Source organism: Peromyscus eremicus, chromosome 1 (assembly GCF_949786415.1).
Source record: "Peromyscus eremicus chromosome 1, PerEre_H2_v1, whole genome shotgun sequence".
In the NCBI taxonomy this organism is placed as follows: Eukaryota; Metazoa; Chordata; class Mammalia; order Rodentia; family Cricetidae; genus Peromyscus; species Peromyscus eremicus.
Genome location: NC_081416.1, coordinates 157144854 through 157205801, shown reverse-complemented (window position 1 = coordinate 157205801; position 60948 = coordinate 157144854). Strand labels below are relative to the sequence as shown.

General features: G+C 50.8%; 3 protein-coding genes across 3 annotated transcripts; all 3 read left to right on the top strand.

Annotated features, from left to right (window-relative positions):
- The first annotated feature begins 419 nt into the window (after positions 1–419).
- Sbsn (suprabasin) lies at positions 420–4894 on the top strand. Its single transcript, XM_059276058.1, has 4 exons — positions 420–833; positions 3567–3632; positions 3753–3797; positions 4723–4894. The coding sequence occupies exons 1-4, from the start codon at positions 480–482 to the stop codon at positions 4744–4746; spliced, it is 489 nt and encodes a 162-aa protein (XP_059132041.1). The 5' UTR covers positions 420–479; the 3' UTR covers positions 4747–4894.
- Positions 4895–14368: 9474 nt separating this feature from the next.
- On the top strand, positions 14369–33349 carry Dmkn (dermokine). The gene is made up of 20 exons (XM_059275748.1): positions 14369–14734; positions 14953–15129; positions 15222–15278; positions 15496–15555; positions 15653–15832; positions 16872–16886; positions 17423–17479; positions 18366–18416; positions 20801–20848; positions 22567–22626; positions 22777–22824; positions 23199–23246; positions 27269–27325; positions 28117–28161; positions 30196–30243; positions 30355–30405; positions 30733–30801; positions 32217–32243; positions 32352–32399; positions 33052–33349. Exons 1-19 carry the CDS (start codon positions 14369–14371, stop codon positions 32397–32399), a joined length of 1512 nt encoding a protein of 503 aa, XP_059131731.1. The 3' UTR covers positions 33052–33349.
- A 6369-nt stretch (positions 33350–39718) lies between these two features.
- Krtdap (keratinocyte differentiation associated protein) lies at positions 39719–43744 on the top strand. Its single transcript, XM_059276142.1, has 6 exons — positions 39719–40675; positions 42263–42301; positions 42388–42429; positions 42573–42617; positions 43285–43332; positions 43594–43744. Exons 1-6 carry the CDS (start codon positions 40589–40591, stop codon positions 43630–43632), a joined length of 300 nt encoding a protein of 99 aa, XP_059132125.1. The 5' UTR covers positions 39719–40588; the 3' UTR covers positions 43633–43744.
- Positions 43745–60948: the final 17204 nt, after the last annotated feature.

Genomic DNA, 60948 nt, shown 5'->3' with positions numbered 1-60948 from the left:
AAATCGGGTAACTCCCTCACCTCCTGGGGTTCTGTCCTCCTCTCTGACTGCTTTCCACTTTTCCAGAATTATCCAGCTGGGCAAGCTGTATGTTTAGATCTCTAAGAGGGCTGACAAGGTGGTTAGGTATGGAGGATGCCTGAAGGTGGGTTCAAGAGCAAGGAGGATGGCCAGTGGGGAAGAAGGGCAAACAGGAGGGGCTGGGCAGGGCAGAACCCTGTACTGGGGTGGAGGGCCTGAGCGGGTCAAAGAGCAAAGATGCTAGGATCTTCTCTATGATTCATCCTGTCTTCCTCCTCTTCCTTTTCATTGCTCAACTCCAAATGTCTTTGGGAAACACCTCCCTGACTGGGAACTAAGTCAGAGCCTCACAGGGGCAATTGAGTCATGGTGGGTGGAGAAGAGGGAGGGAAGCAAAGGATAAATAGCGGCCTCGCTCCCCCGGCTCCTCTCTGCATCCTCCCCGCCTTCCCAACAACATGGATCTCGCCAATTTGCTCAGGTCCTGCTGCCTCCTACTGCTCCTGGGGGCTCTGCCTGCATGGGCAGCCCATGATGACCCCATTGAGAAGGTCATAGAAGGGTTCAGCCGAGGGCTGAGCAATGCGGAGAGAGAGGTGGGCAAGGCCCTTGAAGGCATCAATAATGGGATCACTCAAGCTGGAAGGGAAGTGGAGAAAGTTTTTGATGGACTTAGCCACATGGGGAGCCAGGCCGGCAAGGAGTTGGACCATGGCTTGGACAAGGTAGCCCATGGCATCAACAATGGCGTCGGACACGCAGGAAGGGAAGCAGAGAAGTTAACCCATGGGGTCAACCACGCCGCTGGACAGGTTGGGAAGGAGACAGACAACATCATCCATCATGGGGTCCACCACGGGGTCAACCAGGCGGGCAATGAAGCAGGGAGGTTTGCTCAGGGAGGCCACCATGCTCTTGGTCAGGGTGGGAAGGAGAAACTAGGTCAAGGAGCCCACCACGCTCTTGGTCAGGCTGAGAAAGAGGCAGAGAAGTTTGGTCAGGGGGCCCACCATGCTCTTGGTCAGGGTGGGAAGGAGAAACTAGGTCAGGGAGCCCACCACGCTCTTGGTCAGGCTGAGAAAGAGACAGGGAGGTTTGGTCAGGGGGCCCACCATGCCTTTGGTCAGCCTGGGAGAGAGGCAGAGAAATTTGGTCAGGATGGTCACCATGCCTTTGGTCAGCCTGGGAGAGAGGCAGAGAAATTTGGTCAGGATGGTCACCATGCATTTGGTCAACCTTCAAAGGAAGTAGAGAAGTTTGGTCAGGATGGTCACCATGCATTTGGTCAGGCTGGGAGAGAGGCAGAGAAATTTGGTCACGGTGTTCACAATGCCTTTGGTCAGGCTGGGAGAGAGGCAGAGAAAGTTGGTCAGGGTGTTCACAATGCCTTTGGTCAACCTGGGAGAGAGGCAGAGAAATTTGGTCAGGGTGTTCACAATGCCTTTGGTCAGGCTGGGAGAGAGGCAGAGAAAGTTGGTCATGGTGTTCACAATGCCTTTGGTCAACCTGGGAGAGAGGCAGAGAAATTTGGTCATGGTGTTCACAATGCCTTTGGTCAACCTGGGAGAGAGGCAGAGAAAGTTGGTCAGGGTGTTCACAATGCCTTTGGTCAACCTGGGAGAGAGGCAGAGAAAGTTGGTCAGGGTGTTCACAATGCCTTTGGTCAACCTGGGAGAGAGGCAGAGAAAGTTGGTCAGGGTGTTCACAATGCCTTTGGTCAGGCTGGGAGAGAGGCAGAGAAAGTTGGTCAGGGTGTTCACAATGCCTTTGGTCAGGCTGGGAAGGAGGGAGGGAGGGTGGTACAGGGGGCCAATCAGGGACTTAGCCATGCTGCAATGGAGGCACAGCAGTTTGGCCATCATGGCCATGGTTACTATGCGGCAGGGCAAGCTTGGCAAGAGGGAGACAAAGTAATGCAGCCTGGAGTCAACCAGGCTGGGAAGGAGATAGAGAAGTTTGGCCAGGGTGCCCACCATACCACTGATCAGGCTAGAAAGGAGGCCGAGAAAGTGGTTCAAGGGGTCCACACCGGGGTCAACCAGGCTGAGAAGGAGGCAGAGAAAGTTGGCCAAGGGGTCAGCTATGCTGCTGGCCAGGCTGGAAAGGAAACGGAGAAGCTTGGCCAAGGTGTCCACCATGCTGCTGGCCAGGCCTGGAAGGAAATGGACAGGTGGCAGCAAGATGTTCATAATGGGGTCAACCAAACCAGCAAGGAGGCCAACCAGCTGCTGAATGTAGGTGAACAGAGGTGGGGAACCTGGGGAGAAGGGGGTTGTGGGAGGGAAGAGGCCAAACCCTTGGGAAACCATAACACTGGGTTCCCTTCCTTCCACCTCCATTACTACAGAGCTGGTGGCCAGCTGGTCAGATGGACTAAACCATCTTGTCTGCAAAGCTTCACCTGAGACAAGGTGGAAGGGACTCAGTCCCATTATCGGGGAGCTGTCTTCCTGGATGAGGGGCCCTAACCTGTCCCCTCTCCTGGAACCAGGAAATAGTTCTGAGCTGAGACACTGTACAAACAGGTAGAGACTGAGGAACCCCAGAGCCTGAGGAGACGCTTTGGCGACAAGCTCTGTGGTGTTGCATCCTTGTAACAAGCCTCTGAGCTGGTTGGGATGAGGGTGCTGACTCTGACATCCAGAGAAGGAGACTAAGACTCAGAGAGGCCAAGGGGACTCACCAAGGTCTCATGACAAGTGCCCAGTCGATAAGGTGGTTGTCTTCCTTTGCCTTCCAGATTGGGTGGCGGGGAGTGTTTGGGGAACTCTCTTACCCATTTGTAGAGGGAACAGATGCTGGAGGTCATGCAAGCAGCAACAGAGTGGGCCGAGGAGGACTGGGGACCAGTACCAGGCCGACCTTTGCACGGCCCAGTTCCCAGTTCTCCACACTCCAGGAGCAGTCATTGAGATCAGCAAGCTGGGACACCGTCCTGAGGATGGGTCCAGGTCTCAGAGCCCAGAGTCACTGCTGCTTGGAGGGAGCCATGGAGGGCTGGGCTGGGGAAGAGGGGACTAGAGAGAGTCCTGGGTGAAGAACAAGACCCTGAGTGGGACACCCAAGTGGAGGCTGGGAGAGGGGCAAGAATAGTTGAGGATGGGGTGCAACTGGGGAGGCTATGCTGAGTGGCAGGCCCACTGCCATCAAGAGTGGGGATGAACTGAATTAGGCTGGAGGCTAGACTGTAGAAAAGTGATTACAAATCAGGCTGAGGGTGAATGGTGGTGTTTGTGTGGGTCTTTTGAGGGATCCTTCTCCAAGATGGAAACATTTCCCTAACACTGAATTTAAGGAGAGCTTGGGTGAGGCATGTCAACAAGAGGCAGACATCCTTCCTGGAGTCCTGTCCACCTCTCCCAATCGGCTTAGCAGCTGGGGCTCTGGGTTGTTTTCAGGACAGTGAGTAAGGAACCCAGAAGATCAGCCTGGACTCCCGCCCCAGACCCAGACATCTTACAAGGGGCCCAGTTTCTGGGGAAAAGGAATGAGGGAGACCATCACGGGTCAAGGGGTGGTAGTGACGATCTGGGTTTTGTCTTTAGGGCACTCATCAAGGCGGGTACACAGGCCAACACGGAGGGGCCGCAACCACTACAGTAGCATCTGGGGTGAGTCTCTGGGTGTGACATGGGTTTGGAGCCGGGAGAGGGGAGTGGAGGCTACTTGGGGCTCTCCCAAGGACAGTGGTTGATTGAAGGTCAGTGACTGGCTTTGTCCTTGAATTCCAGGCCTCAGTCAACAAGCCATTTATCAGCTTCCCAGCTCTATGGAGGGTGAGTGCCCACATGATCCCCACCCCCCACCCTTCAACCTGGAATTCCCTTTCTATAGTTTTCTTGCAGTCAGCATCCTTTGGGACAGACTCAGCCTCTGTAGAGACCATCCAACCTGTTCTCCTGGCTCTGCTCTGGCCTTTCGTCACCTACTTGCAGCTTTTGGGTACTTTCCAGTCCCAACAAACAAACATAAGCTGGCAGAAATCACCTCCAGGGCACTGGAGCATCTGGGAGCCAGGGAGGGTGGGGATGCTGAAACCATTCCTCACGTGCCCGTCTGGGCTCCCCATCATCTCTCCTCCCATTCCCAGTGACTAGCTGCCTCTCCTTCGTACTAGCCCTCCTGTGAATGCCTTTGCTACCCTTTCCTGTTGCTTTGCATGGGTGAGCTGAGGAGTGGTAATTTGGCTTGGCAGGTAGCTTCCTTCTAGGTTGAGAGTATAGAGGTCCCTGTGGGATTCGGGTCCTTAGTCTAGGTCCACAGACTTGCTTTGTCTTTTTTTAAAAACATTTGAAATTTTGTGTGTGTGTGTGTATGTGTGTGTGTACACTGTGTGTTGGATCCCTTAGAGCTGGAGTTACAGGTGATTGTGAGCTGCCTGATGTGGGTGCTGGGATCCAAACTCTGGTCTTCATGATTGAGCAGAAACTGCTATTAATTGCTTCCTGAGCTTAGGGCCCAGGGCCCAGGGTGAGTGACAACCCTAACTCCGAGTGGCAGAAGAGCCTCAGAGGTGGAACACACAGGACTTCTTCTGTAGAGTACCTTCCCCTGCGACCTATCTCCCTGGGAGAGCTGGTTCCCCATTATTCCAAGATAAACAGCTGGTCTCCCTATCACGTCTCCAGAGTGGAACAGGGGCCAGATCTCAGTCCCCTAGTGGCCACGCAACTTTATTTACCCTCCTCTCCTCTCTTCCAGAGCATCGCCGCCATCATGCCCTAAACTGATGCCCAGGCAACAGAATGCTGTTCCTGCTGTCACATCAGCCGAAATAGCCTGGAGGAGCTGGGGGTGGGGGAGAGCTTCCGGGTGTCCTTAAGGGGGCTGCTTTGAGCTTTGTGAATAAACACGAACACACTGTCCCTTCTCATCATGGTTGACTGTGCTCCCTAGAGAGAGAGGAGCAGGGTTGGGGTGGGGGGCTCGCACTGTCTCTCGTCACTTGGTGTAAGGAGCTGGAAGTTTACCATACAGGATGGACATTGCCGGGGACTTCAGGCTGACCGGCTTGAAGAGAGCAGTTCCCAGAGTCGAGGCACACTTGGCAGTGTTTGTGCTCAGCACTGGGAAAGGCAGCTGGGAAGGAATCAGCCGCCGGTGGGGTGTGTGGTACGCAGGAAGAGACAATGGTGGCTTGTGTCCTTTGCACAATAAAGACACGCTGGGTGCTTTCCAGGCATGATCTCACCGAACCCTCCGACCGCCCAATTAGGTAAAAGTTCTGTTATCCCCAGGTAGGAAGGAGTCTCGTGGAGGCTTGCACTGTTGGAAAACACATGGGCAGTTAGTGGAGGGGAAGGAGGAGCCTTGGCGCTGCAAACCCTCTTGTTTGGCTGGAGAGCGGGAGGCGGCGGACTGCGGGACGACTGGACAGGGGGAAGATGGAAGCTCAGGTGGGAGGTTCTCGGACAGATGGACAAGCCTCTTCAGTGACGTGGGTAGAGACCCAGAAGTCCCAGGGTTCAGGAGCTGCTCAGGCACAGAGGGGTAACAAGTGCCAACCACAAGGGCTGTGCAAAGCCTCCTCGTGCCCATTTGTCTCACAAGCTAGCACAGACGTCTGTATTACCCTTGTTGGTGCACGGAGATTCCTTAGGGCAAGGGCACACTAGGGGTCATTCACCAGAAGCTATAGGTCTGCATCTGGGCACTACTGGACTCCACATGGGATGCTACCTCACATTTTCATGGTCTCCCTGTGGCTTCCCAAATCCCAGCCAGGGCACTAGGAGAGCTGTAGTGTCTGGGAAGCTTCCTGCAGGATTTCCTCCTCCAGTGTCAAGCAGGTGGGGGTGTCTACAGGCAAAGACTGCAGTCTGTTTCCAGTTCCCCAGTTCCAGCCTTTGAACTAAGACAGGGCACTTGCCCTGGGGAATTTGGCTTTGCTGGGGAGACCATGAAAAGCCTAGGCTAGACTGTAGCTTAGTCACAGAGTGCTTGCCAACAGGGGACACCCCCTTAAAACACACACATACACACACAAAACAAAACAAACCATCAAACAAACCCCCCAAAAAACAAAACAACAAAAAAATGACACCCTAGGGCACAGAGGAGCCTGTATTTGCACAATAAAAGCAACATTCCAGATATTTCTAATTTACTGCTCTCTACCCCTCTTATTTTGTAGAGGTGGCACACTCCTTTAATCGCAGCACTCAGGAGGCAGAGGCAGGTGGATCTCTGAGTTTGAGGCCAGCCTGGGCTACAGAGTGAGTTCCAGGCCAGCCAGGGAGACCCCATCTTAATTTTTTTAAAAGAGTACTATAACTTCATAACATCCGAAACACTCTGAAAATGTTTTAGACAAAAAAACAATTAAAAAGGTTTTACAACAGACAGTTGTGATTTCTCCGCTCAGATCCCCCTTGTCATCCTGAGCTTGCTTGAGTACTCATCTGTCCGTCTAGCCTCAGAAGAACCTTTTAAAACACATGTGTTTATTTATTTACTTTGCCCGTGTATGTGTGTGGGCCTGCACATGCCACATGTGTGGAGGTCAGAGGACAACGCGTACCAGTGTGCTTTCTCATTCCACTATGTAGGCCTCGGACTCGAACTCAGCTCCTCAGGCTTGGCTGCAGTCTCCTTCAGATGCTGAGACATCCTGCTTATTATTATTATTTCATTAGTATTAGTATTATTGTTTTGTTTTCAAGACAAAGTTTCTCTGTGTAGCTTTTGGAGCCTGTCCTGGAACTTGCTCTGTAGACCAGGCTGGCCTCAAACTCAGAGATCCACCTGCCTCTGCCTCCCAAGTGCTGAGATTAAAGGATTACTATTGTTGCTATCATTATTACTATTACTATTATTGTTTTAATAGGCTCTCCCATTTATACCAGATTGGCCTCAAACTCTCAATCCTTGCCAGGAGTAGTGGTGCACACTTATCATCCCAGTGCTCAGGGGACAGGGGCAGGAGGATCTGGGCGAGCCCAAGGCCAATTGGGACTCTATGGCTCATGCTTGTCTCAAATCAACAAGGATCATGGTAACAACAGCAAAACAGCAAAAACTCTCGATCACTCTGCTTCTACGTCCTGATTGCCAGAATCACAGGCATGTGCCGTCATCAGCATGTTCTTTTTATAGTGCATGTCAGAGTATATTGTGGACACCTGTGGGCTGCACTTTGGTAACTAGAACCATGTCAGACACTTGGTGACACTGTGTTGGACTCACAGTGATGGACCAGTCCCTTCTGGGAGGTGTCCTACAACGCTTGCTTTCCAAGGGCAATATTCTTTTACCAAGTAAAAGCTTGCATTGGCTGTTTTTTAAATCGCACTTAGTTATTGATGTATTTGTGCATTTATGTATTTGTGTGTGTGTGTGTGTGTGTGTGCGTGCGCGCGCGCGCGCTGCGCGCGCGCGCGCGCGCGCATGCCCTGGAGGCATGACCAGTGTGTAGAAGAAATCAGAGGATGACTTTGTAAGGATGATTCCCTGGGATTTTATTCAGGTTTGGCTTTCCTTATCCACTGAGCCATCTTGCCAGTCCGTGCATGGACTATTTCCTTTTTTTAAAAAAAAAGTTTACTTAGTTTATGTGCATCAGTGTTTTATCTGTATGTATTTCTGTGTGAGGTATCAAGTGCTCTGGAACTGGAGTTACGGACAGTTGTGAGGCACCAGGTGCTGGGAATTGAACCTGAGTCCTCTGGAAGAGCAGCCAGTGCTCTTGACCACTGAGGCGTCTCTCCAGCCCTTGCACCAGCTACTTCTTATGCACATTTTCTCACGTGGTTTGCTGACAGAGTAGCCCTGAGGTTACCAAAGGGACTGGAAGATGATCCCTGGTGACTCACAGGCCCCTCTCTTTCCTGGGAGGGGGAGGAGTTTGCTGCCCTCTGCTGGAATGTTTCCTCCTCATCCTTCAGGTTACATCCTACATGACCATCCTACCTGATGACTAGTCTCCAGTTGCCATCCTCTCTCATGACACCCTGATCTTGTCCTTCATGGTGCCTGTGGCAATTCGTAATTATACCACAAGCGTTCCTAGTTTAACACGCATCTCCCCTTTGAGGTCCAGTGGTGAGGTCAAGATCAGACCCAAATGTCTGCCCCATGAGCTAACTGGGGCCAGGCCATGGGATGAGAGTAAGGCAGAGACACTCTGCTGGGAAGGGTGGGTCTAGGGAGACAGAGGATGGGCCAGTTTCTTCATATGCCTAAGAACAGGGTGAGGAATTTGGGTGGGACCTCACTACTCACCGCCACCTTTATGGGTCCTTATTGGGTCTCTGCTAAGCACTTTACAGACATGATTCATTGTGTCTTCACAAGTACCCGGAGGCAGATACCCTCATTATCCCCCTCACAGATGATGGAGAAGAGGCTCGGAGGGAGAGATCTGCCTAAGGCCACCCAGGGAGCCCTTCCTAAGGCCACCCGGGGAACCCTTCCTAAGGCCACCCAGGGAGCCCTTCCGTGTGTGCTGTCAGACCATTTGAGAGATGGCTTGCCTTCCTGTGACCCGAAGCAAGGAAAGACAGTGCTTAAGAACAAGCCCTCTTTATAAACAAAGTTCTGACTTGGCCCTTTTAAGGACAGGTGTGTGTGTGTGTGTGTGTGTGTGTGTGTGTGTGTGTGTGTGTATGTGTGTGGTGGGTGCCACACAACTATAAGCCAGGGTGTGGTGGCACCTGTCTGGCATCATAGCAGAAGGGATTATAGAGCTAAGGCAAGAAGAAAGATCATGAATTTGAGGCTAGCCTGTACTACATACTGAGTTCCAGGCCATCCTGGGCTATGTTATAATACCATGTCTCAAAATACAAAATTAGGGCTGGTGATGTGGCTCAGCAGGTAAAGGCTCTTGTTGCCAAATCTGACGACTTAAGTTCAATCCCCAGGACCCACGTGGTGGAAGGAGAGAAAAAACAACCTCCACAAAGTGCCCTCTGACCTCCTCATGTACACACACACACACACACACACACACACACACACACACACACTAAATCCTGTGACAAAACAAGACAAAACAAAAGCAAATCAAAACAAAAATTTAAAAAATCATCAAGAACACAGCCAGGGCTACACACAGAGAAACCCTGTTCTCGGAAAAACAAACAAACAAACAAACAAACACACAAAAAAAATCACCAAGAATGATAACAACAACCAAGAAAGCATCCCAATGCGTCACAGAGCCCCGCTGCTCTAGGAGGCCTTCTCTGGGGCCCCTGGTGCACTGTTTCAAGTCCTTCCGGTGTCCGCTGCAGCCAAGCCTCCAATCTACCTGTCTTTACAGAAGAGGAAGCCGCTTCTAAAGAAGGGCTATAACCCCATGAGTACTGAGGGGCCCAGGAGAGGAACAGGATGTGGCAGTCTCAGGCTGAGACCTGGAACCCATAGCACGAAGTAAGGACCTGTGCGGACCCAAGGCTATCTTCCAGCCAGCCTCTGTCAGCTGACCTTCTTTTCCAGAGGACTCCCCACCCCCAGAGGGCTCCCAAAAGCAGCAGCTGTCCCCAAACCAAAGTCCTCACAACAATCCTCAAGGCCCCAAGTCTTCCTCCCTCTCTGACTCTAGCTTCCCCCACTTCCTGCTGCTCCGGCCGCAGTGATCTTTAAGCAGTCACCAGGCTCCTGCCCCAGGGCCTCTGCATGCTGTCCTGCTTGAAGGTTCTATACCCTCTGATGGTTTGTTTTCCTCCTGTAGATGTCAGTCTACTGGTTGATCTGAAAGACCTCTCCTTGATTACCCTGAATGCTGAAAATACCAGCTAGGTTTTCTCAGTTGGCCCCCTCAATGGCAGCTTTCTTTACAGCTCTGACCACCACCTGATAAGTTTCGGTGCATGAGGTAGTAAAGAGAAGAGAGAGTCTAAAACAGGCTCAGACAGGATGCTACTAGGTGCAAGAACAAGGCTGCACGCTGATGCTGAAGGACCAAGTCGGAGTCAGGTCTGGGCCACACTTTGACCTGAGGCTCCTGCTCCCACCCCCATGATTAAAAAAAAAAAAAAAGATCGGTTAGGCTGGAGAGATGGCTCAGGGTTTAAGAGCACTTGCTTGCCTGGCGAGTGCTGGATCCACCAAGCTACCCTCCTGGTCCAGTTAGAGCATTTATTCAGGTTTTCTTTATTTTTAGTGGGTGTGTGGGGGCGTTTGCCTGCACCCATGTCTGTGCACCACCTGCATGCAATGTCCATGGAGGCCAGAGTGGGGCGTCAGATCCCCTGGAACTGGAATTACAGACGGCTGTGAGCTGGCTGCCATCACTCCAGCCACCCTCAATTGTTTGAGATAGGGAGTTGCACAGGCTGGTCTTGAACTCAGGATCTTTCTGCCTCAGCAGCTGGAATGATGGGGTCAGAGATGTGCACCACCACACACAGCTCATGAAAATTAACAAAAAAAAAAACACTTTGAAAATTTCATACACATATGTACTGTATAAACTGACAACATGACGGCTCCCTGGTATGGTCGAGGGGAAGGGTTTTATTGTTGATATCAGGGAGAGAACAGCCAGAGGCATCTGGAAGAGTCCAGGGCAGACAGAGAGCAGAGTAGACTGAACATGGCCAGCAGACTGGACCTGGTGGGGTTGGGGTGAGAGATGGAGACCAAGAGAAAAAGAGTGTGTGCAAGAAAAAGAGGGTGAAAGAGAGGACACGGAGAGGCCGTAGCCGAAATAGCAGGGTTATAGGGAGAAATGAGTGCTGGGGGAGGGAAGCCTGTGAGCTACGGAGGGTGTGAGAGAAGAACTAGGTACTTGAGATACTGAGGGAGCCTGGAGGCCAGCATGCAATTTGGTATGTTAATAGGCACCTCAGCTCACCCTTCAAAGAGGAACGGCTCCTTGGGTAGAGGTTTCCCTTCACAAGTTCATGAGGAATGCTGCCTTTTGTCTAATGGCCAGAATGTGAGGAAACAGAGTTTCCTTTGGACCTGACATACACAATATATTTTGATTGTTTCCACGCCATTACCTCCCTTCAACTCCCCCCAGGACCCACCAGCCATCTCCCTCTTTTTTGTTATTGTTACTATTCATAGCCCCTGAGTCCAGCAGTGCTGACCATGGGCAAGTGGTTACGATGGAACCATCTGCTGGGGAATGGGCAGCCTACCAGTGGCCACATTCCAAAGAAAAGTGACTAGCTCTCCTTCAGAAGCAGTCAACTGCCAATAGCGCCTCAGCTAGGGGTGGGTCCTCAGGAGTCCTCTCCCACCGGTGCGGGAATGTTGACTCCCTTGGTTGGTAGAGGTGACCCATCTATGGCTGAACACCCACAGTCACTTCTTCTCAGCATATTGACCAGTTAGGAGTCTCTATGTTAACCACTGCCCACTGAAAAAAGGAGCTTCTCCAATCAAGGTTGAGAGCATCAAAAATCTATGAGTATATACATAAAGACTGAGAAAGTAGTTTGACCACATGACCACTTAGTGAGTCAACACCAGTACGTCTCCCTCCAGGGTCTATGGTCTCTCGAGCCATGGGCTTTTGCCTGGTTTACAGGACCAAACAGAAAAGCCCTTCTGTGGAGCCGGTCTCAGATCCGATCAGAAAGCGATTGGTTCCCCTCATAGCCATGGTGCCACTAATGCCCAGAGGGTGTAACTTTCATGGCAGTGTGGTACTGCGGAGTGCAGGGCCCAACCCTGGAGAAGACCATTTTCTCCTCCAGCAGTGTGCGTGGCACCTTGCAGCACTGTGAGAGCCAGCCAGCAGGGAGAGAGTTTCTGCATCAGAGAAATCAGACCCATTTCTTGATGTCCTGTAACCAGGGTGCAGGTGCCACAGAGTCCTGAAGAGGGCGCTGGATCCCCTGGAGGGGAGTTACAGCCAGTTGTGAGCCACTCGATGTAGGCACAGGGAACTGAACTCAGGTCCTCTGGAAGAGCAGCAAGCACTCTTAATCACCAAGCCATCTCTCCAGCTAACTTTCCTTTATAGCAAAGAAGACCCAGGAACTGTAGCCAGCTACAAAACAATGCTATTCTTTGCTTTACTCTGTGTTTTTCGGGTAATTTCTACCTAGGACAGATGATCCTTGTTTCTTATTTTTATGAGTGATATAAAGTATTCTGTTTATTATTATTATTATTATTATTATTATTATTATTATTATTTTGTGTGTATGTTTCTCTGTGTGTGCATGCCCCATGGTGCATGTGTGGAACTCAGAAGACAACTTTGAATCCTCCATATGAGGTCAGGTGATCAAACTTGGATGGCTAGCCTTGGTGGCAAATGCCTTTACCTACTGAGCCATCTGGCCAACCCATAAAATATTTTCTTTTGATATTCTTTGTTGTTGTTGTTTGTTTGAGATAGGGTCTTGCTATATAGCCTGAACCAGCCTTGAATTCACGGTTCTCCTGACTCAACTTTCCAAGTGTTGGGGTGTGTGCCACCATGCCAGGCTCCTACGGTAGTCTTTAGTAAGAAAGTAAGCTGGTCTATAGAAAGCGAGCATTGATGGAGATGGGACAGGGCAGGTGTGCAGGAGCAGGCACGGGAAACCTGGCCAGGGGGACCATAAAAGAGCTTTTGACTCAGTGAGCTCTCTGTCCTGACTTCCTCCTCTGCCCAACCTGTGAGTGGGATCAGTGGGCTCAGGGACTAGAGGCTCTGACACTCATCCTGGGGATCCAGACTTCCCCCTGCATCCCTTCTTCCCACATAACTCCAGAGCAAAATCAAAATCAATTCCATCTAGACAAGCAAGTGTCGGTGTGACACACTGGAGTGACAGACAAGGCTTAGGAGCTCAGGCTCCGCCAAAGGCAGGTCTGGGCTTGGTTCTGGGTTCGGCTACAGGCCCTCTGTGTCCTCTGAGCAGTAGTGTCTACGTCTCTAAATGGGGTAATAAAAAGAGCCATCTTTCAGGGCTGCATGATTCTTACCATACAGAAGCTGACGTAGAAATCTGGGCACATAGAAAGCTTTTGACAAACCGGAGCTGTGATTATTATTATTAGTATTATTATTAGTACTATTATAACTAAATGTCAGCAATGGAACAGCAGGGAGGTAGGAGCGGGGGACAGTCAGGAATGGTGTTTATACACAGAGAAGTGTTGAATGTTACAAGTTGGGGTGCGGATGTTGGGGTGGGGAGAGACTGACTGAGAGACATTGAGAAAGGCAGATGGAAACCAGCCCCTCCTAACTAGGTGATGAAGCCCAGTGATACAAGACAGTTCCAGGTGGGAGGGCCCAGGGCCCCTGGGAACAGAGAAGCAGTCACACTTGTCAAACAGGGATGAGATGTGGGGAGGATGCTCGGGTTCCCCACTGGAACCGTGACCGAGGGTGAGGGCCAGGGGGTGATCCTGTGCCGACCCCTCCTCCCTCTCCAGGCTTCCCTGGCCCCTGGGGAAGGTTACAGGTGGTGAGTAGGCAGCAGAGTGGCTGAGAGCTCTTACAGACACGCATGGCCCTCCATCCAGGTAAACAGGATGGGTGTCTGGGTCAGCTTCTCCCTCCCTTGGTCTTTCCCGCCTACTCTTCCCCTGGGGTGGCTGACCCGCCCAGCTCCCCTGCTCCACTCCCAGGGCCCCTGAGCTCTCAATGACAGCTGCCCAAACCCTTCCTTGCTGGGCCACTCACAGAGGTGTCCCACTCCTTCAACACCAGGGTCCCTACAACCTCAGAACTTAATTGCAGTCCCGGAGTTCCCAGTGTCTCCCGAACCCTGGAAGTGTGCAAGGACATTCACCTGCAGGTGGAGGTGTGCCGGGGGAGAGATGAGAGCAAGGAATGCCCACTGAACTTCAGCAGAGACCAAGAAAGGCCACCTCTCTCCTGTTTTCACGCCCCTGAGCACGCTGGCTTCCCCAGGATGGGTCCTCTATTATCGTGGTTCCCTCTCCTTACACCCTTGGGGTCTCGCCTGCTTGTGAGTCCTGTTTCCTAAGTACCCCGCCCTGCCACCTCCAGAAGACATCAACACCCATCTCCTCGGATGCTCCTGTCCCCACCCTGTGCCCCAAATTCCTGAGGTTAGGCAACTGGAACACTTTTTGCATCCGTCTCACCTAGCCTCCCCCCTCCCTGATGTCCGGCTCTCTCTGTTTCAACACAGGCTCTCGCTCACAATTAAGCTTCATTACCTTATCGGTGGATAGGCCCTGAGTCACTGGAGGAGGGATCCTGGACTGCCCAGCCCTGCTACCTTCTCGGAACCTACAGTATAAGGGGCAGTGGCAAGAAGGAAGCCTCTGGAAAGCAGGGGAGCTGGGAACAGAGAGAGGAGGCTGTGGGTCCTGAGGGAGGTGGAGTCAGAAGCAAAGAGAGCAAGGCAGGAGGTCCCAGAGTCCAGAGGAAGAGAGAAGGGAACAAGAAACAGATCGGGCTGCAAAGATCTTGAGGGGAGAGATGAAGCTCCGGGGGTCCCTGGCCTGCCTCCTGCTGGCCCTCTGTCTGGGTAGCGGGGCAGCTAGCCCACTGCAGAGTGGAGGCGAGGGCACGGGTTCAAGTGCCGCACAAGGGGTGGGCGATGCCATCGGAGAGGCTGTGGGCGAAGGGGCGAAGGAAGCAGCCAGCTCCGGGATCCAGAGTGCCCTTGGTCAGGGGCATGGAGAGGAAGGTGGCTATGCACTGAGGGGGGCCCGGGGGGACGCTTTCGACCACAGGCTCGGGGAGGCAGCTCGATCTCTAGGAAACGCTGGGGACGAGATTGGCAGACAGGTTGAGGATGTCGTTCGACGTGGGATGGACGCTGCCCACAACTCCGGGTCTTGGGTGAGTGGCTGGGAAGCTGGGTGTGCTGATTGGGGCAAGAACTCGAGAAACGGGTCCAGGGTGCACAGATGGTTCCTGGGTGGCTGTCTGGGACTGTTGCTTTAGTTGTCATGCATCTCCTCTCCTCTTTCCCCCCCTCCCCGCGATTGTGCTGACTCCTCTCTCTCTTATGATTGTCAGAGATCGGCACACTAAGGGTGGGTGTATTGTCCTTTCAGGGGACGTCTGGAGGCCATGGAATGTTTGGCTCTCAAGGTGGTGCTGGAGGCCATGGCAATCCCGGTGGTCAAGGGACCCCCTGGGCCTCAGAAGGCAACTTTGGAACCAACTCTCTGGGTGGCTCTGTGGGTCAGGGTGGCGATGGCAGGTCATTCAACTATGACACCAATGCTCAGGTAAAGTCACCACCCAGATCCATCCCTCAACCCTGCCCTCCCCACCCCACCTTGTACTCTGGATCCTAAACTGGGTTTCGCCCTCCCTGCAGGGAGCCGTGGCTCAGCCTGGCTACGGGTCAGTGAGAGGCAACAACCAAAACTCAGGGGTAAGGGAGAAGGGAAGGGAGTCTGGGTGTGTGCGACAGAACAGGGGGGGAGCGAGGAGGAAAGGGAGAGGGAAGGGAAGGGGTGGAGGTCACAGGCCAGGGAAGAGGGAGAGAACTGGAAGGGGGTAAGGAAGCTGAGACACAGGCAGCAGAGAGGCCTGGCCTGTGGCAGTGGCTTTGACATCTCTGCCCTTGTGGGGTCCCCTTCCATCCACAGTGTACCAACCCCCCACCATCCGGCTCCCGTGAAAGCAACTATGCGGTAAGAGGAGGCATGGTCTGTGGTTCAGGTCTGGGAAGGCTGGGATGCATTACTTTCTAGGTGGGCTGAGGTTACGCAGGGACAAGGGCAAGTGTGGGGACCCCGCCCTTAGCCATTGCGCTGTTCTTCTGGCTTGCAGGGAAGCAGCAGTGGTGGTGGCAATGGCGGCAGCAACGGTGGCAGCAACGGTGGCAACAGCCATGGCGGCGGCAGCCACAGTAACAGTGGCCACGGCAGCAGCCACGGCAGCAGCGGCCACGGCAACAGTGACAGTGGCAGTTCTGGGTCCCGGGTAAGTTTCTTCCTTGGGATGGGGTGAGGGTCCTGATGGTGAGGACCCAGGCTCTGGGGTTTCTCTTAAAGCTGTCACAACCCTAGAGTGGATGGCTTCAGTGACAGTGGTCATGCTGAGATTCCTTCAGCCCTGGTTCCCCACCCTCCCAGCCCTAATTACAGGGTTCCTTACGAAGGGGCTCTGACTTCCGACATTGCCTACTCCCTTCCTGTGCAAGCTGCCATGGAGAGATAGCTCTGGCTCAGGTCTAACCTTTGCTCCTTGCTGAGTAGAACTGAGGGTGAGGGGAGGGAAGAAGACAGGTAGGCATAGGATAATATTGTTCTCTCCAGCACCTGGAAGGCTGCTCTGGGTCCTCTGGAAGAGTATGTGTTCGTAACCTCTGAGTCGTTCTGTGAGTTCGAGGCCAGCCAGGGCTACATCTCAAACAAAGCAAACAACTTGTTTGAGATGCTTGGGGAGAACGGGGTGGGGTGGGCTGTTGTCATGGAGACTCAGCGACGGCTGTGGTGTAGACAACACTGGTGGCGGCACATGTGAGGCCCCCATGTGATGGGTGAGAGCTAGGAGGGAGCACCTTAGAAATGAGCCCCAAGAGAGGGGTCCAAACTCAGGGGCCGCACAAGTTTCCGTAGGGGTCTGAGAATGGTACAGTCAAAGGGGGCACGTACGGAGGCTGCTGGCACGAGGTGGGTAGAGGGTGTTAGTCTAGCGTGTACAAGGTCCTGGGTTCCATAGAAGCCTAGTGTGGTGACACACTCATGGAATCCTAGCTCCCTGGGGGTGGCGGCAGGATTAGGAGTTAGGGTCATCCACGGCTACTTAAAATGAGTTCAAGATTATTCTGGGCTACAGGGATGGATAAATAAATAAATAAATAAATAAATAAATAAATAAATAAATAAATAAATAAATAGACATATAGATAAGCCGCTGTTACATCACCAGTGGCTTTGTGTGCAGAGTCTGAGAGTACCTCTCTCCCCATTCAGGAAATAGAGACGTCTAATTTTGATGAAGGCTATTCAGTCTCCAGGGTAAGGACTCTAGGGTCCCCTCTTTTTATTTTTGTTTTGTAAGAAAGGGTGCATAAGGAAGGGCAGGGGCGGAACAGGCCCTAGCCTGTCCCCTAGCAGCAGCTTCTTAAAAAAATGTTTTGTGAGGTGTGTACGTGTATGTAGGCACACGTTCACGAGTGCAGGAGCCCGTGGCAGCTAGACTGATGGGCCCTGGTGCTGGAGGTTACAGGCAGTCGTGAGTTGCCCAACACGAGTCCTGGGAACTGAACTTGGGTCCTCTGGAAGAGTATGTGTTCGTAACCTCTGAGTCATCTCTTCAGCCTCACCCACAGTGGCAGCTTCTTATAGTTGTGTGTGTGTGTTGGAGAACTAACAGCTCAGACTCCCAAAATCACTGTGTATTTCCAAACTCCGGGCCATACTTGGCCTTCTTTTACTAAAATTCAACTACCCCTAGCAATCAGTTGGCTGAAGGTGAGGGAAGAATGGAGGCTGGAGAGATGGCTGGGGAACTCCTGGGTTCCTTAGTACACACTTTTAAGACATTATGTGGATTCTTTCCTTGCAGGGAACTGGCTCGTCCTCGGGCAGCAGAGGTGGAAGCGGTGGTGGGAACAAACCTGAGGTGGGCGGTCAGGGATGGGTGGACACAGATGCTGGAGGAGGGCTCAGGGATGGGTGGACACAGATGCTGGAGGAGGGCTCAGGGATGGGTGGACACAGATGCTGGAGGAGTGGCCAGGGAGGGCATATGGACACAGATGCTGGAGGAGGGCTCAGGGATGGGTGGACACAGATGCTGGAGGAGTGGCCAGGGAGGGCATGTGGACACAGATGCTGGAGGAGGGCTCAGGGATGGGTGGACACAGATGCTGGAGGAGGGGCCAGGGATGGGTGGACACAGATGCTGGAAGAGGGGCCAGGGATGGGTGGACACAGATGCTGGAGGAGGGGTCAGGGGTGGGTGGACACAGATGCTGGAAGAGGGGCCAGGGATGGGTGGACACAGATGCTGGAGGAGGGCTCAGGGATGGGTGGACACAGATGCTGGAGGAGGGGCCAGGGATGGGTGGACACAGATGCTGGAGGAGGGGTCAGGGGTGGGTGGACACAGATGCTGGAGGAGGGCTCAGGGATGGGTGGACACAGATGCTGGAGGAGGGGCCAGGGAGGGCATGTGGACACAGATGCTGGAGGAGGGCTCAGGGATGGGTGGACACAGATGCTGGAGGAGTGGCCAGGGAGGGCATGTGGACACAGATGCTGGAGGAGGGCTCAGGGATGGGTGGACACAGATGCTGGAGGAGGGCTCAGGGATGGGTGGACACAGATGCTGGAGGAGGGGTCAGGGGTGGGTGGACACAGATGCTGGAGGAGGGGCCAGGGATGGGGCTTGGCTGAACATGGGGGGTGCGGCTGTCCCCCAAGGGGAGCTGATTGCTGTGCTGAGGCCATGGGGGCTGAGATCGTAGGTCAGTGGGAGATTGAGAAAAAAAATCTTTTCCTCACAGTGTGACAACTCAGGGGATAATGAGCACTCGGCCGGAGGATCCAGGAGCCAGGTGAGAGTCAAACTCACTTGTCCAGTGGCAGCCTTTTGCCACTGTGACCGTGCCGTGGCCTCAGGAGCCCACTCAGCTCAGCCTCCTTACTGATGCTCACCTCCATCCAACCCTTGGAGGGAACCCAAACAGAGACCCCTAAAATACCAAGTCTCTAAAGTCACAGTGGACAACAGGACAGGATTCCTTCTGCGTGTGTGTGTGTGTGTGTGTGTGTGTGTGTGTGTGTGTGTGTGCTGCTGCCAGGAACTGAACCTCAGGCCTTGTTCATGCTAGGCAACCACTCTACCAATGGCCCACAGCTCTTCACTGGGGGATTCTAGGCAGGTGCTCTAACTGCTGAGCCACATCCTCAGCCCCTCAGTGCTGGGTTCTAGGCAAATGTTCTACCATGGAACTAGTCTTCCTTTTCTTTTCTTTTCTTTTCTTTTCTTTTCTTTTCTTTTCTTTTCTTTTCTTTTCTTTTCTTTTCTTTTCTTTTCTTTCCTTTCCTTCCCTTCCCTTCCCTTCCCTTCCCTTCCTTCCTTCCTTCCTTCCTTCCTTCCTTCCTTCCTTCCTTTCTTTTTTTAAGACACTATCTCACTAACAGGATCAGTCCAGACTGGCCTCAAACCCACAGAAATCCTTTTGCCTTAGCCTTGTAAGTGCTGGGATTACAGAGATAAATCACCAAGTCCAGCTTCTTTTTTAGTTTTTACCTTGAGACAGGGGCTCACTAAGTTCCTCAGGCTGGCCTTGAACTCCCTAAACTGTAGCTCAAACAGGCCTTAAACTTGGATGGCAAACTCTCATGCATTATGCTTTGCTTTATATCCAGATGAGGCTGTGAGGAATCCATGTGGAAACCAGTCCGATTTCACTCACTTGTTTTTGAGAAAGGCTCTCACTGGAGCCCAGGCTGACTTCACACTTTTGATCCTCCTGCCTCCGTTACAGGCGTGTTACAGGCCACTGTGCCCACTGTCAGTATTTTATCAGCCCGTTTTAGAGACAGTCACTCCAAATGTCCCATCCCTGGCCAGTGACCAGAATCCAGCGAACTCCAGTAGGAAGAGCAGAGCACATACACACTTTCCCGGTTATTCTGGAAATCGGGGCACTAAGGTCAGCACCCGCAGTGATGCTGGCTGAGTAAGTGTGACATTCCGTCCACACCTAGAGGTCTTGTGCAAAATGCAGGTTGAGCCAGCAGATCTGGGGTGGGGCTGGGACTCATCTGTTCCTTGGGGATGCTGTGGCTGCTGGGCTGGGCCCTGGTGGCAGCAGAGGTCATTGAGCAAGGGACAAGATGAGACGGGGGGGGGGGGGGGGGGGGGGAGGACGGGACGGAGAGGCGGGGGAGGCTGAGCACAGGCAGCTCTCTGAAGAACATGAATATTAGGGTGCTAACTTTTATGGGTTCCCAAGTTTGAAGAGCAACTCTTTCAGCTTGTTAACTCTTGTTCCTTCGTTTATTTATTCTTTATTTTTAAAATCAGTGTTAAGAACACAGGAGTCAGCTGGGTGTGGTGTCTCAAGCCTTTAGAGCCTGCACTTGGGAGGCAGAGGCAGGCAGATCTCTGCGAGTTCCAGGACAGTCTGGTCTATGCAGAGAAACCCTGTCTTGAAAAACAAACAAACAACAGACAGACAGACAGACAGACAAACAGACAAGAAGAAGAACAAACAGAGTCAATAACATCACTGTTTCTATGGTCTCTGCCACTGGTGGATTATTTTAAATGTCTATTATTTTCTAGTATTTACAAGGACTTACATATTTTTTCTGCTTTTCTTTCTTTTATGGTACTTTAGCAGAGAACAGGGAGGCCCCAGAGGTCCCAGGGGACATTAGGGCAGGGGGACAGCCGCCTTTGAGAATAGATACTCTGCTTGCAAATAAAGCAGTAGTCACAAGTCTTCAGTAGCAATACTAACAGGGCAGGTATCCCACATCCAGGCCAGGTCCCCAGCGAGCTCTGGGAATGAGGAGCAGACAATGGAGCTGCTGACTTCTAACTCAGGAGCTGCCTAAGTAACCACATACCGTGTGCCGCTTCAACCCACAGGCTCACCGGCAGCCACTCCCTTCCTGCCCAGTGCAGACACCAACCCACCTGGAGTTTCTAGTCTGTCAATTTAGTCCAGCAGCCTGGCCAGGGGAAGATTCAGTTGACTTAGAGGCAATGGCATTTCTCACTGGGTTCTGGAGAAATAACTATTAAGAGAGGGTGACGTACTATTAAGCATAAGTGAGCAGTCACTGGCCCACACGTGAGAGGTTGAAGTAGGATCTGGTAGAGTCACGGGAGAGAAGACGCTGTCCACACTTCCCTGTCCACCTCTGCACCTGTCTGTCCTGCCCTCTCCTCCCAAACTGACTTCTGCACTTTATGTCTCCCTAGGAAAGCAGAGAAAGCAGCCGTCTCCTTGGGGGCTCCCACGACTATCAGGTGAGTCAGGGGACAGCCAGGGTGGCTTAGCAGAAGGGATGGTGGATAGTGGGACAGAATGTCAAGAGACAGAAATACCTATTTCTTCTCCCAAGCTGCTTTTAAACTGCTGAGTGACTACCAGGAAACCAAAATGGCAGCTGGGATCTCCCTCCCTCCTCTACTACTGGTTCCTTCCTCCTCTGTTTGGGATCAGAGCCATACTGATGGCAGATGTGATGTCAGTCAAAAAGAAAAAGAACAGAGACTAGGCCTGGAGGCAAGACTTATAATCCCAGTTACTAGGGAGGATGAGGCAGGAGGATGAATCACAAATTCAAGGACTGCCTGGTCTATAGAGTGTGTTCAAGGCCATTCTGGGGCAACTTAGAGAGATCCTATTTTAAAAAGCAAAAGAGAACTGGGGCATGGCTCAGTGGTAGAGCCCCTGCCTGGAATCCTCCAGTGAGGGGCTGGGGGTGTGGCTCAGTGGTAGAGCCCCTGCCTAGAATCCCCCAGTGAGGGGCTGGGGATGTGGCTCAGTGGTAGAGCCCCTGCCTAGAATCCCCCAGTGAGGGGCTGGGGGTGTGGCTCAGTGGTAGAGTCCCTGCCTAGAATTCCCCAGTGAGGGGCTGGGGGCGTGGCTCAGTGGTAGAGCCCCTGTTCAACATATGTGAGACTCTAGGTTCAGTTTCCAGTGATACCTGCCCGCTGAATAGAGATCAACAGAATATGCATGCATATACATATATATATATATATATATATATATATATATATATATATATATACATACAGACATACATATATGTACATTTAAATGTGCTTAATAAGTAAGTATTGAGAAGAGGAAAGTTGCCGAACTTTGGGTATAAAGATGGGGGTTAAAAGTCAGGTCCATCACTCATCATCTAGGCTTTTTCAGGCAGGTCAATTGACCTCTTTGAGTCTGGCTCCCTAGCATAAGAAGGGACAGTGAACCCTGACCTGCCCATCTTTCTTTTTTTTTTTTTTTTTTTTTTTTTTTTTTTTTTTTTTTTGGTTTTTCGAGACAGGGTTTCTCTGTGTAGCTTTGCGCCTTTCCTGGAACTCACTTGGTAGCCCAGGCTGGCCTCGAACTCACAGAGATCCACCTGGCTCTGCCTCCCGAGTGCTGGGATTAAAGGCGTGCGCCACCACCGCCCGGCCTGCCCATCTTTCTTAGCTACTGTTGACTTCTCTGTATCATAACCAAACTGAGGTAATGCAGGGTCTAGACAGCAGGCCAGTCTAGAGGCCCTGCTGGCCACTTCTGGAGAAATGAAGTCATTGCAAATCCATCCTATGCTGTGGTGCTAGGAGCAAAGTGGGACCACACATTATCTCTCATCATTTTCACTGGCCTTCGTTGGGGCTGGGCAGAAGGAAGTGGAGGCAAAAATGTGACCATTAGACATGGTGGTGGATCACTGTAACCACTGTAGAACTGGGAGGTTGACACAGGAAGATCACTGCCAAGTTTGGGGCCAGCCTGGGCTACAAAGTGTGTGCATGTCTCGAGAGATCAGGTCAGCTGTGTGGTTGAAGTCATTCGTGTTTTTGAGCTGGGAGTTCAGGAGTGCGAGAGAGAAGAGAAAAGACGATGGCGAGAAGGAGAGACGCAGGCCCTTGGTGGAGACGGGTGGGCCTGGGGTAGACTGGCGGGCACTTGTGTGATGGTGAACACGAGCCTTGACCTTGGCTTCCTTTCCCCTACCCAGGAGCATGGGTCCAACGGGAACGGTGAATACAATGAAGCTGTCAGTGGACTCAAAGCTGTGGTGAGTGGGGCTCTTACTCCACTTTGGGCCGGGACTGGGGTGTCGGGCATCCTTGTGTCTTGTTCCTTCCTGACACCCGCACCTCCTGCCTCTGCCTCTTGCTCACGAAGTGGACTCTTAACTTCCTGCTGTTTCTCATCCATTCCTTAGAACTCCGACCCGTCTTCCTTGCCCTTCAACTTTGACAGTTTCTGGGAGGTAAGTTGCTTGGCCCCCCTAGGAGAAGCAACCCCACTTCCTCAGTCCTCCACGTCCCAAGAGAAAGCCATGGTCTTGACCTTTGAAAATTTTTAAATTCTACTTTCATTTTATACATATGAGTGCTTCACCTGCATATATGTCTGAGTACCGCATGTGTATCTGGTGGCAGCAGAGGCCAGAAGAGGGCATTAGATCTCTTGGAACTGGAGTTGGAGATGGCTGTGAACCACCATGCGGGTGCTGGGAATAGAACTCAGATCCTCTGGAAGAGCATCCAGTGCTCTTGACCTTTTCTGGCCTGAAAAACAAAACAAAAAGCCAGACATTGTTTCATGATCTGATTTGGACATTTCTTTTTGTTTTCTCTGCAGAATTTTAAATCCAAGTTGGGTTTCATTAACTGGGATGCCATAAACAAGGTAAGGGCCGGAAGGCCGTGCCCTGATGGTTTAGGAGCAGAGGACCAGAGGGAGGAGAGCTAGACATCTTCACGATGAGGCAGGAGAATAGTAATCATGATCATTTGGCAAACGATCAAACCAAATGCGTCTATGTGGGGAGCCAATGGAGACCTGGAAAGACAGGGTGAATTCGGAAATCGTTGGGTGCTGGCAATGAGCAGAGGAGATGACTGTCTTTAATACCTTAATGTGAAGAACCAGGTGACTTCTCAGCCTCAGTCTCCACTTTACACCTGTGAGGTACAGGTTTGTCATCTCTGCAATGAGAAGACGAAGCAACAGGATTGGCAACCTCAAGGCCACCCTGGACTCGCAGAGCAAGTTCACAGCTTGCTTGGGCAATTTAAGAGATGATATCTCAAAGTCCATCAGTGAAGGTCTGACTTGAAACTCAGTGTGGAGCCCCTGCCTAGAATCCCCCAGTGAGGGGCTGGGGTGTGGGCCAGTGGTAGAGCCCCTGCCTAGAGTCCCCCAGTGAGGGGCTGGGGGTGTGGCTCAGTGGTAGAGCCCCTGCCTAGAATCCCCCAGTGAGGGGCTAGGGATGTGGCTCAGTGGTAGAGCCCCTGCCTAGAATGCCCCAGTGAGGGGCTGGGGTGTGGCTCAGTGGTAGAGCCCCTGCAGAGAATCCCCCAGTGAGGGGCTGGGGTGTGGTTCAGTGGTAGAGGCCCTGCCTAGAATCCCCCAGTGAGGGGCTGGAGGTGTGGCTCAGTGGTAGAGGCCCTGCCTAGAATCCCCCAGTGAGGGGCTGGGGTGTGGCTCAGTGGTAAAGCCCTTGCCTAGAATCCCCCAGTGAGGGGCTGGGGTGTGGCTCAGTGATAGAACCCCTGCCTAGAATCCCCCAGTAAGGGGCTGGGGGTGACTCAGTGGTAGAGCCCCTGCCTAGAATCCCCCAGTGAGTGGCTGGGGTGTGGGTCAGTGGTAGAGCCCCTGCCTAGAATCCTCCAGTGAGGGGCTGGGTGTGGCTCAGTGGTAGAGCCCCTGCCTAGAATCCTCCAGTGAGGGGCTGGGGTGTGGCTCAGCGGTGGAGCTGCTTACCTAGCATTGGTGAAACTCTGGGTTTAATCCCAGCTCTACACAAAAGGGATTAGGCAGACTGAGTAGGCATGATCCTAGGGAATTCAGGGGAGTCATGTGGACCTACAAGGCCATATGTAGACTGAAAAAGCAAAAGAGACAAGGAGAATGGACAGGGAGCTGCCGAGTACCAGATGTGTGACAGGTCTTGGGAGTGACCCTGCTCACATATAATCCTCACAGCTGGGGCAGTGAGACCCTTCCTCCTTCTCCCGTCCTACCCTTCCCTTTCACAGTGGATGCCCTTGGCCAGGATAGTTTGACATCATGATAGCTTGATGGGAAATGAGAGGGATGAAGGGAAAAGAAAAATCTGAACTCCCCGGGCAGAAACCGTGACTGTGGGTGGCAAAGAGTGCCCGTTTAGACCACTTTTTTAAAAAGCCACCTTGGAGCTTATTTTTACTTTAAAAAATGTTTACCTTTCTTAAAAATTTAAAATTTTGTTATTTGTGTGTCTGTTTCTGTGTGTTGGGGAGTGGTACCCATGGAGGCCAGAAGAGGGCATTGGATCCCTCGGAGCTGGGGTTACAGGCAGGTGTGAGCTGCCTGATGTGGTTGCTGGGAACTGAATTCTGTGCTCTGCAAGAACAAGTACTCTTAAATCCTGAGCCGTCTTTCCAGCCCTATTTTTAGTTCAAAGAATTCTTTTGTTTTTTTTTTTCTTCAGTGCTTGGGATTGAACCTAGGGCCAAAAGAGAGCTAGACACAGTGCTCTATCACTGAGCCATACCCCCAACCTCTCACTGGGGGATTCTAGGCAGGGCCTCTACCACTGAGCCACATCCCCAGCCCCTCACTGGGGGATTCTAGGCAGGGGCTCTACCACTGAGCCACATCCCCAGCCCCTCACTGGGGGATTCTAGGCAGGGCCTCTACCACTGAGCCACGCCTCAGCCCCTCACTGGGGGATTCTAGGCAGGGGCTCTACCACTGAGCCACACCCCAGCCCCTCACTGGGGGATTCTAGGCAGGGGCTCTACCACTGAGCCACGCCTCAGCCCCTCACTGGGGGATTCTAGGCAGGGGCTCTACCACTGAGCCACACCCCCAGACCCTCACTGGGGAATTCTAGGCAGGGGCTCTACCACTGAGCCACACCCCAGCCCCTCACTGGGGGATTCTAGGCAGGGGCTCTACCACTGAGCCACCTCTCTAGCATTCTTTTTCACTTTTTATTTTGAGACAAAGTTTCATTAAGTTGTCAAAGCAGTCCTTAAATTCATGATCCTCCTGCCTCAGCCTCCTGAGTAGCTAGAATGACAGGCCTGAGACACCAGGCTCAGGAGAGTTGGAGGGTGTTAAGAAACAACAGTACACACCCAAGAGATGGGGTGGCCTTATCATGAGTCACAAGACACATTTAAAAAAAAAAAAATATATATATATATATATGTATGTATATATAAATTACTTGCCGAAGTTTAAAAATTGGATGACTTCACCTAGTGCCTTAGGCTTATCTTGAACGATTTGGCCTCTCTGGGACCCCCCTTCATGGGACAGAGTGGTCCTACTTTATGCTGTGGACACTTGTTCTCTAGAAGCTATTCTGAGCCTGTCTGTCAAGCTTTCCAGCCACCCGATTGGCCCTTTGAGCTGCTGAAATTTTAATCCTTATCCTAAAACATCCTTCCCAAGACTTGGGGTCTCTGTGGGAGAGTGGGCGGTGGTGAAATGGGAACACAATTGTCCAAACCTCCGGAAAGCCTGCTTGACTTCTGAGGGATAAGGCAAAGGTAGGAGAGATGGGCGTTCTCCAGTGGCAACAAGTTTCTGGTTTAAATGGACAAAATAGATTCTGTTTTATTTTTGTGCTTTATTAGTTAACTTTGAGACAGAGCCTCCCAATGTAGCTCAGGCTAGCCTTGAACTTACTTGGTAGCCCAGATTTACCTCAAACCTGAGTGTTTCCTGACTCAGCCTCCTGAGTGCTGGGCTTCCAGGCACAAATACCATGCCTGGAAAGAGAGGTCTGTTTTTTAAGAAAACAGTTTCTGGTGGGGCAAGCCTCTTTGCTGTGGTCCTTGGGGACTAAGGATCCCCTAGGAGGCCAGGACACAGGCTGGCACCTCACCAAGCATTTTCGCCCATCTGGAGAATGCCAGCTAGGTGGAATTCACAGGGACTGGCCTCTCGGCAGGTCAGTCTGGAAGAAGGGGGAGGCAGAGCTGGACAGGAGTGGGCACCCAGCTCTGGTCTTCCCCAGTGGGAAGGGGGTGAGGGAGCTGAGCACTTCAGCCAATGGGGTGAGCGAGAGGAGGGGCTCTAGGTCCAGCTGGGACCTGGGGTTTGTGTGGAGTGATGCCAGTCTTAGATGATCCCTGCAGAATTTGAGGGCAGGGTTCCCTGCCAGCCCCGCCCCTGTCCACTGCTCCCCCAGAGATCCCGACTCCTCTAGCTTCCTCTTAGAACCCATTTCTCTGCTCAGGACAAAGGGAGCTTTCGCAAACCATGACCATCAGATGAGGAGCTACCAGCTGCATGGGAGCCCCACCATTCCCTCACCCCGACTCTCACCCTGCCCCCTGGAAATAAACCATAGCTGTCTCACACTTCTGGTCTCTGCTCCTTTCTTCGCCTCCACTGTTGTCCTGGGAGGGGGTAGGGAGGTGTGCTGGTGACTGTGGTAGCCCTGGGTCCTGAGGGGCTTGTGAGGGTTGTGTTGTACCAAGGAGAGGGACCGAGCTGGGCCTGGGCAGGCACACAGCACGGATAACTAGCCAGTCTCTCTCTCTCTCTCTCCATTTCCAGGTTCTGGTGTCCCTCAGGACTCCCAGCATGCCTTTCACACATTAGTTACGAGGCATCTCTGAAGGCTGAAAAGAGGCAGGAGTGGGAGTCAGGGCTTTAGATGAGCAGTGGCGGGGCTCCCTGCTAACCTGTTCCCCATCTTTTGTTCACAGGGCCGCCTCCCGCCTCCCAGCACCCGAGCCTTACTCTACTTCCGCAGACTCTGGGAGGTAGGAGAAGTCCCGCTTTGCAAAGACCTGGGGATCTTGACCATCATGGCCCCTATCATGTGTCCCGCAAAGCAGCTGTAGCTGCCTACCACAAACATCGTTCCTCGTTTGGGGGTGTTTGTTTCGTTTCTGAGGTGCTGGGGATCCAACATGGAGCTTTGCACGTGCTGAGCAAGCCCGGTTACTAAGCGACACCTCCAGCTCCTCCCTCACTTTTTTTTTTTTTTGGTTTTTCAAGACAGGGTTTCTCTGTGTAGTTTTGCGCCTTTCCTGGAACTCACTTGGTAGTCCAGGCTGGCCTCGAACTCACAGAGATCCACCTGGCTCTGCCTCCCAAGTGCTGGGATTAAAGGCGTGCGCCACCACTGCCCGGCTCTCCCTCACTTTTTTCAGCTGTTATCATCCTATGTTTTTGAGGGGGGAATCTCACCATGTAGCCCTAGCTGGCTTTGAACTCGTTAGCTGGCCCAGGCTGGCCTTGAATTCACTGTGTGACCTGGGCTAGCTTGGAACTCACAGTCCTCTTGGCTTTTGGAGTGCAGGGGTTCTGGGTGTGTACCACCGCACCTGACGACTCTTCTCATCTTTGAGATAGGCCATCTCATTATATTTTATCCCCAACACTATCTCAGATTCAAGCACCCTCAGCTTCCCATATGCTTATCTTCACCCAAGCCCAAGCCACGCCTGGCCTTTGCTATGGCCACCTGGCACCCGGCCCAGTGTGCTGTCATTTCCTCCTCTGAGTTCTGACACCACAGACACTCACTCACCCCTTCTTCTCCTTCCAGAATTTCAAACGCAAAACTCCCTACTTCAACTGGAAACAGATTGAGGTAAGAGGGTTGGACAGAACTTCTCATTTTGGGGTGAGGCAGCTTAGCTCTGGGGACTCAGGGTTGGCAGTCAGTGACAGATGGCTTACTGATGTTCCTGTTCGGGTTTCCTCCTGTCCCTGGTGAGGGAGGACAACTTCCCTTCCCACTTTTTTTGATTTATGCAATCCTGAGTTGGGTGGAGTGGGAGAGAAGCAATGAGTCAGGAGTGAGGTGGGAGGGGTCTCCGTAGGATAAAATCCCAGGGCCAGAGGCTTGGGACTCATTACACCAGAGCAGAACCATGAAGCCAGGCACTGTCTCGGTTCTGCTGCTTATGCTGCTGGGCGTGGCCTGGCGCGGAGACAGCCACAGCTGGGTGGGTACCGAGGGAAAGTGGGTGGAGGGGAGAACCCAAGATGGGGAGAAGAAAGGACTTGGGGTCAACTCTCAAGCGATGGCAGAGGGGCACAGGGGAGGACGCTGAGGGGAATCAGGCGTTCAGGTGGGTGTGGGAGGCCTGAACAGCTGGGTCTTGGGGAGGATGAGCAGGTCCACTGTGTCATCTAGAAAGGCATACAGCAATGTTGAATGGCGAGTAGCCTTTGGGAACCAGAACTGAGACAAGGCTGTCTGAGTTCCTCATGCACACATGTGGGACCTGAGTTACTACAGTGTAATTTTTTTCAAGAAAAACTAGAAATCTGATTTTAAATCATTTGCAACTATTTTTTTTTAAGAAGATCAAACAAAAAGTGTCTAGAGGCCTGTGAGTGACCAGTTTGTGACCTCAGTGTCAGAACTGGTAGTGGGGCTAAGACTCAGTTTCAGGGTGCTGGGGGTATAGCTCAGTGGTGGAGCTCCTGCCTAGAATTCCCCAGTGAGGGGCTGTGGGTGTAGCACAGTGGTAGAGTCCCTGACTAGAATTGCCCAGTGAGGGTCTGTGTGTGTGGCTCATTGGTAGAGCTGCCTAGAATCCCCCAGAGAGGGGCTGGGGGTATGGCTCAGTGGTAGAGGCCCTGCCTAGAATCCCCCAGTGAGGGGCTAGGGTGTGGCTGAATGGTAGAGCCCCTGCCTAGAATTGCCCAGTGAGGTGCTGGGGGTGTGGCTCGGTGGTAGAGCCCCTGCCTAGAATCCCCTAGTGAGGGGCTGGGGGTGTGGCTCAGTGGTAGAGCACCTGCCTAGAATCCCCCAGTGAGGGGCTGGGGTGTGTCTCAGTGGTAGAGCCCCTGCCTAGAATCCCCTAGTGAGGGGCTGGGGGTGTGGCTCAGTGGTGGAGTCCCTGCCTAGAATCCCCCAGTGAGGGGCTGGGGTGTGGCTCAGTGGTAGAGCACCTGGTCTTGGATTTGATCCTTGTTGTCTGTGTCAGATGCTGAGGAGCTGTGGGGAGTGCACTGAAATGGCTTTAATGCTTCCTTGCCTGTCTTCCATTTCCTGGGAACTAACCTAATCACTGAGCTTTAAGCATCCCATGGAGAATAACATCAGTACAGCAGGATCAAGAGGCCCATAGGGAGCTGCAGTCTCTGCCAGCACATGGCTAGCTAGGGCTGAGGGACACATGTGGGTTCATCTCCTTTGTTACTCTAGCACCATCTCCACTCAGAGCTTCCAACCATGCAGCACCTGTGGAGGTGATGTGTGTCCCACACTGTGGCACCTTTAGAGGTGGTGTGTGTCCCACACTGTGGCACCTTTAGAGGTGGTGTGTGTCCCACACTGTGGCACCTGTGGAGGTGGTGTGTGTCCCACACTGTGGCACCTGTGGAGGTGGTGTGTGTCCCACACTGTGGCACCTGTGGAGGTGGTGTGTGTTCCAACTCTCCACCATTGCTCCCAAGTCCTGAGAGTGGAAATCTGTGTCCTCTGTCTGTCTGGGCCCTTGGCATCCTCCAGTCCTACTGGACTTAGCTGGGACCATTACAGGGGTGGGGGAGGGATGGGCAGAGCCCCAAGAGGAAGTAGAGCTGAGGCAGTGGCATGTCTGGGCTTTGGAAGCCTGCAAGGCCTTGAGGGCTGCGGAACTGCTGACCACAGCTTCCGGCTCCCTTTCAGGACTCAGATCTATCATCCCTGCAGAAGAGGGCAGGAGGCGCTGATCAGGTGAGTCCCCCTCTGCCCACAGGCTCCCCTGGAAAGCCCGGGGTCTCTCTCTGCCCCATTCTCAAGGCTGGCTAATCTGAAATTCTCTGTTACCCCTCCTCCACCTGATAGTTCTCTCAGCCTGAAGCAGCAAGACAAGAGCTGTCAGCTGTCACAGCCAAGGCAAGCTATCTCCTCCCTGACCCCTGACTCCCATGCCACCCTTCTCCTGGTCACCTACGCGTGCCTCCCATGCCACACTTGGGGAGCTGGGATAGGGACCAGGGAGGAGGAAGGACCTGTCGGGGTGATAGGGACCAGGGAGGAGGGAGGACCTGACAGGGTGGGCTCCAGGTGGTCCTGTGGGGTAACATGAAAGAAAGGCCATGTTACAAAGCGCGGGCTTCTAAGAAACCTGTTGTCTGGGCAAAAAAAGTGATGTATTTATTACATAATGAAATGCCGTCTTCCTGTCTCCTCTGCACCTGCACACCCTTTTGTTTCCCCCAGAACTATTACAATAACCCACAGGGGAATCCTACTTACAACTGGCAATACTATGCCAAGACCACTACCAAGGTGAGTTTTGAAAAAGCTCTGTCTCTCTGTCTCTGTCTCTGTGTGTGTGTGTGTGTGTGTGTGTGTGTGTGCGCGCTTGGAGCAGGGAGAGGCCTGCCTCCTTTTTCCATCACACTGCTTTGTAAGGGGGACCCCAGCGTATGCCCCCCGCCACCGCCCTGAGAGATGCTTGGAAGTATGTGCAGGGGAGAAACCTGGGCAACAAGATGTTTCCATACGGACAGGTTACAGCCACCAGGCCAAACACACAGACTTGCTTCATAGTGTGGCTTTCTTGCCCTTTGTGGGGCAGCAGCTGGGGTGGAGGAAAGCAGCCTAGCGCATCCTAGAAGCTAAGCTTAGGGACTCTTGGTTGGTGGGAAATTGAATTCTTTGCGCCTCAGAGGAAATTAAAAAAAAAAAAAAAAGGTGGGGAGTGGACAACTGAGAGGTTTGTTTTGCATAGTTGTAGAGAAGGCAGTCTTAGGGGTCCACAAGCTGGCTCAGCAGGTAAAGGTGCTTGCTGCTAAACCTCACAACCTGAGATCGATCCCCTGGACCCACACGGTGGGAGGAGAGAACTGACTCTTTCCATGTTGTCCTCTGACCTCCACTTGTGCACTGTGGCCCCAAAACTCTTACAAAACAGACACATAACAAACAAACAACAAGTCAGAAGGCATTCTTAGGAGTTAGGGGTGTGGCCCATCTAGCAGAGGAAAGGCCCTGGGCTCTGTTCCTAGCATTGCAAACCAACAATCAGCCAGCCAACCAGTCAGGAAATAAGCAAGGTGATACTGTAATACCAGAGAGTGAATATGGTAGACGCTAACGAGGCTTGGAAAGAAAAGCCAGACCAGCGACTTCCTTCCATCTCCCAGGACACTGAGGCCCTGGCGAAAGAAACCGCTTCTAAGATTAGAGAATTTGGAGCTCGGTGGCCCTATCATCCCAGCTACTTGGGTTAGGGTGGGGATGGTGGCTGAGGCAGGAGGATCACAAGTTCAAGGACTACCTGGGCTACAGAGTTCAGTCTAGCCTGGTCAACTTAGAGAGATTCTGTCTCATAAAGGTCAAAAAAAGAGCTAGGGATGTACTCAGAGGTAGGACGCTAGCCTAGTATGTGTGAGCCACTTTTACTTTGAAGGAACTGCCACCATAGGCTGACTTCCGTCTATCCCATGGACAGGAGAGATCTCCTCCTATTCTTCCATTGTGTTGTGTGTTTGGGCGGCCATTATTCAGTATCATCCTGGATAAAATGTATGCTCTGGGGAAAATTCCACAGACTGAGTATCCACAACCAGCCTGAAGGACCTTGCTGATAATATTGGCTTGTGCCCGCCAGAGGGGACCTTGGGGAGCCTGAGGCCAAGGGAGAGCCTAGAGAGGGTTGCCATGGCCTCATGTCACCTTCTTTGATCTTCTCTTTCCAGGGAGGAGTCACGCCTTCATCATCCTCGGTGAGTATGGGGGGTTGAGAAGACGCAGCTGGAGACAGAGGGACCTGAGGCTGCTGAGGGTGGAGGTAACAGTGTAATGTCTACTCAGCCATTCTCCTTGTCCCGCAGGCTTCCCGGGCACAACCTGGCCTGCTGAAGTGGCTGAAATTTTGGTAGGTAAGTGTCAGAGTGGGCCACACAAGTGGGCTGAATGTCAGGAGTAGGAGTGGCCGCCTCTGGGGCAGGCTGGGAGCCGGGCATTTCCGTGGACTTTGGTGAGCAGCAGCAGCAGCAGAAGTCAGGTTTCCTCGGGTGGATACAGAAGAGGGGTACCCTCTTTGTGGGACCTGGAAAATGGTCCAGGACACATGGGACTGTGTGTGAGTGAGGATGAAGGGCTGAACAGAGAGGGAACCACACAGGCACAGAACCAAGGAGAAGGCTGGCCTGTGGTGCTCACAGACTGGTGAGCCTTCTAGGAGGCCAAGGTTCAGAGGTGAAGTAAGGCCCCAGGACAGAAGTCTGTTCTTCTTGGTGAGGTTTTTGCTTTGCACTTTTGAGACAGGGTCTTTCCGTATAGCTCGGGGTGGCTTCGAACTACTAATTTCTCTCACCTCAGCCTCCCAAGTGCTGGTGGCACGGGTGCGTACCACCATGCCTGGCCTGGAAAGGTCACTGAGCACCTCAGTGAGATCACAAAATTTGTTTCATGAGGAGACTGATGGTGGACGGGGTAGGAATCTTCGTGAAAGAGTTCGTTCCCCATCGACGTGGGTGTGGCTGTGTTCCGCCGTTTATTTTTCTCCTCCTTTTGTGTTTTTTCTTTTAGAAATTTTCTTCTAGTCACTGCTGACACTTCATGAACACAGTCTTCAGGGAGCTTGATCGTACTTACCCACAGTCCTCTCTGCTGCGACAGAGCTACCTGGGTGTTGACAACCCCCCATCATCCCACCTAGGGACCTGGCTTACCTGTTCTCATCCTCCTCACTTGGCTGTGGTGTCTCGGAGACAAATCAGCCTCGTGGGATTACCAGCCAGTGTCTTCCCCTTCTCCCGCTCGTGACGGGAAGTTCCCATAATGCACTAGGAACTTCCTGCTTTCAAGCTTCTCCGTGGAAATAAAACACGACTTTGTTTTCCCAAGACTTTCTCCACGTGTTATTCTTCAATACAACCCAGCTGACCTGGGTGTGGGAGGATGGAAGGATGGGTTTCTGGCTGAGAACCTTTTTCCTGAGTGTAGAATGAGAGATGTGGTTAGGTGGAGAGAGATGAGACCCGGGCTTAGGTCTGGGTAACGCGGGCCGCAGCTAGCTGACGGACAGCTTCATGCAAGTTTCTCCATCTTCAAAAACAATTTTTGCCTAGCATACAAATACCGTGCTTACAGTAGCTGTAGGTGTTTGGTGGCCTGAGGAGGCTGTTCAAAACGACAGACCAGTTCTGGGGGTGGGGACACACAGGGACTGGGCAGGGCAGACCAGCTGTTAGGGTCTGAGAGAAGGGCCCCCAAGAAAGACCAACAGTCACGTATGCAATTTAGCAAGGGCGTTTATTTCCAAAACATGTTGGGGTGGCAAATAGCGACCCCAAAGGGAGGGCGCAGCTCCTTTTAAGCGGAGTTAGGGGGATTCCAGGGAGGAGGGATTAATCTGGTGTTGATTGGTGGAGGAAAGATTAGTCTGGGGACTGCTTGGTTGGAGGCTGTAGGGGTTAGGGGCTTGTGGACTGCAGGGTAGGAAAGCTATCTTTAGCTAGAAGAAGGCTGGGGGAGGCGGAGGGCATCTGCTGAGCCAGCAGAAGGCTGTGAGGCACCTGCTGATTGGTTGCCCCTGAGTTGTGGTCTCCCCGAGAACAGCTTGCTCAGCTCCAGCCAGTTCCAGTAAACCAAAACGAAGGCCTGGTCCCTGGCAGGGCTGTTAGAAACCTGACTTGGCTCTGATCTGGCTCTCCAGCCCTCTCACCAGCAAGGACTGGTGGAGAATATGCTGGGCGTGTCATAACACTCACGGTTGGATGGGGACCGGCAGATGGTGGCAGCGTGTAGGAAGCTGGGGAACGAAACGGGAGCCAGAGTCACTACCTGGCCGTGCAGCCCTGCTATGACGCTGAGGAAGGCCGGTGGTGAACCAGGGGAGCCGCTCGGGCACTGGGCACAGGCTGAGGAGCGCCTGGGGCAGGCCAGACAGCACTGTGTTTCATGGAACTGGTACGGAGCCCAAATGGAGGGGCCCCTGTCACTGTCCTCCCACCCCCGATATCCACGGAGGGGAGCAGGAAGTAAGAGAAAGACAAGAAATCCTGCGAGTTGAGCGCGTCCTGTGCCATTTGCAAGTTCGCTAAGCGCTTGGCAACACTGTCTTTGGTTGTAGTTAGACACAAGGCCTCAAATAAGTTGTGAACCAGCGAAAGAAACGTGGCCCTACGCTGATTCAGGCAAGCCACCTGATCAAACCGGTGGAAATCCAGGCCTACTGGCTGTCTTCCCCTTAATTTGGTTCTTAAATTGAGGCTCCGGGTTGCTCTCAACTGTGTGGAGGGCCTTGCAGTACCTCGTCAAAGCCACATGGGGGAAGACGAGAGGCTGTCCCTGGGAGAAGCCCGGTCCTCACTGGTGACAGGGCTTCCTGTGTGCGAAAGGGAATGGGAAATGGTTGGGAAACCAGGTCTCCTGGGGCCAGTCCCCGAGGGAACCAAGTAACTAGGATCACGATGGTTCCCGACTCTTAGGGGATGTTCCTGGTCCTTTCGAGTTTAACGTGAGGTTGTCTGGTGTGAGGGGCCCTCCACTAATGGGCAGTGGTGCACGGGCAGTGGTCCCTCCCTCCTAGCGAGCCCCGAGTTTTTAACTGGAGCTCTGAGGTCCCATTTTTCAAGCTCCCGATCAGCCCTAGACTGGGTAGTCTACTCCTTCAAAGTCAAGGATCTGGTGGGAGAGGCTCTCGAGGTGACAGGGTAATCTGGTATTAATATCTCTCTTCTCTTCCTTCCCTACTTCTCCGCACAGAGTTCTATCTTCAGCCTTTTTTCTTTTCTAATTACATTTTTCATTATATGTCTATTGTGTGGATACGTGCGTGGGCGTGGGTCTGCGGGCGCGTCTGCGGGCAAACCCACACATGTGCCACAGTGGTGTGTAGGTCAGGGGGATAACTTGCCAGAGTCAGGCTTCTCTTTCCACCATGCGGATCCTGGGGTTCAAATTCAGACACTTGCTTCATGGCAAGCGCGTTTACCCATTGAACCAACTTTCAGGCACTACGTTTCGTTTTGAAGCAGGGTCTCATCTGAGTTGCCCTTGCTGGTTCCATAGTACAGGCGGAATGCTCCTGCCTCAGGCACCAGGTCCAGCTCAGTCTCTCCCCACCCCCAGTAGTTAACTCTTTCTCTCTCTCTGTTTGTTTCTTGCGGGTCTCAGTTCACAGGCCCCTCCCTAGGTCATCTCCCGGCACCTGTTACCATCCGTGAGTACTTGTTTGTTTTGTTAGGTGGCATCTGCCTCCTCCCCAGGAGCAGGAATGGAAAGGCTGGCCATCTTGTCTTTCTTGACTTCCCAATACAGAGAACTGAAGTGTCTGCTCAAGAAGTCTTTATGGGTTACCCAATGGGAGGAGGGATTGGAGTTCAGTGGGACTGATCCAGGAAGTCTTCCTGGGAGAAGGTTTGGCAAACAGCTTCCCAGTGGGAGGAGGAGTGGCTGTTTCCAGGAGTGTGGTAATAACTGGCACTGGCCGGAGGTCATTCTTCCGACTCTAACTGCCCCACACCCTCTCCTGAGACCCCAGGCCCCCTTCTTTCTCCAGGGATGCCCCCATCTGTCCCCAGATTCCCTGAGTATCTGGTGTTCATCCCTTTAATCACTCAACCCTGATACCCAGGAGGCTGGCTCCTACCCCAGTGCGTGTCATGATGGAGCAATCAGGGTTGGGCCTCACCTCCTACCCACAGCAAGTTCTATCACAGTTGGCGTGGGTGGGGGCCAGGCAGTGAGAGAGCAGGGGTTTACTGATGTTCTCAGAGAAGGAACGGGAGTGGCTAGACCTAGGGATGGGGTTACAGAGTCAGTGGGACCCCATCTCTCTATGTATTCATTCAAAGCAGAGTGGGGTCCTGGGAGATTTTCCCTCTTCTTTCCCACTGAACTGTTGTGACCTCCCTTATTGAGGACAACCTACCCCCTCCCCACTCTATTGGAGATGGGACACTTGGGGAGCACAAAGTCACCAAGGCAGTGTGGATAGAGGAAATGAGGAGCATGGAGAGGGAGACTAACATTAGTGTTTAACATAGAAATCATTTCACTCCTGAAAGTTTATCAGGGAGCCGAACCCATCTTTCCAGCTGCTCAGGAGGCTGGGGAAGGAGGTCAAGGCCAGCCTGGGAATTGTGTGTGTGTGTGTGTGTGTGTGTGTGTGTGTGTGTGTGTGTGTGTGAGAGAGAGAGAGAGAGAGAGAGAGAGAGAGAGAGAGAGAGAGGGAGTTCATGCTAACGTGGGTGCTCATGTCTGAGTACCAGTCAGAAGGCAACCTTGGGTATCATTCCTCAGGAGTCATCCACTTTGTTTTTGAGACAGGGTCTCTCATAGGCTTACAAGTGTCTGGGCTGGCTGGCTAGTGAGCCCAGGAATCCACGCTGCTACACAGTTTTTTACAAGAGTTCTAGGGATCCGACTCAGGACCTCATGCATGCATGACAAGCAGTTCACTGGCTGCACAATCTCTTCCGCCCCTGGTCTAGGACCCTGAATGAGAGCCTGTCACAAAAAATAAAAAGAGGGCCGACAAGATGGCTTGGCTGGTAGAAAGCCAGCACTGACTCCTGAAGCTGTCTTCTGTCCTCGACACACACGTGCACCACATACACACTAAATGTAAAAATTAAAAACAAAGATAGTAAAAGAGAGCTGAGGATGTGTGTAGCTCAGTGGTAGTTTTGCCAAGCATGTATGAAGCCCTAGGTTCAACCCCCAGTACTGTAAAACAAACACAATGTTTGGATCATCTGGAAGGTGACAAGTGAGGACAAGTCATCAGACCGACACATGCAGCTTTTGCCTCCACAGGGGGACAGAATTCCTTTGGCTGAACATCTGAGTGGATGGCTTGTGTTTAGAGGTGTTGTGTCTTTACACACTACAGCTACAAACACAGGGTCCAGAGCAGAGTGCTGTCTTTGTTTACACTTTCTGTTTGTTTGTTTTCTGAGATAGGATCTTGCTATGTAGCCCAGGCTGGTCTCCAGCTCTCCAGGCCCCTATGGCCACCACACCCAGCTAGAACATTACCTTCAAAGACATACTTGATGTGGGAAGCTGGTTTTCCTATGTGGGACATCTGGAAACTAAGGTAATTAATTGCAGGTTTATTGTAGGACATGGTTGCCAAAGCCAGTAACTCGGGTTGAGCTCAGAGCCTTGAACATGCTCTACAACTGAGCCACACTCAAGGAACTCCCTCACTGTTGGATTCCAGGCATGTGCTCTACCACTGAGGAACATCCTCAGCCCCCTTTTGCTTTTTATTTTGAGACAACATGTCAGTAAGTTGCTCAGGCTGGCCTTGAACTCACTGCCTTGATCTTTGCATCCTCCTGCCTCAGCTTTGGGAGTTCCTAGGATGACAGCCCTTCACTGTGCCTGGCTAGTTCCTTCTTTTGGTTTGCTGAGAGTGTCTGGCTGGATTCATTTAGATTAACACAACATACACGCTTCAAGCTTTGGTCACGAAGCTCATCTGGCCAAGGGGGCTCCTGAGTCTGCCCTGCACTCGCTGGTCAAGGGTCTAATCATACCAAATGCTATGGCACAGGGAGCAAAGGACTGTCAGAGACCCAGCTCAGGTCTTGGAACCCCAGTGCTCTCACACTGGCCCTGCCACACACCCACACCAGGCATGCGACCTTTGTTAAATTATTTAACCTCTGTATTTGCCATGGCTCCCCCACCCACAGAATGTGGGTAATTAGAATGCCTATCTCCCAGAACTTCTGATAATTCGATGATATCATGCACTCAGAATACTTAGCACAAGGCCTGCCACAGAGTCAGAACTGGCAAGGTTATTGGTACCATTAGGAGGAAAGGAAAACATCATTGAGACGTCAATATGCTACAAAAGCCCCCACCACAGAGCAGAGCCCAGAGCCAGGCAGAGATGATAGTGTGGTGCTGGTGTGGGCTAGTCTGTGTTTGGGTACTGTGTGAGCCAGGGCTGAAATTGGATTCCACCATTAGCGTGTCTAAATGGAGCTGATTTGCATAACATCTGTCCTCTTTTGATTCTTCACTTCTTCTAGGGCTTCTGTTCCCTCTACCCTGATGCAAAGGCTCGAATGAGCTCGGCAGGCACTGCTAATTAGTTAAACAGAATGAATCCACCCTCTCACCCAAACTGTGTCCTCCAGAAAACCCTTCGGGAGGAACTCCACCCGCCTCACTTTATTCTCTTTCTTGTCCCCTCCAGGAGCATCAGCTGAACCCGACATCCACAGTCACACGGTCATCACACCAGGAGGGTGTTCCTCAGGCTGTGTCCTCCTATAGCTTTAGCAAAGTGGAAGATGCTCGGTGCTTACGGGAAGGACTTTGTGAGGCTAAAGAGGGCACTGGGGTGTGAGGACAGCAGGGGCTGCAGCACCAGCCTCTGGGCTTCCTGAGGACTCCTCAGCAGTAACACCTAGCCCTCCCACCTAAGCCTGCCCACTGTGTGTGTTGCCTCAGGCTGGGGTAGGGAGCCCAACCCACAGATAAGGGGTGGCTCTACCAGGACAGCGCTAGTCTCTGTCCCAGCACCTCCCTGGGACACCGGTTGGGCCATCTGAACCTCATTGCAGAAGTTGAGTCATCGGGCTGTTCTGTAGCTTTGAGGGGATCCCACTCCCGCTAAGGGTGGGGTGGGAAGTGGGACTGTTCAGGGAGCAGGATCTCAGAGCTGAGGCCAGCTCTGAGGCTCCTGGAGCTGGGTCTCTGGGACACTTGTTTCTGCTCCTTTGTGTTTCTGGTTTTCTTGTCTTCCTAGGTCATCTATGGGAAATTCCAGGAGCAACATCTGGATAATGTGCAGGGTCTAGGCCCAAGAGAGGCAGGTGCAGAGCTGGGCCACAGGATGAGTGGATGCAATTCTAATGCTCCCAATCGCCCTTGCATTGTGTGTAAGGCATGGTGCTGGTGGACAGAAAGGGGATTCATGCACAGTTCCTGGGCCAGGGAGATAGCTCAATTGGTAGAATACTTGCCTAACATGCACAAGGCCCTGGGTTTGAGTCCCAGCATCACATAAATCAGATGTAGCAGTGCAAGGTTGTCATCCCAGCACTCTGGAGGTGGCGGCAGGGGGCTCAGAAGTTCAAGGTCATCCTTGGCTACACAGTGAATTTGAGGCCAGACTGGTTAGAGAGCCTTGGAGATTTTATATATATATCTCCAAAGTGTGCTCCCCCAAACACACACACACACACACACACACACACACACACACACACACACATACACACACACACACACACGCACACACACGAGACTTGATATTTCAAGAAAGAAACAAGAGAAATTAAGTTCAGGCATGTGTATTATTCAGAGACACAAAATTCTGAGAAGGCACAGGTTGGGATAATGGGAGCAACTAGGAAAGCTTCATCTATGGTGGGTGTTGAATTCCAAGAACTGGAGATGAGCAAAAAGCACTTTATAATTAAGGAACAGTTTAGGCCGGCGTGGTGATACATGTGAGTAATCTCTGCACTTGGGAGGCTGAGGAGGAGGATCAGGAGTTTAAGGTTGTCTTTGTGTACCCAGTGAGGCAGCTATACGAGACACTATTTCAAAAAACTGCAAGGAAAGGAAGGAACAGAAAGAGGGAGAGAGACAGACAAAAGGCTTGGACAGATACCTGGAGGAGGAAGGGGGTGCTTGGTAAGGAGTCCACTTTAGCCAGCATGTGAGGCATGTTCAAAGAGAGGGAAGAGGAAAGCTGGCAGGTGGGGTCTGCGGTGTGGAAGGCCTTCCACCAGTCGGAGGGCCTTAGATGGATTGCGCAGGGTGTGGGGAATAGAGGAAAAGAGACAAATGCAGAAGGAGAGCTTGCTTGGATGCCAACTCCTGCAGGGACAGGCCCAACCTGTCTCTGTCCCATCACCCCGTGCATGAACAGACCCATGGCAGCCTCGCCTTGCAAGGGGAGAGTTGAGAAATCAAAGATATACTGGGAACAGTCTATGCCTCCCCCTCCCAGAGCCCCAGGGGTGGGCGACATGATCTGGGGCTGAGTCAGTGGGGTGGGAACCCCACTCGTCCTCATAGCCACCTCCTTGCTAATATAAAGGGCCTCCAGTGAGGCCCCGCCTCACAGCACCCCAAACCTGACACCATGAAGATCCCAATTCTTCCCGCTGTGGCTCTCCTCTCTCTTCTGGCATTACATGCGGCCCAGGGAGCTGCCCTGGGGGGCGCTGAGGTGAGCACACCACCTACATTGGCCTTTCAGATCTATTACCCAGCTGCCCCTTGGTCCTTCCTGTCTGTTGCCGGAGAAGTGGTTCTCGTATTTGTTAAATGTGCTCCAGAAGCTAGTGGTCCGGGGAGCTGGGCTTCTGAGGGAGGGAGGGAGGGAAGAAGCAGGAGACCATGGGCAAGAAGCTTGTGCAAAGGGGGTGGGGGGGGGGGGACAGAACAGAACAATTCTGGGAAGACCTTCAGGACAGGGGTGCTTATGCATCTGGAAATAATGGTAAGGTGGGGGTAGGGGAGCTGGAAGCTGAGATGGGTCATTGGGACCCCCCTAATCCAGCCTTCCTTTCTAAACCCCTGAGTAGCTTCCAGGTGACAGGAGGCTCCCTGCTGGCCTAGACTCCTTATGATTGGGTCCTCAGACAGAGAAGACCCCTGGAGTTCCTCTGCCTCTGTCTTATCCTTAGGGAGGGAAGGATGTTCCTCCTGGATTTAAAAGTCTAAGAAAAGGGGGCTTGGTCTCAACTGGGTTTGAGCAAATGGCCTCAGGGAAAGCAGAATCTGCTTAGATCTCAAATGAGCTGGGGGACTTTGGCAGGTCTATGCCATCAGACTGTGCCTAAGTGGAGAGACTGTCCACGGGGGTTGGAGCCTTACACTTTTCACGAGAAACTGGACATCTGTTTATTTATGAATTCTTACTTCTTAGAAATTAGCTGGGCGAGGTGGAGCACAGTTGTGATCCCAGCACTTAGGAGGCTGAGGCAGGAGAATTAGGAGTCTGAGGTTCATTCAGGCTATATAGTTAGACCCTGACACACACACACACACACACACACTCACGCACGCACGTATGCAGGTGTTTTTTTTATTTTTAAGATTTTAGTTTTAATTAAGAGTGTCTGTGTACATGTGCATGGACAATGCCCGTGCTGATGGAGGCCAGAGGAGCGCCTTATCCCTGGAACTGGAGTCACAGGCAGCTGTGAGGCCCCTAATGTAGGTGCTGAGAACCAACTGGGGTCCTCTGCAGGAGCAGCAGGTGTTCATAACCTCTGAGCCATACTTCTGGCCCCTCCAGCCCAAGTTTAATTCAAATTTAAAACCACTCTGTCAAACCGCTGAGCTCTGCGCATTGGGTCCCTGCCCAGAGAGCCAAATGTTTGTGACCCCTTTCATGGGGAGGGAGGGAGAAGGGAGTCAGTAAGATGGAGGAACAGAGATCTTTAGGGAACAGAAGAGGAGACTCAGCCTGTGAGAGCAGGCAGCTCACCTTAGGGGCGTGGCTCCTGCTAGCACCCTGGTTTCCACCCAGCCTGGCCAATAAGCATGGGTGTTTTGGCACACAGAGAATCAACTGCCAAACAACACTAGCTGGTTTTGTTAGCTGGGGCTCCTTCTCCACCCTTTCCACTCACTGCCAGCAACTAGGTGTACTGGACCAGAACGGGACTGGCACCGGAGCCCCAGTGAGATACGATGGGTGGTGCCTCTTGGAGACCAGCTTACAAGGAGGAAGACGACAGGGAGAGGCAAGGGGGTGGGTGTTGGGGACTCATCATTCACAGGGTTGTCTGTCTCTTCTCTGCCATAGGAAGATACGACCGTCAGTAACTATGCTGCGGGATCAGAGGTAAACACCTGTTTTCCCAAAATCTCTGGTGTTTCCCCACCTCTGTCTTCCTCCTGACTTCCCTAACACGCTGCTGTTTTGCTTAGGGCTTTAACAACCAGTTCCTGAACCTTGACAAATTGCAGTCTGTAAGTAAGATTCTCTAGCACCCATGGCTTGCCTGCCTCACAGAGGAGACAGCTTTCGGTATTCCTGGGCCCATTTTCCTCTTTCCCAGAGGGCTGGGTGAAGCACAGGTAGCCTCTGGAACTGACCAATCTTTCCCCCACAGGCCTTTAAGTCTGAGAGCTTCTTGAACTGGCAAGCCATCACTAATGTAAGTGCTTAGGTTGTATTTGAGCTCCAGGTATGGTGAAGTATGCCTGAAATTCTGGCACTCCAGTGCCTGGGGTGGAAGGATCGTGAATTCAAGGCCAGCCTGGGGGACATAGCTAAGGTCCTGACTTGAAACCAACAAACCAACCACAATTTATTTGAGTCCTCTCATTCCTCATGAAGAAATGGGTTTACCCACACCAAGAACTGAGTCAGAAGCACAGCCAGACTCCATGCCATGGCCTCTGTGCTTTCTACGTGCTTACCCCTTGCGAACAGCTTTGGTTCGGAGGCTCAGTGTCCTCATCTGGGATGTGGGGAATGAAGACATTGCTTATCTGAAGAGGTTGCTGGGTGTCTAAGTGAAAGTGTGTTTGCGCACCAGCCAATGCCAAACATAGAATGAAGCTTCTAGAATGTGGGGTCTTCCTGTGATTATAAAGCAAAGCAATAGCACTGTGACACTTTGGTGAGCATGCTAGTGTGTAATCCCTGCTCATCCAGTGAGTGTTCACTGATCCCTACTTATTCAGTGAGTGTTTACTGATCTTTGCTCATTCAGTGAGTATTTACTGATGCCTGTTCATTCATTGAGTATTTACCGATACCTGCTCATTCATTGAGTATTTACTGATGCCTGCTCACCTGACCTCACTCTCTCCTTTCAGATGTTCAAAAATGCGTTACCTTTCGTTAATTGGGAATACTTCTCTAAGGTAAGAGTGGTATTCATTCACAAGTTAAGGGGAATGGGGTAAGGGAAGAGGCAGAGGTGTTGGGAGGGGGTGAATGAAGGAAGGATAAACCTTTCCCTATAGCTCAGAGCCATCCCAGCTACTATATTCAGAAGACAATGGAAACTCAGACCAGGCTAAGAATTCTTTTCCACCAAAGCCCCACCCATCCTGCCTTTGTTATGAGGGCTTCAGCCTCGGGGGAGGGGGTCCTCACTCTGACCATCATCCCTTGCCTTTCAGATAAAAGGACTAAGAAGTGTAGCTCCCGATTCCCAGTGATCACTCTCTTTAAGACCTAGGACCTAGGCTGACACCAGGAAGAGGAGCTAGCGTGGAATCCCACAGCAATTCTACAGCAAATCTCCCCTGGCTCAGTACCTCCAATAAAGTGTTTTCCACCAATCAAGTGGCTCCTGAATCTGTGTTTCTGTCCTTATCCTACTGGGCTCTGGAGAAGAGTTAAGGCAGGTAGGGGGACCCTTGAGTTCTGAGAGGATTATAAGCAGATAGATGGGAGGAAATGGGAAGGAATCCATCTTGCACAGTGAGATAATCTCCTAAATTAAGTCTCTAGAGTTTATTCACAAGTTACCTGTCAACTCGAGGTGAAGGATGAACCAGCTCCACCTCTCCAAGGATAAGGGATGGGATCGTTGAAGAGGTAAAGAAGTCAGGCAGTGTCAAGTGTGAGGAATAGTGATTGGAGAGGAGGGATATGACGTCATCAGTGACCTGCACCTGCTCCATTGAATTCCCAGGCTCTTCCTAGGATGCCTGTTCAGAGAACGGTGCATTAGCCTCACCTGTGGGCGAAGTTTTTGACTCTCTGACCAAAAGACACCTGTGCAGGCCCAAGTGACGAGGTTGGTGGCTTCAGTTTTGAGGCAGATAAGACAGTTTCTTAAACAACTTGCTATTCCCAAGATGACTGTGCATTAGCGGTGCTGCCTACAGCTAAGCTGGTATGTGTATGCATAAGGGAGAGTTGGCAGGGAGACACTGTTTTATTTTTTAGCCAAGTGACTTCTAAAATCACTAATGAAAGGTAGTAACCCGCATCAACTAGAAACTAGGGGGTTTATTCAAGTTTTACAGAACATTTAAAAAGTCAGGGTGAGTGTGTGTGTGTGTGTGTGTGTGTGTGTGTGTGTGTGTGTGTATGGGGGAGGGGAGTCCAGAGAATGCCCTCAGTGTTTTCCACTACAGCTTATCTTTTGAGGCTGGATCTCTCACTGAATTTAGAGTTCATCAACCCACTAGACTCAGTGATCTCTCAGGGTCCGCCTATCATTCCTTACCCCACCCCTGGGACTAGGGTTACAGACATGCACAGTAAAGCCCAGCTTTCAAATGGGTGCTGAGGAACCCAACTGACATCCTCACGATTGTGTGGCAGGCACTTTCTAGACTGAGCTGTCTCCCCGGCCCACTGGTTTTTAAAATTTAACTTGGGCAGAGTGTGAGAGTGCAAGACTTCAGTCCCAGCATTCAGGGAGTAGAGGTTGGAGGCCGGTCTTGTCTACAGAGTGAAGCCTTGTCTCACTGAATAAATAAATAAGTAAATAAATAAATAAATAAATAAATAAATAAATAAATAAAATAACAAATAAATAAAGGAACATAGTGAAGCCCTATCTCAATAAATAAATAAATAAGAAAAAATAAACATAAACTTTCACTTGGAAGGAAGAATGACTCAAAGGGAAAACAGTTTGTTAATTTCATCTTGGGGACATGGTTCCAAAATGGTCAAGAGACCCCTCTGTGCCTTGGTGTCATCTGACAGCCTCAGACACGATGAAGATATGTGTTTCTTAGTAAGATGCCCATGAATTCAAACTTCCTCTCTGGCCCATGACACTGTCCCTACCCACCTTCTGAAGATCTAAATGCTTTTGTGACAGTTTGGTTCAGGACCCAGCTTAAATCATGTGACCCATTTGAAATCTCTTCCCTCCCCTTCCCTCCTCTCTCCCTCCTCTCTCTCTCCCTCCCTCCCTCCCTCCCTCCCTCTCTCAATTAGGGAAATTATAAATAAAGAAAACTAGCGATGTGACTCTGGATATTTATAGGCTTGTGTGTATGTATCTGCAAAATGAGTGAAGGAATAAACAGTAATGCTGACCATTATATTGTAGTTGTGTATGAAGGTTAAAAGAAATAAACATAAAAAATTCCCTTGTACAGGGCCAGGCATACAGTAGATGTTTTATTATTTGCTCTCTCCAGCTCCCACATTCAAACAGGGAACTACCCCAATGACGCATTCATTCACCCATACATTCACCCACACACTCACTCACCCATCCAGGCATCTGTCCTTGTATCTATGTATCCTTCCACCCACCTAGTATGCATTTGTGCATCCATTCATCTATTTATGCATCTTTCCATGTATCCATCATCCATCTATGTACCTATGCTTCTGTAACTATCCATGCATCTACCCATCGGTGCATCTAGCTGCACATGCATCAGTCCCTGCATCTGTTCATTTATCCATCCATCCATCCATGCATCCATTGATAAAACTTGGTACATGTGCATGTAGATGAAATGAGTAACTCATGTACATGGGTGGGGAATCAGACTGACCCAAAGCTTTCTTAGAGGTCCTGATGAAATGACAAAGGGAACTTTAGTCCTTGTACAGGAACAGACTTGGCAAGGTCTGTCTGACGGTGGAGCCAGTGCCTTATAGGAGTCAAGGTTGTGGCTTCTGGGGACCCCACTCTTCCCCCTGGGTTGTGGTTAATGGTTCTTGGGCCACTGTGTCTGAGGTATCCTTTGTTCTCCTCTGCTGACTGTGGCCATATATAGAAGTATATACAGTATAGAAGATGCTGTACTTCTTAATAACCTTCTTTGCTTCGTGCAAGACCTCCTAATCCCAGCTTTTATAGTTTCTCTATCTTTCTCATCCCCTGGTACCTCCCCATCAAGATTCTGTCACTGAAGATGACCTGTTGGTCCAGGACACACAAGTGTTTAAACGTTTCCTTTTGGTTAAATAGCAATCATATAAAGGAGAAAACTATAAATGGGATGATCATTCGAGAAAAAAAAACAAGATCTGCCAATACAATATACAAAAAATTGAGCACTTGAAAGTATGAAGAAGGGGGATGTGTTTAAAAAAACATTTATTGAGTGACTAGGTTTTAAAGGGGGAAAGGGGGTCTTAAAAGGATGTCAATCAACCCAAACTCAGACACTACAGAAGTAAAAATGACTTTATTGGGGGCCTTAGGAATTGCACTTAGGAGACACTGGTTCAGACAGTCTCAGCCAGTCTTCCAAGGACAGAGACAAAGTGGGAACTTATATGTGAGAAGGAATGAGGAGATAGACGACTGATGGGAGACAGTGAAGTGTAGCTGGGCATGATGGCATGTGCTGGAAATCTCAGCACTCAAGAGAAGGAGTGAGGAGGATCAGGCCAACACCAAGTCTCTCTGCAGAATGAGTTCACGATGAGCCTGAGCTCCATGATTTGTCTCGAACAAAGCAAACAAGAATAAAATCACCACTACCACCACCACCATCACCACACACAGAAAGAGACAGAGTGGGGGGAGGTACAGACTTGACAGAAATATAAAACAAAAGTCCAATAATCCTTTGATATATATCTTGAGGTTCTAGGCACAATACAGCAGTCTGATTATTGATGTCACTCCACACACCTGTGGTCAAAGACGAAGGTGACCAAAGCTGACGCCCCAGGCAGCCACAGGGATTGTGTAGGAGTCTTGTTTCCCTGATCGTAGCAAGCTGCCAGTTCATGACCACAAAGAAACCTACTAATTATGAAAGCCTGACCTTAGCTTAGGCTTGTTCCTAACTAGCTCTTGTAACTTAAAGTAACCCGTTGTATTAATCTACCTTCTGCCACGTGGTATCACCTCTCTTCCATCTTACACCTCCTGTTTCCTCTCCATGTCTGACTGGAGACTCCTCCTCTCTTCTTCCCAGAGTTCTCTCTGCCTGGAAATCCCACCAATACCTTCTGCCTAGCTGTTGGCCGTTCAGCTTTTTATTACACCAATCCCAGCAATACATCTTCACACAGTGTACAATATCCCACAACACCTGATGCCCCCTCCCCATTCTGATAGGCTCTTCAGTGTTGCTTGTCCCTCCCTTTTTATCTTTCCAAAGACTAGGAGTATTCACACACAAGTTATGAGTGTCACTGTGGTAAAGCAGTAGCTTATAGACTATGGTCCTGTTGTACCCAGAGTCCTCCAAAGACCACCAAGAGACCAAATCTGATGCAAAAGCTAAGAGTCTTTGTATTGCAAATTAACTCGGGACTCTCCGTCTGACCCAGCAGCAGAGCAGGAGAGACCTCAAGCGGCAATGGGGCAGGGTTTTTATAGGGGGTAAAGCAGGAGGTGGGTCTTGGGGTCTACAGACTACATGGGAACAGACTCAGAATTGGTTTATGTCAGTGGCAATCATGTTAGTAACTTTTAATTGGCCAGGGTTAGTTGGGGGTTACATTTATCATTTTTGGGCAGGCTTGGACAAGTCCCAGGCTTTGTCCTTGAGCTGCCATGGGGGCTGGCTGGCCTAGCACGTACTGACTGTGGGGGCTGACTCAGTGGCCCAGACTCTGTCCTTGACTCATGCGTGTAGCTCTAAGTTGGTGAGGGGTCCCAGGCAGTAAACAATCGACTGAACCTTGAGCGATCAGAGTACGTGCAGAAAGGGAGCTACTGCAAGGACTTTTGTTCATGGCCCTTCCAGAAACTGCTTGCTCAAGTCTCAGGAAACTGAAATCGAGGCCTGATCTCTGAGAGAAGACTGAGCAGTCTGTTATGGCGTCTGTCTGGTCCTTTCATCCCAGTGTCCAAAGACTCCAAGTTTGACACCCAGTGTGAAACCAAATCTGTTACTGGATGCCTCAGGCAGAAGTCTGATTCTGGAGGATCCCAACACACCAGGCCAGGCTGCTGCCCCCATACCACTCCATGTGAAAAATAACGGTGATGTAGGAAAGGAGATGATCAGTGTAACTGTGCTGGGAAGGACTTGGGGGACCAGCATCCCCAGCCCTGTCATCAACAAGCAAACAAGAGCTTTGTGGCTCTATCAGGAAGGAATGAAAGGAGCTGGGCAGCCACGTGCAGAGTTCAGAAGTCTTGGTCAAGTGGCTGACTCTTGACTGTGACTTCAGAATGGCCACACGGAGCTTCCTTGCAAATGAGAAAGTTGCTACTGCCTTAGGGTAGCCCTGACTCATCATAAGATGTTTATCCACCACATCTTTTGCTCCTGGATTCCAAGGTGACTGCAAGAGATAGTGACTCAGAGAGGAGGGCCAGTCAGAAAGGCAAGATGGGACTAGTTCTTCTAGATCGAAGGCGGAGAGTAGAGGTGTCTGTGTGGTCTTCCAGTGGGACAGGACATTAGTGGTTGTGTGTATGTGTGTGTGTGTGTGTGTGTGTGTGTGTGTGTGTGTGTGTGTGTGTATGTGAGAGAGAGAGAGAGAGAGAGAGAGAGAGAGAGAGAGAGAGAGAGAGAGAGAATATATGTGAGTGTGGTGTGTGTGTAAGTGCAGGAGACATGTGCATCTATTCATGGCTGCTGGAGGAGACTGTCAAGCTCCTGGCCCTATCACTCTCCCCCTTTCCTCTAAGACAGGGGTCTTAGGAACTGGAGCTAGGCCAGCACGGCAGAGAGCCAGCCAGCCCTGGTGATCCTCCTTCTAACCTACACAGTGCTGTGTCTATAGACATACATGTACCAGATCCAGCTTTTTACATGAGTGCTGGGATCTGAACTCAGCTCCTCGGGCTTATGTAGCATGTGCTGTTACCCATCTCTCTGGCCCCTGGAACAGAACACTGTAAAAGCCTACTGTGACAGTCTGCTGGGGACCAGTTCAGTGCTTTGTCAACTGGACTCAATCTTGAGTCATGTGTGAAAACGGCACCTCAGCTGAGAAGATGCCTCCAGCAGACTGCCTGTGGAGCACTTTCTCCACTGATGATTGGTGTGGGAGAGCCCAGTCCACTGTGGAGGTGCCACCCAGAGGCAGGTGGTCATGAGTTGTGTGAGCAAGCCATGAGGAGCAAGCCAGTAAGGAGCATCCCTCCATGGTCTCTGCTTCAGCTCCTGCCTCCAGGTTCCTGTCATGCTTCTGCTGATGATGGACTGTGACCTGTAACCAAATAAACCCTGTCCTCCCCAAGTTACTTTTGACCTGGTGTTTTTATCACAGCAACAGAAAGTAAACTAAGACAGCTGGTTGTGACATCTCTGTGAATCTCAGAATTGTGTTAGTCACTCGCCTTGCTTCCTTCTTTGAAGTAGAGGTGTAGCAGGAATCTTAGAGAGTCTTATTAATAAAATCAATCCTGAGGCCAGTTATTGGGGTCAATGCTGGAAGATCAGAGAGACAGAACAAGCCACAGCTAACCTCACCTGGCCAACTTCTCAGCTGGTCTTGTTTCCTCAGACTGGCAGCCTCTGTGTCCTCATATCCGAATGGCTCTCAGCTGAACTGTGCTGCTCAAAACCTAAAAGCTTAACTAGCCAAATGCTTAACCAACCAAATGCTTAACCAGCCAAATGCTTCTAGTTTCTGGTCCTCACGCCTTATAAACCTTTCTGCTTTCTACCACCACTCCCTGGGATTAAAGGCTGCTTTCTGGGATTAACCATGCCTGGCTGTTTCCAATGCAGCCTTGAACTCACAGAGATCCAGAGGGATTTCTGTCTCTGGAATGCTAGGATTAAAGGCGTGTGCTAACATTTTCTAGCCTAAGTATCTTGTGGCTTTTCTGTTCTCTGACTCCAGATAAGTTTATTAAGGTACACAATATTTTGGGGAACACAATACCACCACATAGAGGATTACCGGCTGGAGGAGAATGATCCATTTGTATGTGTGTGTGTGTGTGTGTGTGTGTGTGTGTGTGTGTGTGTATGTGTGTGTGTGTGATGTGTATTTGTGTTATGTGTGTATATACATACACGTATGTATGTACACATTTGTTTTATGCGTATGAATGTTTTGCCTGTGTGTGTGTATGTGCACCACATGCATGCCTGGTGCCCAAAGAGTTCAGAAGAGGCTGTCAGATTCCATGGAACTGGAGTTAGGGATGGTTGTGAGCCACCATGTCGGTGCTGGGAACCGAACCGAACCTGGGTCCTCTGCAAGAGCAGCCAGTGCTCTTAACAACTAAGACAACTCTCCAGCCCACCCCCCTTTTGCAGTACAGGTGCTCGAACCCAGAGCCATATGCGTGCGAGGCAAGCACTCTACCGCTGAGCAGCATCTCAGACTTAAACACAACTCAAATGGCTAACATGACTGTGCTCAGACTTGAGAAGGATCTGACTCAAGGCTTGAGGTAGCCAAGGTGACAGGTACAGAAGAAAGCTCGACTCCTGAGCCCACCACACCGCAGCTCCATTCACAGCAAGTGCTTTTAGCAAACACAGCCTCAGAGTCCCTGCTATACCAGGACTAGCAGCAACAGATCACCTGGGAACTTGCAAGATATTTAATTTCTGTGGCCCCACCCCAGCTCTACTAAATTTGAAACTCAGGGTGGGGCCCAGCAATCTGTTTGAACAAGTCCTCCTGATGAGTGTGCACTGAAGCTTGAAACTGGCAAAGGAGGATTAAGAGACAGATCCACCAGAAGTTTCAGATGGGAGTTACCAACTAGGAGACTTCCCCACATGGCTGTGTACCATGTGTGTGCAGTACCGTTGGAGGCCAGAAGAGGGCATCGAATGCTCTAGAACTAGAGTTACAGATGGTTGTGAGTCACCTTATGGGTTCCAGGAACTGAACCCAGGTCCTCTGCAAAAGCAGCTAGGGCTCTTAACTGCTAAGCCATCTCTCCAGCTCAGGGCCTGTTTTTTTTTTTTCTACTTTTCTTTGCTTCCTAATTCTTATGTTAGACTGCTGATCTGTTTTCTGAATAGCATCAAGCAATCCTGAATCCAAAATTTTGCACTTCCAAAGACATACCTCTTTTTTCTTTTGTTTTCTTTTCTTTTTTTTTGGTGTGTGTGTGGTTTTTTTGAGACAGGGTTTCTCTGTGTAGCTCTGGCTGTCCTGAAACTCACTCTGTAGACCAGACTGGCCTCGAACTTGTAAAGATCCACCTGTCTGTGCCTCCGAGTGCTGGGATTAAAGGCTGCCTCTCGAGACATAAACAAAGCAGACCATTTACATTTCCAAGACACAGAGAGAGCCTAATCTAACCCCTGACAAGGTTTGAGTGGACTTTGAGTAAAAGTAATAAAAAGCCAAAATATCGTAGGGGTAGTAGCACACCCTGTCTCAACTAAAAAAAATACATTTAAAAAGAGGAAGAAAGAAAGGAAACCCCTGAACACTTGTTACTCAGTTCCCAGAACCCACATAGCGGCTTCCAGCCAGCTGTGGCCACTCCCAAAGGACCCTAGCGCCTCCTCTGGCCTCTGCAGGTACTGCACTCCTGTGCCGCAGAGATACACACGCAGGCAAAACACTCATACACACAAAATAAAAATAAATCAAGCTTTAAAAACAAAAGCCTCCAGTTCACACCTCAACAGAAGCCAATTTCCCGGGACCTGTTCCCTCCGTCTCATGAGCTCCAACCCACGAATCTAAATAAATTCCTCCCTAAAACTCACTCACTGTGGTCTTTACATTTTCTTCTTCAAATTATGGGACAAAACCCAAGAGGCCACTAACTCTGGAAGTTTCTGTGTGACCATGACACCCTTACTTACTCCCAAATTCAAGCCCACCTGAGGCCTCTGCAGAACTCAAAGACATCCCCAAATTTCCCGTATCACAATGAGAACCCACATGGTGCCCTCCCTGCCTGGCACCCCAGTTCACTGTCCCAGCAGGTCTTGTGGAGAGTGAGGAGGCAAAGCAGGGGAATCTTGCTGAAGGCGGAAAGCCATTAGGAGAGAGACAGAGAGAAATTCCAGCTGGACTGAGGCTATCAGTCCTCACTTGGGAGCTATCACCGCAGGCCAGGCCCTGATGTTCATGCATCTTGCTGGGTGAACATCTTGCCTCTGGTGAGGGCTCATTTCCAACCTCGGCTCATGATCAAATTATCCTGCTGTGGGAGTTTGCAAACAGCGGGCGCTGTGATGGCGTGTAATAGCTCTACCCGTGCCTGCGAATGGGAGTAATTCCTCCCAGGTGCCCCCAGAACAAGCAGAACATTTGGGAGATTAGAAGCGAAGACCTCATTTCCTGGCTGGCCCGTGACAGACACCAGTGGAAATCAGGGTTTGCTGGACATCAGAGGATGTAACCATTCTAGCAGGCTTGAGTGTGTTCTAAGGAGGGATGCCCGTGTCCTTCCCTTCAGCTATCAAACTGTTGGAATGATGGTCCCCAAGAAGCTGCCCTTTCCCCCAGGAACCTCATGAAGGGAAAGGCTGGTGCCTGGTGTGCCGCAGGAGCAGCTTGTCTCCTGGAGAGAGACCTCACGGAGTTCTGACAACTTGGCAGCACACTTTGTAAGAGAGACCACACCTTGACCAGGACAGTTTAGGTTTACCTATCCCTGGGCCTCTACTTAAAATTGGCCTTCATGTCACCCCAAAGATGGGCTGGGTCGGAGGACTACACTGAGAAGGAAAAATATACATGATAAATTTAGGTCATAAGACTTACTGATGTGCTTACTTAAGAGTCATTAAGTGACATGAAGGTGGAGCTGAGCTGAGGGGGCGCTGCCTCAAACCCAGCTCCAGATAGATCCTGCCCTAACCAGACTTCTTAGAAACTGCAAGGCAGGGAACGCAGGGCTGGTCCTAAAGTAGCTAGAGCTCAGGTTCACTCAGGAGCTGTTTTGAGATTTGCTTGCCAGGGCTGTTCATTAAGCCTCCTTTCAGGAAGAACATAAATCTGCCACAATAACAGCTACCTGAGGAGCAGTTCTGGTCTGTGTCAAAGATAAGAGCGACAGGGTCTCTGCCCTGTGATCCTGCCATTTGCCCAGTTGCGACAAAAACAAAACAAAAAAGTAACGAACCAAAAAAACAAAACAACAACAACAAAAAAGAAACCCTGTACTTTCTGCTTCTGTAAAACCTGCTTAACTGGGGCTGGAAAGATGGCTCAGTGGTTGAGAGCACTGGCTGCTCTTGCAGAGGACCCAGGTTCAGTTCCCAGCACCCACGTGGCAGCTCACAACTGTCTATAAATCCAGTTCCAGAGATTTGACTCCCCCTTCTGGCCACTAAGACATACAGACAGACATACAGGGAAAAAAACACTCATGCACATCAAATATAATAATAGTAACAAGACATTTTTAAAATCCCTGCTTAATTGCTCAAATTGTAACTTGGGGTGGGGACTTCGGTAGCCACCTGCAGATGCCTATATAAAATGTAACAACTTTCTATGGGGGCGGTTCCTCTTTGGACATTAGCCAGAACCAGCTGCATGTTATTATTAAAGAATTTTTTTCCTTGTTAATCTCTAAGTGCTTGGAATGATTTCTCACCGGGAGGGTTTAACCTGTCATCACAAAGGAACCATATAGAGATGTGTGGATCCAGCAGAAGCAGGCAGAGTTTGTTACAAAACAATGAACCTCCCAGGGAGAAAGCTCAGCAGAGCAGGGAGGAAGTTTAGAAGCTCCAGGGTAAGAGATAGAGCTGTAACTTCACACCTTGAAGGCTTCCTAGCTTGCTGGTGTGGTCCAGAGTTCTTGCTCACTAGCTGTCTACTGTATGTAGCTCTACAAACAGTGTCGCACACTCCTGGTCTTATTAGCTGTCTGAGTCTTCACCAAGGGGTGCGTGTTCTAGTGTCACAAAAAGCCAAAGGTCCTGCAGAGGTTTTGTTGAAATTTAATTAATTTGTGTGTGTGTGTGTGTGTGTGTGTGTGTGTGTGTGTGTGTGTATTAGAGTGACATGATGCATGTTGGGGTCAAGAGGACAGCTTTGGGGAATTAGATCTCTCCTCACAACACCAACTCCAGAGATCCAAGGCAAGTTGTCAAGCTTGTGTGACAAGAGCTTTTATTACTGCGTCACCTTGTTGGGCCCGGTGGTGTGCTGAGATCAGGTAGTACCCTGCCCTAAATCAGCTCATATTTTGTAACATAATGGTTTTTTCAGACCATTTCTTGCCCCGAAGGACTCTATTTTACAAGCATTTTTTTAATGTGTATTTTTGTGTGAATCTATGCTGTGTGTGTGTGTGTGCGCGCGTGTGCGCACGTGTGTGTGTGTGTGTGTGTGTGTGTGTGTATGGTGGTGCTGCCAGGCCTTCTAATCCCCATTCTCTACCTCATTCTACCACACAGTGACCCTCAAGGCTGTGTTCAGGATCCTGACAAGAGGTTTAAGCTTCAATAGAGGGTAAGAGGTCTGCATAACCAAGTGGTCGTGGTCAAAGTGTGGTCCTGCCCATCACTGACCCATCTCCCTCTTGGCTTTGGTCTGTAAAGAAATAGTAGGAACAGCCAACTGCACAAACATCTTCAGTACTCTGAGGCATGGAGCCTCCACCACAGACTTGGGGAGGTGGGGAGCAAGTAATGTTTACTGAGTGGGCAAAATGAAGTGGTCACATCTGCTATCTACCATACACTGGTTCTTCTCAGCCTGTGGCCCTTGACCAGCAGTACCCCATCATTTGGTAGTTGCTTGTTAGTTTTGTGGCCTCCCAGGCCACCCCAGAGATAGCCAATCAGAATGTGCACTTAACGAGGCCTGGGGGACTCCTTTGCAGAGTGGAATTTAAAAAGCACTGCCATAGCCATTGTGGTAAGTGCTCTGCAACTGCCTTCTAGAAACCAGAGGTGGGAATTAACCTTTGAGCTTTAACCAAGGAGGCCAGAAGAGGGCATCAGATCTCTTGGAACTGTTCTTTTGAGGGGGAATGGGTACCCTTTGGACCTGACAGGTCCTTTATAGAAAAGAAGTAAAAGACAAAACAAAATGAAATGAAACAAAAAAAGGAATTATGTGTGGGAACTTATAAGTCACGTAAAGGGAGGAAACGAGCTGAGAACAGCCCTGGGGTACAGGCTGCAGCTGGTGACGGGCATCACAAAGCAGTCTTGGTCAAGGCCATTGATCATCATCTCCATTCTGGTTCACCAAGGACCATAGGACAAGCTGGTTCTCAAGAGACATTTCTCCTGGGTAGAAGCATTGCCCACCGTGGGCAATCGAGCTCATCTGGGCTTGGTCTGTTTTGCAAGGTTCTGCCCTTCCTGGAATCCAAGGCAACTAGGTTTAGGTGAATTAGGGCCGTGGCTTGTCTCTGAGGCCCTGAGTCTTGAAGGGGATGGGATGCTTGTGTAAGCAGAAGCTCCTTGAGTGACTAACAGCTTTTCTGATCCACAGTAAATGAGACACTTGCAAAATGACGGCAGCTCTGGGCTTTCACCTCACTTCAGTTACCTTGTGGGCCAACTAGAAACCAGGGCTTTTTAGTCGAGCAACCTCCAGATGCCTGTTTCGAAATGCTGATGGAGAGGGCAGGGCTGGCATGTGGCTCAGTGAGAGAGGGCTGTGGATGACAGCCTGGGAGCCCACGGATCTGACTAACCCTGAGATGGAGATGGGGGATAAGAAGATGTGTGTCTGCAGGCCTGGGGAGAACAGAGATGCACCTGCTAAGGCTGGCTAGACTTGTCGAGGGAAGAGAGAGGCAAGCTGTGTGGCAGCTGGAGGCTGACTTGGCATAGTGATGTGTACCAAGATACCAGTGACTGTTCAAACAGTGAAGACCCAAGACCACCCAAAACCACTGGGGCCAACATGGCTGACCATGGTGAGGGATGAGAACAAACTGCCTTTTATTTCATTAAAATGACACTTCTATATTATCAGCCTTGAAAATCACCTGTTCCCATGTATATGACATCATGCCTCTTGTGAAACCCCATATGACACTTTTTTAAATTTGTAATTTTGAATGTGTGTTATGGTGTGTGTGTGTGTGTGTGTGTGTGTGTGTGTGTGTGTGTGTGTGATGTGTATGCAGTGCCATGAGAGACCAGAAGAGGGCACCAGATCTCCCGGAACTGCAGTTATAGGCAGTTGTGAGCCTCCTGATATGGATGCTGGGATCTGAACTTAGGTCCTCTGTGAGAGCAGTAGGTGCTCCTGACTAGCCGTCTTTCCAGCCAAGACACCCCATGTAAGGACAGAAAAAGAGAGTAAACTCTCCTGGGGAAAACTGGAACCCACTCCTGCAATTCCTGGCTTTTTTCCATTTGGTCACAAAATCCCTTCTGTCATTAAACTGTCTGAAGCTGCTTGCTACCCAGGATGCTGTGACCTCTCCACAAAGCCTGGCCTCACCCTGTGAGTGTGTGCTTTCTCCAGTTCCAAACTTGGTCTTCTCTCTGTCCCCCCCCCCCTTTCTCTGATGGTGTTAAGAACCTGGAAAGTGTTGGGCGGTGGTGTCACATGCCTTTAATCCCAGCACTTGGGAGGCAGAGCCAGGTGGATCTCTGTGAGTTCGAGGCCAGCCTGGTCTACAGAGTGAGATCCAGGACAGGCACCAAAACTACACAGAGAAACCCTGTCTTGAAAAAGAAAACAAAACAAAGAAAGAACCTGGAAAGCCTGGTCAGGGGCCTCAGTTCACCCTCTGAGACCTCCCCAACCAAGCCTCTGCCCACAGGGAGCACCATCCAGTGTTCTCTCCAAAGGCGGAGCCTCAATCTGATTAAACTTCAGAGACGGTATGACCATTGGCAGGGCGGGAGGGGGGTGCAGAGGAACTCAGTGGGGAGTTAACCGAAGCAAGGGCAGCATTATCCCCTACAAACCAGTGAGACATCCAGAGCACTGCTAACCCAGCTTCCCTACCGGAAACACTGTGGGAAGAAGAACAAAGGAAAAGCAAGGTTTACAACCAGAAACGTGCTCAAGGGCACACCACTGCGAACCAAGGCATACATGTTGTCTTTGACCAGGCTGAGCACACCCACCACAGAAGAAAGAAATTAGGAGATGCTAAAGAAAAGGTACACATTAGCACACTTATATTACAAAAGTATAAGTTGAGCCTTGTCTCAATTTATAGGTGTGTGTGTGTCTGTGTGTGTGTGTGTGTGTGTGTGTGTGTGTGTTGTGTACTCAGGCCCACAAGTGCTTAGGGCATGCCTCAAAGTTTAAGGATTTGCAGCTTAAAGTCTCCAGCAGCTTTAAGTCTAACTGGCTGGGGGTGTGGCTCAGTGGTAGAGCCCCTGCCTAGAATCTCTCAGTGAGGGGCTGGGGGTGTGGCTCAGTGGTAGAGCCCCTGCCTAGAATCCCCCAGTGAGGGGCTGAGGGTGTGGCTCAGTGGTAGAGTCCCTGCCTAGAATCCCTCAGTGAGGGGCTGAGGGTGTGGTTCAGTGGTAGAGCACCTGCCTAGAATCCCCCAGTGAGGGGCTGGGGGTGTGGCTCAGTGGTAGAGCCCCTGCCTAGAATCCCCAGTGATGGGCTGAGGGCCTTGGTCAGTGGTAGAGCTTCTGTCTGCAATATTCCAATGAGGGGCTGGGGGTGTGGCTCAGTGGTAGAACCCCTGCCCATCATGTAGGAGAGCCTGGGTTGACTCTCCAAAGGCACATACATGCACACACTCACACACACACACACATACACACACACATACACACACACACACACACACACACATGCAGAGAAATTCTTAGCTTTTGTTTTAAAGAGTTACTGAAGGTTTTTTTGTTTTGTTTTGGTTTGGTTTTTTGAGACAGGGTTTCTCTGTGTAGCTTTGTAGCCTGTCCTGAGTGTTGAGTTTTCTATTAACTACCATTGCTCCTACCTTATAACAAAAATTTAAAGAAAAGACTCAGGGCCTGGAGAGATGGCTCAGTGGCTAAAAGCGCTGGCTGCTCTTACAGAGGACATGCAGATCACAACCATCTGTAACTCCAGTTCCAGGGGGATCTGATGCCCTCTTCTGGTCTCTTTGGGAACTGCATGCATGTTGCACACAGCCGTACATGTAGGCAAGCATTCATGCACACAAAAAGTAAAAATAAATCTTAAAAAGTGAAAGAAGGAAAGAATGCTTTGGAGACCAGACCAGGAGACACACACACACACACACACACACACACACACACACACACACACACACACACACACACACACTGCAAATTGAGCTGGAGCTTTATTATGTAGCCCAGGTTAGCCTTGAACTCAATAGCCTCCTGCTTCAGTCTCCCAACTATGGCACCACGCCCTGCTCCTAAATAGCTCTTTATCAGTTACACTCTGAAATAACAATCTTTTGAACACGTTTCATCTTTTATTATTATTACTATTATTTTTTCTTTTTTCTTTTCTTTTCTTTTCTTTTTTTTTTTTTTTTGAGAGAGGGTTTCTTTGTGTAACCTTGGCTGCTCTGGATCTTGCTCTGTAGATCAGGCTGGCCTTGAACTCACAGAGATCTGCCTGCCTCTGCCTCCTGAGTGCTGGGATTAAAGGCGTGCACTATCAATGCCCAGCCCTGGGTCTTATATTATTAATGTTAATTTCGTCTCAGTTTTTTTTAAAGCACCTGTTGGACAATTAAAGACTGGAGAACTCCTTCTACTGGATGGCTGTGGCAGTGCCTGGCTGGACTGAAGCTTTACAAGGTTCTCAGCCCATGGTGGGTGTGGAATAAATGTGTTGTAAAACCGTGTAAACATCCTTTATAGATTGCATCCCTCTGAGGAGCTGTGTGCCTCCTGGAGCTCAGCGGTAGGAGGGGGATGTCAGTGCCCAGTCGTACCTGCCACCTCAAAGGGAGCAAGCGATACAAATGACATGGCCTGGAAACACAGATTCCACTTGCCCCAGATACCATGTTCCAATGAGGTTAGTTTTTTAGTTACGTAACTAAAGAAAGTCATAAATCAAGATAGTTTTATAATACATTGGTGGAAACATCAGGTAAGCAGGCTAACAAAACAGGGCAGCCTCTGTGGGGGACCTCAGACGCTGTCTGGAGGCGTTCTCAGCGTTTGACGGGTACACACTAGGGAGCTGCTAAGTTACATTGCAAAAGGTTTCACCTCATAGTCCCAGAGATGTTAGAGTTTGGCCAGGCATGGTGGCACATGCCTTTAATCCCAGCTCTAGGGAAACAGAGGCAGGAGGATCTCTGACTTCAAGGCCAGCCTGGTCTACAGGGTTCCAGGCCAGCGAGACAGTGTCATGCACCAAAAAAAGATATTAGACCTGGCCGAGTTGGGCAATGAATGGTTTTTGAAGGTGGAGGTAGCTCATAATTTGGCTCTTGGATCTGCAAAGTTCCAACCCTCCACAAGCAGGAAGTTCTAACCAGCCAACCTGCCTCCTAGAGCCTTCAACACAGGTGTGGCTTTTTTCCTTGGAGCTTCAGCTCACTGAGACACACAATAAACACAGAAAAAAATATCTCTTAGAGCATAATAAGCAAGCACGCGAAGGAAACGAGCAGCAGAACCCCGTGCTGCTCTCCCTACGTGTCAAGGAGGGTCTCTGAGCTCTGAGACTGGCGGTTGACGGAGGCCAGAGCAGGTTGGGTTTACAACCAATGAGAAGGCAGAACAGGAACACTATATAGAGACTTTAACACAGGGGTAGTTCTAGTTCGGAGAGGTAGGACCCAGGTTGTAGTACTTCCTTTTCTGTTGCTGTGATAAAACACCACGACAGAGGCGACTTATAGGAGGGTTCATTTGGGCTTACGGTTCCAGGGGGACAAGGGTCCATCTCAGCAGAGAAGTGGCAGGCGTGGTGGCTGGAGCAGGATGCTGACGGCTGACATCTTGAATTGCAAGCACTAGGCAGAGAGAGAATGACTCCAAATGTCTTTAAGCTCTCAAAACTGGTGACATACCTCCTCCCACAAGGCCACACTTCCTACGGCCCCACATGGCCTGACGCTATGGGTGACATCTCATTCAAACCCCTACACGGGCTAATAACACACCCTCTGCAAAGGGCCTGAGGCAGGAATGAGATGACAGCCATTGCAGAAATGAAGCACCCTGGCAGAGAATTGTCAACACTGCCCGGCAGACAGCCCAGCATGGCCACCTGCGACCCGGGGAGCCTCCTCCACTCAGTGAGGCTGGACCCCGACTATATCGTAGAAAAGACATTCAGGGTGAGTTTATTAAGTGGACAGAGTCACACAGGAAAAGGATGGTACACAGTCCGAAGATGAGAAGTGGGCTTCTCAAGACAGAGGTCAGCTTGGACGTCAGCAGTGACATCCATGAAAAGCATGAGTCTGGAACACAGCAACTGAATGAAGTTCCGATACTGTCATTGGCGTCCTGCCCCACTAGTGATGAAGTGGGAGGAGCTGAGTCCCTGAATGACATGACCTTGGTGAGGTCAATTTTAATTAATTAATTAATTAGTTAATTAATTATTTTGGATTACACTCACGATATTAATTACATTTGTGGTATTCATTGATTACATTCACAGTATTCATTCAATAATTATATTTATGATAGTCATTAATTATATTACTTGTATTGATTTATTACATTCATGATACTATGTCCTGATACTACTGTCCATTTGTGGGACTTTTCCATCACATGAAACACAGATTCTGGGGCGGGAGTGGGGAGAACAAGGGAATCCAT

Bases quoted from the DNA above. Each gene is read 5' to 3' on its own strand.
- Sbsn (XM_059276058.1), top strand. From the start codon at position 480: ATGGATCTCGCCAATTTGCTCAGGTCCTGCTGCCTCCTACTGCTCCTG. The intron at 834-3,566 runs GTTGGGAAGGAG...TTTTGTCTTTAG, and splicing joins TCAACCACGCCGCTGGACAG to GGCACTCATCAAGGCGGGTA. The intron at 3,633-3,752 runs GTGAGTCTCTGG...CTTGAATTCCAG, and splicing joins CCACTACAGTAGCATCTGGG to GCCTCAGTCAACAAGCCATT.
- Dmkn (XM_059275748.1), top strand. From the start codon at position 14,369: ATGAAGCTCCGGGGGTCCCTGGCCTGCCTCCTGCTGGCCCTCTGTCTG. The intron at 14,735-14,952 runs GTGAGTGGCTGG...TTGTCCTTTCAG, and splicing joins CCCACAACTCCGGGTCTTGG to GGGACGTCTGGAGGCCATGG. The intron at 15,556-15,652 runs GTCTGTGGTTCA...CCCCGCCCTTAG, and splicing joins ATGCGGTAAGAGGAGGCATG to CCATTGCGCTGTTCTTCTGG.
- Krtdap (XM_059276142.1), top strand. From the start codon at position 40,589: ATGAAGATCCCAATTCTTCCCGCTGTGGCTCTCCTCTCTCTTCTGGCA. The intron at 42,302-42,387 runs GTAAACACCTGT...TGTTTTGCTTAG, and splicing joins ACTATGCTGCGGGATCAGAG to GGCTTTAACAACCAGTTCCT. The intron at 42,430-42,572 runs GTAAGTAAGATT...TTTCCCCCACAG, and splicing joins ACCTTGACAAATTGCAGTCT to GCCTTTAAGTCTGAGAGCTT.